The sequence below is a fragment of the Cyprinus carpio genome, chromosome A1 (genome assembly GCF_018340385.1).
Source record: "Cyprinus carpio isolate SPL01 chromosome A1, ASM1834038v1, whole genome shotgun sequence".
In the NCBI taxonomy this organism is placed as follows: domain Eukaryota; kingdom Metazoa; phylum Chordata; class Actinopteri; order Cypriniformes; family Cyprinidae; genus Cyprinus; species Cyprinus carpio.
Window position 1 is genome coordinate 4,128,011 of NC_056572.1, and position 72,089 is coordinate 4,200,099.

Below are 72,089 nucleotides of genomic sequence, written 5' to 3' on the forward strand. Positions count from 1 at the left end.
CAAGAGTGTGCTGAAACTGTTATTTTGGTTTTGAAACATACACCGCATATGCTTCAGGCTGCTACACACACACACACACACACAGACAAAACATATTGAAACGGACAAGACACATATATGCATTTAGCTGTTCATTAAACATTTAGCTGGCTTTAACCTTCATCATTTCTAGAAATTTAATACATTATCAGTTTTTTTTTTTTTAAGTTTTTTTTTTTTTTAGAGAGAGAGAGAGTTTTCAAGTCAGAATATATTAATGCCCAAGTGAAAAGTGTTGTTTTAATCATTTTATTCTGTTTTTTCTCATTTGTACTTCAGTTTCTATAACATGGCTAGAGCCACTATCACTATAATTTTGTGGAGTGGTGCACTTGTCTAATCAAGCGCTGACTGTAATTTACTTGGATGGCTCTTACCTTTCAAAGTGTTCCTTTGCAGTACCAATCATTTATAGTTTAGAGATATTCATGAGCAGATACTTGTGTTGGAATGACCTTAAGTCCATGCATAAAGTATGTGCACACATAAGTCTTTTTTCCAGCATCATTATATATAATATCTTTCAGAAATAATTCTAATATGCTGATTTGTTGCATAGGAAATATTTCTTTTCACCAATGTTAAAAACAGTTGTGTCAGTAAATATATATAATACATACATATACAGTAAATTGTATAAACATGACACATTTATTTTCAGGTTTCTTTGATAAATATTGATTCCACAAGAACATCATTTATTACAATTTTTGTAACAATGCAAAAGACTTAATGTCACTTTTGAACAATTTAATATGGAAGCCTGTTTCCACCACAGAATTAAATATAAAAATATAATGACTTATCTCATGATTATGATTTTTTTCTTTCAATTTTTTTTTCTTATAAACTCAGAATTGTGATATGAACTTGAGTTTATATTCTAAATATTATTTGTTCTGAGAGCCAAAATTACAATATATTAACTCATTCATTGAAAGTTGTGAGATAAAAAGACTCAATTAGCTATTTTATTTTTATTTATTGTTTTAAATCAGTGGTGGAAACTGGCTTCCATAATTTAATGCAGCCTTGCTGAGAAAAAAAAAAAAAAAGAAAGAAAATCTTTAAAAATTAAGATTCCGTTTTTAACAAATTCTGACACTTATTTGAGGGACACAAGCAATATCTTTTGTCTGTACGAGGTGGAAAATTATCTCAATTACCTGGTAATCTCGGGTTCACCTGGATGTGACATTGTTCAGGAGTGGCTGGACCATGCCTAATGAAAAATACAATTCCATTAATCTCTCCAGTCTAAATCAATCTAACACAAAGACAAGTTCAACCAAGTGTTTTAAAGAGGTCTGGCTTCCTTAGTCATCATCTAGCCTATTCCCTTTGAGCTGCTCTCCGATGATCCCCATTTCAGAAACATGATAGTATTTTCATAAGTACTGCTGCCTATTTCAAGTGTATGTTGGTATCAGATGAAGTCTCTGAGTACTCATCACAGATTGGACATGAAGCAGCTGCATTGATTCTGTTATTATCTATGCACTTCAGTGTTTTGGTTAATTGCATGAAAAGCCTCAACTAAGCGCTGCCAATTTCTGTCCATCTGGTAATGTTTGGAACACCTGGGATAATTTAATGAGAAAAGAAAATGTAAATGATGCTTATTATGGATGTGCGAGAAAAGAAGCCTAATAAAAAAATGTAAAAATCCAGTCAAAGGAAAAAGAGAGGGAGCTGACATGGACTGGGATTTCTAAACTATGCATATAAAGTCAGGTACTTCTGTAAAAACCTTTTAAAGCTAAAGTGCATAATCTATTGAAATACTTTCTCATATTCCAACTTAATATGCAGAGACAAGCAATTTTTAGGCTGATTTTTTCAGATTCCTGATAAGTGCAACAAAGGAATACTGGCTCAACCAAGAGTGTGAGTTTGGGGAGGGACCATTTGACCAACCAATGGCGTTTTTGGGGAACCTGTTTGAAGTTTTAAAGGCTTAAAGGAGTATTTCACCAAAGAACTGAAAATTCTAACATCATTTACTCACCCTCACGTCGCTCAACCCTTTCTCTCATGGCTCACAGAAGGAAACAGCCTTTCATGTTGTTTGCATGCAATTTCAGTGAACTGGGGTTTCAAAAGCTTCAGAAAAGATGCAAAAGCACCATAACAGTATCAAAAGTGGGCTACTTTTCATGTCTTCTGAAGTGATAGATTTTTGCAAGGAGCAGGCTGAAAGTTTGAAAAGTGAAAGCTGAAAGTGAAAATCTTCTGTTTCTGAAGCTCTTGGTGAGTTCATGAGAGATATAACGATGTTCGATACCTGAAGGAAATCAGTCTTTCGGGGTCAGATCTTTTCAATGAATCTTTTGATTCAGTTTGCAAAACCAGTCTGACCGAAGTAACTACATTCACATTTATGCATTTAGCAGATGCTTTTATTCAAAACAGCCTACAAAAAGATGAATTAAAGCACAAAAAGATGAACAAAGGAACAATTAAAAGCAAAACAAAGCAAATAAATAATAGGTGAAAAAAAGTGTATGAAAACAGCAGTATGTCCACATTTATTTTCACCAAGATTTTTGTGGATCCAGTGTGCATCCAATGGACGCTTTACTATCCCATGAGGAGAAAAGTTGTGAATGGCAGTGAAGTGCTGCAACTAACACTGCAGGTCACATGACAATGACAACATAACGAATGCAGTATGTCCGGATTACATTCATACTATTTAGAACATGCATTTTTATATTATTATTATTATTATTATTATTATTAGTCACAAAGTAAGTATTTAGCAAAATACAGGTATTTAGTAAAAGAGAGTATTTGAGCTCGAACACAGCCTACGAATCAGAGTGATCTGGTTATTAAGTTCAACTCACTCAGTGATCTGTTAACATCTCACTGGAGGTGAAGAATTTCAGTTCTCACACAAATCTATCATGTGGCTCCAGAAAACTTGTAATGTAACGTGTGACTCGCATGGAGAAAGCATCCAGCATTTAAAAGTTGGAAAACTCATCCACATTCATTGCAATATATTTTATCCACCACATATATCAATATTTTTATTTAAATACAACATATTAATCAATATTAAACAAACTATCCAATAAATATATTATTATTATTATTATTTTATTTTTTTCACTCACATTATTATTATTATGCATTTTTTAAGCTAGGCTCAATATCTTGGCCAAAAATATTATGCAGTACAATAATACATTGTTTGTTCTGGTTCACTGAAAGCTTTTCCCACAGGCAGTGGTGGCAGCACCACATCAAATAGCTGAATGATTCTGTGCTTTTGGTGGGCACCATTCCAGTCTGCTTGTGGGCTAAAGTCGTATTTGCAGTTTGCAAAGTCGTAGGATTTAAAAGTTTGACCCATATGCAAAGTATTCAGTTTCTGAGGAATATCCATATCCTGAAGCCCACCCTCCAAAATAAGGAACCATTAGACATCTGAAAGAAAAATTGCTTACATTTTTCAGTAATGTTCTTTTTCCATTTTCTTTTTCTTTTCTCACAACCCCATCTTTCTTTTCATCTTCTACCCCTGTATCCTAGGTCTTTTCCTTTCAATCTCTCTCCTCATTTTTGCCTCCTCCTTTCTCTTTTCCCACTCTACTCCTCCTCCATCTCCTTTCCTGCCCTACTCTCTCTCTCTCTCTCTCTCTCTGAACATCATCTATTTTTAGTGGTGGTGCATGAAAAAGCCATCCTCTTTCCCCATTTGCATCGCAATGCACTTTGGCGAATTTCTCTGCCTGTATTTCAATAATTCATGAATATTAATTGACGCATATCAGATGTGACTGAAAATTTCATGTGAGTTTTAATGAAGAAAAAAGCTCACCCACACTTCCTGCACAGCACCAAGTTTGCTAAATGATTCATAGTGAGCAAACAAATGGCTATTTTGAAGTTTAATGACTTAACATGTCACCATAAGCAACATGCGGCATATACATATCACTCAATACATCATAGTTTCATCAGTATGTAGAGGAGCGGTCGCTCAGAGAGAGCGAATGAGTGCGTTGCCTGTCACGTTTAGCTAGCAGCAGCTGGAAACGGCAGCTTTCATGGGAGGCCCATGACTTCATCATCAAAGTGGTTCTTTTAATGTCACACTCTATCACTATTACCAGGATAAGAGAGAGCAGGAAGTCCATGGACGCTAACTGCCTCAAGTCTGATGTAAAACACTGTAACAACTTCCTGTAATTTTAGTATGGGATATGCATGGGAATTTACTAAACCAAAGATAAAGAATCACAGCTAACCACTGTAGCATGTAGGCTACACTCTAAAGTTAGACCTCCACCTTCTTAGTATTCCTCAATCTACTCATTATCAATGACATGACCAAAAAAAAAAAAAAAAAGTTTATAGGGTTGCTAGCAACCTGAACCATGTACAAGTGTAATCACCTTTAGTTCTCAAGGTGGTGTCATCTGATAAACAATGATGACATGATATGTCACTCATTAAAATGATCGTACTCAAAAGTATCATCAGTAAATCTTAAAAGTAAGTTCATAATCAAATATTTGCATCATTTAATGGTGGATCTGATGATGAAGCTGTCTGTGAATAGATTAACATATCAAAATGTTCAGATCCCCAATATGAGCGAGATGCTGCATCTACCTGAATGCAAGTGATGATGGTGAAGCAGTTGCTCGAAACACCCTTCCAAGTTCTAACAGAAGCAAAATATGTTATATTTTATGATGTTGTAATTGTTAATAATGTAGCAGGACAGTTTTATACTACTTTGGCAGTTTATATATCTATATGTGAGATATTCATTCCGGTAACTAAAGACTCAAATATGATTGGCGAAACATTCACACTCTCAAGGGTTAAGTTATATTTTCAGGTTACCTGATAAATCATTTTTTAAAAGTCTACCATATACTTTCAGAAGTCTTAAATACAGTGCAAAAGTACATTCTTTTGCTCATTTTGGCCCTAGTACCACTTCACTTTCATTGTGTGGTAAAGAGCAGCCTGGAAACACATTTCACTTTTTGCTCCACTGAAAGAAGGAACAACATAAAGACTTGGAACAACATAAAAATGAATAAACGATGACAGAACTTTCATTTTGGGTTGAACTTAAATGTTTAATGTTTGATACAGCTGCCTCACAAAGGTTATAGCATGTATATTTTAAGACTTTATTACCTCAGAGTAGCAGTATGGTTTCTTGGTCTGTTCCTCTGAGAATTTTAAATTCTTTTGATAACTTTAGAAGTGGAAGCCTTCAAGAACAACCAGTTTCCTCCTTCATAGTGCATGAATAGCCAATTCAGCGCTGGTTCAAATTAATCAGCTTATGCATAGAGGTTGAACATGGATGTAATTTAAGCTCAACTTCTCAGCCATTACATTATGTTTTAAATGAGTTCACGTCAGTTTAAAAATCTGCAAAGAAATTAACTTTGTAATCAAGTGTCAGTGGAAGATGTACTTGCTTTGATAGGAATAAATAAAACAGAAACTTTACAATAGTTCAAAATGACATGCAATTTAAAAATCATTTTTTAATTACACCAATATATGTAACCTCTGACTCCCCATGTTTGCAAATTTAATCATAAGAGACATGAATAAAGCATCATTACTTAAAACTGCCTGAGGCTAATTCTACATTACATTATTCAACTAAGAAACTATGTGTCTGTGTGCATAAATAGAGTTTCTTGTGTCTGTCAGGTATTAGAACAATTATCAATCACTGTCAAAAATGATTAAGACCATCTGATAACTGACATCTATATTGTAAACAGAAACTATATATTGTAGATTTTAAGTTGTAATAACATTTCACATAACTATTTTTATTGTATGTTTGATCTGTAGCCTTCATGAGCATAAGACACTTATATTTAAAATATTTAAAAATCCCTAAACTTTAATGAATTTTTTTTCACCCTTGTGTGAAAGCAATTTCTATTGCATAACTCCCAGTGAGAGTCAAACAACGTTCTTAATCCTGTTTTCAGTATCTTGTCAAATTTTGGACATATTCAGTGCTTGATGAATGTCAGTTTTGGATATATATACCACAAAAAGTGCACTTTAACTGCAGCAAAACGACATGTTTAAAATGCATAAATAAATCGCATCTATGCAATATTGTTGTTCTAGCATTAGTAATTTTCTTGTTCTAAAGGCTGTTCATTGTGAACGTATTTCAGCGGAGACCATTTCATCTATGTACCCCAGAAACAGATCTCCTGCGAAGACCTCGTCACCTTGACGACCATCAGCACAAGACCACGGGAACCAGAAAAGTCCTCTGCACAATCTGACCTGTGTTGCAGCCTGGAATTAAACCACCAATTAGTATTGTATAAAGTGAAATATAAATAAAGGTGACTTGACTTGACTATGTGAGTATATGAAACAGATACGAGATGTTAAATATAGCCAGCAACTGCTGTGGTGACAGTTTTCCATCAGTGTTTATTGCATTTGAGCATTGTTCTGTTTATTATGTGATGACAACAGCAACAGCACATTGTCACCCAGATGCATGTTCTGCCATTAACCCGCAAGATCTCAGGGGTTGTATGACCTCGAAACATAGACAGCTTGCAAGCAGATGGCTATTCAACATTGTCTCTCGCTGCCGTTTCTACACAAGCTCTGCTTTATAGCCTGTTTTGATTAACTCTATATTGCACAAAGCATTTGCTTTGATGTGCAATCACAATGTATTCTCATGTATGTTTGCAGTAAATCAGAAGAGCATATGAATTTAATTAAATGACTGAGTTAGTTTCCTGGAAGAGGATCAAGAAAATGTCAACTCATTTAATATATGCATCTTTATTTGGTGCTTAGCAATGTTATCTGTCAAGTCTGCATTTATAGCCATATTAGATCCAATTCACAAATGAACGCATGACTAGCTTGTGTAACTGAGAGAATGAGAGACAGAGAGACAGAAAGACATGAAACAATTTTTATTTCACCTAATCAGAGACTCAAACAATGTAAAATGCAATGATGTCTGGCCCTAAAAAGACAGGACACAATGACAGCATATCTGTACACAGAGACAAATGCAAACATACTGTTTGTTTAATTGGTAAAACTTTACCATAATGTTTCATTTGTTAACATAAGTTAACTACATTAGGTACCATGAGCTAACAATAACTTCTACCGCATTTACAGTTGAATATAGAAAGAATTATTGCTTTTTCATTTTTTTAATATATTTTTCATTAGAATAAGAAATGGCATATCAAAGTTGGCATGACTAAGTTATTCCAGAAATCTTTGTTAAAAGGGTTGTATGAATATCCATATCATAATTATAGACTGTGAAAGTATATATACAGTATATAGTCTTTCTTGACAGTGAATTTCTGTATGGTTAAAGTACCATGGTTTAATACTGTATAAAGAAATCTCACTCCCACTATGTCCTATTCTTTGCTCTGCAAATGTTCTCAACCATTCTGATCAAATCTTTCATTGTAAGAAAAGGTAAATCTTGTGAGGCCAGTGTAAATGGTCCTTATTGTATGTGTAACCCCTCTCTCCCGGGTCCTCACCGCCACACCTCATCCTCGCTCCGAGTGTGCCTGGAACCCGGGTCTCTGGCATGGGAGGCGGACGCACTAACAAGGAGGCTTATTGACTGCAGCCACTAGCGTCTGTCACTAGTGCGTCTCTTGAGATCAGGGGAGTGAGGTTTTCCTGCACAGCACCTACTCGCTGGCCTCCGTTACAATCACCCCCCTAAACCTCACTCACATCCGGGTCACAACACCAGTGTAACCCCTCTCTCCCAGGTCCTCACTGCCACACCTCATCCTCGCTCCGAGGGGGCCTCGAACCCGGGTCTCCAGCATGGGAGGCGGACGCACTAACAAGGAGGCTTATTGACTGCAGCCACTAGCGTCTGTTGCTAGTGCGTCTCTTGAGATCAGGGGAGTGAGGTTTACCTGCACAGCATCTACTCGCTGGCCTCCGTTACATACGCCTAAATAATAATCTTTTCAACACCTTCCTCTCTTTGCAAAAGCCGCCTAACATGGCTGTTTTATGCAGAATTGACTCAGAATCTCTTGCAATACAGACAGGATTATGTTTCCATCTGTTCTTCAGCACTTTACTTTTTTCCTCAAGAACACAGTGAGCCCAGATTGATTAAATTTCCGCCATCACCTGTGCTGAGCTGAACTAACCTACAATCTAAAAAACACTGGCTTAAAACAACCCAATTGTAGTTATTTTTACCCTGGGTAAATTTAGGACAGAACACATTTTGGGTTAATTATACCCAGCAAATTGGGTTGTTTTTTTTAACCCAGATAATAGGTTGATTTATTTTTTACTATAATACTTCATGCATGAATTTATGTTTACAGATTAACTTAAATTCTCTAAACTTTTTGTAAAATATTCCACACAATCACTGGTTTGCATGATAATGTCCTTTAATTTCCTTTATTTATATCATTTACAGCATTGTTTCTATCATTTTAATGCATAGGCCATATATATTGCCTATATTTAAACTCATTTAACAAACATTAGAAGTAAAAATTCAACATTAAACAGAAGTTACTTTAAACGTGTAATCAACCAGTCTCTGTTATCCTCTGCGTGGAACTGCTACGACTGCTGCCCTGTTTCACTCATAGCCAAAATATACTGTGACTGACTCCATAACCTGCCCGTAATCAAACAGTAAACAGCTCTGAGGACATATATTAACATCCAAAGTATTGCAAATCTGTATCTTTATGAATAAAATAATTTATTTTATGCAAAGCATCAGGCTGTTCCATCACACGAAAAAATGAAGCAACACTTGTTTAGGTGACTCATACCGTGCCTGTATGTTGCTCTGCATAAAATTTAACGATATACTGCACAGTAATGATTTTGTAGTTAAAATGGACTGTACACAAAACCTGTATTTTACTGAAGAAATGCATAAATTCGATGGCTCTTAGAACTGCTCTCTCCTGAATAAGACGCAAAACTACCCAAACACTGGGTTATTAGATTTGACCCAGGAGCTGGGTAACACAAAGACTATCCAAGGACTGAAAAAATGGCTTATTTGGGTTAATTTGGGTTGATTTTTAATTTTAATTTTTTTAGAGTCTGCAGCGCTTTCCACATCACAGTTATGATTTAAAATGGAAAGGGAAAGAGATATGGCAAGACAGGATGAAGGGGAGGAGGGACAGAAGATGAGAAAGCAAGAGCAAGAGAACACTGGCTTTGCCGATTTTCTTTCACTAGAACAGAAATGAATTATAGGTATTTTAGACACTCTCCGCATGTGCTGTGAAGGTAAAAGCTTCTGTTTTCATCATGTGGAGGTATAGTAATATGTAGAGAAAACGAGAAGAATCCCTGCTGTGGGAGGTTTGTTTTTTAGCTCCAGTAATACCAGACTGTCATCACAATGCTTCAGGTATTATGGAACTGCATTTTGGTGCCTGTTTATTTTGCAACCCACAACTGTATATTTCATTAAATGATACAATGTTAACTTCAGTTTTATGAAATGTGTTTTGAGTCATGATAATGATCATAATAACAATACAGGTGGTAACATACTGAAGAAAGCAACATGATGAATCAAAGTTCACCATTCTGTAAGTGTTAAGAAATTAATGCATTTATTCAAAGACATTTATAATGTTACAGAAGATTTCAGTTTCAAATAAATGCTGTTCTTCTGAGCTTTGAATCCTGAAAAAAATACAATAAAAAAGTGTCACGGTTTCCACAGTATGTAAATAAATAAACATCACAAATGTTTTCAACAACAACAATTAATAATAAACTAAAATAATAAAACAAACAAACATTACAACTATTTTCAGCAATAATAATAATTATAAATATTTATTGAGTATCAAATCAGCATATTAGAATGATTTCTGAAGGATCATGTGACACTGAAGACTTGAGCAATGATGTTGAAAAATGTAGCTTTGCATCACAGGAATAACTTACATATATTAAAATAGAAAACAGCTGTTTTAACTTGTAATAAAATTTCAAATAAAGCTGCCTTGAGCATAAGATACTTCTTTAAACAACATTTTAAAAATCTGAAAAATCTGACCTCAAACATTAGACTGGTAATGTATGATGTTAAACTGTTTATATATATATTTTTTTCTCTGGTTATGGTTTTTACTGTAGTATTGTGTATATACAGTAAACACACTTTCCACACCCTGCATTCCTGCTATATATGTTAAACACTTATTCAGTGTTTTCTTAGTGTATAAAACTAACTTACAGTATTTATTTCCATAAACAAATGCAGCTGTCACTTCAAAATCTTTGCATTATGGCCAGTTTCTCCATGCTCTCTGGACAAACACAAACTTATATAACTATAAAAAGTAAGAATTTATGATAACTACATAATGTAACCGTGACTTTTTTTTAGCACCTTCCCAAAATAGGTGTTGCATTATTCGGTGGAAACAACCAGAAGTACTGTATATAACTTTATCCAATGCATCTGTGGGGATTTAAAGAAAGAAATAATAATAATAATAATAATAAAAATCTATTCTGGTGCTAGTTTATTATTGAAGGAAGTTACTGCCTGACAGAGCAGTTTTTATGATTGGATTCTCATATTTCTAGTATGAGACAAATAAGAGTGTAATGTGTTTTTGATGAAGAAGTACATTACAGTGCCTCAGGCATAATTTCCCTTGGCCAAGCTCTTTATGTTCAGAGCCACAAACCTTACAGTCTTTTCAGAGGCCCAATTATGCAAAACAGATCAAGCGTTCAGGCGTGGCAAAGCCGTTTAAAGCGTTCCACATATCACCACAGGTTTCCTTCGGTTCCGTGGCAAGATTAAGTGAGTGAAACAGTGCCTTTAATAAAAATAGAGGCCGAGAGAAAGACAAGAAAAACTGAGAAGCTGGACAATTAATTTGTATAAAATAATTTATATTCCTACAACCACTTTCCAAAATAGCACACATAATGTTTTACATAATGCTGTAAAATAAATAACTATTAGGATCGTGTCTGATGCCAAGATCATTTTGGATTCTAGCAGGACTTTGCTGACTGTGGGTCACCTTTGATTAATCAATTAAAATCAAGGGTTATTTAATATTCCAGTGAGGTTTTCTATCAGCATACCATGAAAATAGCACATGGACACACACACGCACACATATGCAATCAGCTCTCTCCCTACCCCTACTCATCTATTAGGGCTGTAATTTACTGACTAGCTGAGTACATGGTGGTGTAATTTTATGTCAGAAGGTCAAACACTATTTATGGAAGGCATCAATCAAGAGCAGCTTTGGGTTTTTACATAAAAAAATATTGAGCTGCCTACCTAGATATCATTTTAACTGGTCACAAGTGTGCTTTCAATGCAAATGCTTTTCCTAAATGTAGGCAGCAACATTATATTGCCTTTTAGGATACCTGTTTTGACCAGATTCCATTGTGGAATTGCATTTAATCCTTCAAAGACAAGATAATCCCATAATGCATTGCAACAAGCTCTTTGAATCAGGTGCCTTGCATCTGAATATGCAAATTCCCTACTATAGAGTAGGGAGGAAAGTATGCAAAAAATTAAAAAATAAATAAATAAAATCATAGTATTTAGAAACAGTAGATGAAAAGTACCCAGATGCCTTGGGGGGCGGGGGGGGGGGGGGGCGGGAGGCGGGGGGGGGGGGGGGGTGCTTGAGCAGTATTCAGAGTACTCACAAAACATCGCTCCGAAAGCAGGAAAAAAAACAGATTTCATTTATACAGGAAACATTAATGGTCATTAGTTTTGTTTGTCATTCTCATCAAATATGGTCCCTACTCAGTATGCGATTTCAGACATACTTTTAGACATTTTGGTGTGTAATGTTTTTAGCTTAGCAACTTGCTAATCTCAAACACATTGGAATCAGTTTGTGCCTCTGTAGGACATTTCACATTCACATTTCATGATCTAAAACAACTGAAAAGAATGGTACACAACACAGGAGCCTCGAGACATGTTTTTAAAAGTTTAACAACCTGACACAACCTTGAGTTTTAAAAATGTAGTACTTATGCTGCAAAGCTTGTTGAATCACAATGGTCAAAGACGTCCTTCTAACTCATTTCTGCATAGAATATGTCCATTTGAGCACAATTTAAAAACAGTGCAAGCTCAAGAACACGTCCTGTGTTATTTGACATTAGACAGCTCATGTTTATGAACAAAGCTATAGACTTCTAAACCTACACATGTCACTAGATGAGAAGACCGTGATGAAAGAAGAGGAATGGGGTGACATACAGAGATCATCTGACATTTTCTCCCTTTTTGCAGCCTGTGTGGGAGATGGCGAAGATCTCATCGCTTCAAGCACAGCTGGCAGGCGTAAGTGATCCTCAGCTGAGAGGTTTCTGTCAGCCCAGTGGCTTATAAGAGTTTGAGAGAAGTAGTCTAGTAGAGCTCTTCTTGCTTTGAATACTGATGTAGTGCCAATTAATTTAAATGCTAATCAGCCAACAAACCTCAATTTAGCTGCACCAAACAGGTCAGCATACATCAGTTTGTCAAATTACTTTAGTGGACATTGAATGCGCCCAGAGACCTGGATAGACATTTAAAACTCCTAAAAGGAAAGTTTATGATGTTCATATCCATTAAAAGAAGGGCAGATAAAACTCACATGCAACACCTATAATAGAAATGAGATGTTAAAACCAACACCGACCCATGACCTATTATTGCTGAAAGTGACATTAATTGCTCAAATAATTTAATGTAAGCGTAGCGAGTGCAGACATTTCTGGCTGAATTCTGTGCCAAGCTTTATGACTGATCTACTCTTTTGTAATCCATCACAAAGTCCTTTCCAATTATCTTCAGCTTCAAGAGCTTCACAGTCCTCCTGTGATAGAGAGATATAATCAAACAATTTGGAGTCAGACGCACACAGATGCCATCATACAGAGACAGCTAATTGAAGTACCACTGATAACACATACCAGTAACTAATAACAGCACTGACTAACAAATGCCCCTACAGAATATCCTGAAGTCTTTTTGTCTGCTGAAGAATGATGGCTGTTGGGTGCCAATTAGCTTTGGTTGCTGTTTAAGGTGTTTCAGATCCATAGCAGAATGAGTGAGAGCTATTATCCAGAGTTTCTAAAAAAGATTCAGCATGAGGCCCAGTATTCCAGGAATAGGATAAGTTGAATAAAGACAAATCAACAAATTCAACATCACAGAATAAATCCAAAACAAAACAAAAAAAAAAAAGACTCACTAAGGCTGAATTTATTCAAAAAAAAAATAAAACAAAAAAATTAATTAAATATAACAATAAATTTAAATATATATATAAAAAAAAATTACATTATTGATATATATACATATATATATATAGGTGCTCAAGAAACATTTCTTATTATTATTAATGCTAAAAAAAAACATTCTTGCTAAATACAAGTATTAATCATTGACCCCAGACTTACATTATTGTTTGTGTGTGTGTGTGTGTGTGTGTGTGTGTGTGTGTGTGTGTGTGTGTTTGTGTGTGTGTGTTTGTGTGTGTGTGTGTGTGTGTGTTCCTACTTAACCATATTTTGGGGACAAATTTGTACCCAAAAGTGAGGAAAACCTGACAAAATCGCCAAAAATCTCCATTTGGAAATGTCTTCATTTGTAAAACGGGTATAAAGATAAGTAAACAAGGTATTTTTTTTTTTTTTTTTTTTATTGTACAAATGCAGAAAGTTTTCTGTGAGGGGTAGGGTTAAGGGTAGGGTTAGGTTTATGTTAAAAAGTGTATAACTATCTGTATATAAAAACAGTAGAAGTCTATGTAATGTCCCCATTTAGATAGCTAACTAAACGTGTGTGTGTGTGTGTGTGCGCGTGTGTGTGTAAGATGGGCACATGAAAATGTCTTGCATTACAGTATTTATTTATTTTTTTTTTTTTGTGTGTGTGTGTGTGTCAAAGATATTTTCTGACACCTGTTATCATATTCATAGGCTGGCCTGGACCATATAAAAATAAAATATGAACAAAAACAACCCTTTTAATGAAGCACACTGAAATTGATATTATTGCTACACCATAACTTTCCATGTATAGTCCATTTTTATTTGAAGCAAGTTTATTTTGAGTAAAATTCCATTATTTCGGCCTAAAAACTTTAACACATTTATTTTTTTCTAAGCATCTGTTATGCTGAAGTTAAATTACCAAAGGGTGTTGGTCTGTCTATCTTTCTCTCTCTCCCTGTCTCTCTCATTCCTGACTTTATGGAAAAATAAACAGTGTTGGCAAAAAAAAATAAACTCTCCCAGCCAGACAGTGTGAACAATGAAATTCCTGAGCTAGGTAGTGTGGATAGAGAAGGAACATTCTCATCATTGTTAACACAGACAAAATGCAAACACTCACATATTTACAACCATCATATTCAGGAGACTTATTGTTGATTTTTATCTGGAGATGGATAGACCACTTCCAGGAAAATAAATTATAAAATTAAAAAGAAATAAACATGGCAGTGTGTATAAGGCCACACAGCTTGATACCAGTTAATAATCTTCTTTTTAGAAGAGAGTAAATAAACAGTTTTCACTAAAATGAATGGAGCGGAAGATAAACTGCAAATTTGTTGAAATAAAATTTATTTTAGTCATATCTTCACCTATGATTAGATAACTGAGTCACTGAGTTGGTGACTTAATTATTTGTTATAAGATAATAGCATAAGTCCCATCTTCACTTCATATGAATTCTTATGAGATCATATGAGATCTTGAAAACCAGATCAGTCTGATTCATAAACAGTCTTCATCTAGGATCATATCATGGAGTCACTGAGCTGAACCTGAGAACCAGATCAGTCAGTTGGTGAACAAATAAGCAGTTTTATTAACTGAATAATACGATTCACTCAAATATTCTGAGTACTGAACAGTGGCATAATTTCCAAATGTTTTTGATGCACATATACACAAAATTGCCTGAGGTGTTTTTGGCAGTTTAATTTATAAATATATTAATAAATAATATTTGACGAGCCCCAGATGTTCTATGTGGTGATCACTTTCTCCATTTGGGACTCATTGTCAACTCTTTTGTAGTTACCCCCCAAAACTTTTGAATGATTTCAGGTGTCTTTAGAGGTTTATAAACTAAGCATGCCTGATGTAAACTCATATTATGTCAGTAGACTGACTGCACACCCTGTTAAACATTCACACACACAAGAAAACAACCCTGTAGAGATTTAATTAAGCTTTTTCGGCACAGTACACCCATGTGTCAGTTCACTTTGTGTCTAAGTAACTTCTGACTGGGTTACACAGGTCTCTCATACTTGTCAATTTGAGTCTAATACAACCTAACAAGCCACCTGTGCCGTTTCTTTTGCTGCATGTGTTATTTTTCCATGCGCATGTGTTTCTACCTGAGTGCTCAGGGTGCTTGTTTTTATTTTTATTTATTTATTTATTTATTTTTTTTATGGGGTAGTCTCATCTGTAACACTGCTGTCTTAAAGTGGGTTGACATCTCCTGGAAGTTCCATGTCATGAGTTGTATGCAGTTGACATGCTTCATGCACTGTATGCTATAACTCTGGAAGCAACAGGTAAGAGATGATGTAAGTTCAGCGAGATACAAATGTGCACTATATATACAGTATATATATATATATATAATATATATATATATATATATATATGTAATGTTATAGCGTATATAAGAACATCATACGAAGACTCATCTCAAGCATTTAGACATATATATATATATATATATATATATAAGAACATCATACGAAGACTCATCTCAAGCATTTAGACCCTTTTTGGTTGTCAAGCTTAGTGGAACATGTCTATTTTAATTGTGATTTAATCTTAACTGACGTCATACATCCACTAAAAATATCAGTAAAACTTTACATTAAAGTTCCCTTTGTAAAGGGGTTTGTAAAGGTGTTTATAAATGACTAATAACTCATTTACAAATGCATTATAAATCATTGATAAGTAGTTATAAATGCATTAATAAAATTCTAATGCAATATCTGCCAAATAGTGAGCAATTTTTAACTACAGTACATATGCTTATTAAATATATTTATTCATACACATTTTGCTCAAAACCAGATTCCTGATTTATTTCATGATGCAGTACAAAATAGACTATTATAGCTAGACCAATTTATTGTATTTTTTGGTTTCTAGTTTATATAATTTCTCATTTATACCTTATGAATTTTCTTACCATGTTGCTTTCCAGAAACTACTTTGAATCTTACCCATTATACTCTGCAAAATTACACGATGCCTATCCACAGCAATAAAAAGATTAATCTCATTAATAAATGGTTCACAGCTGTTCACTTTACATTAAGGTTCACTTTCAAAGGTTACTAACATTTGTAATTCATGAATAAGGCTGCATTTACACTGCAAGTCTTAATGCACAGATCCAATCTTTTGATCATATCTGATTTTTGGCCCATTTGTTTACATTCACTTTAGACACGATTGGTATCTGATGCCTGTGTTTAAATTCATTCCCACCCAGAAGGATTGTCTGCAGTTATCACTTCACTATGGACATGGCAGACCCTGGGGATCTGAATGGCCGTGCTATTAAAATTATTTATATAATTCACATTGAGTGGCCATTATTATTTGCATACATCAAAAACAGCTGTCATGGATGTTTTGCAGCACAATATCTGACTGAATGGATAAATAATGGGAAATAACAGTAATTTTCATTTGTTAAGCTATTTTATCTACAGCCTAGAAGAAGTAGAATTATTTAGTGAAATAAAGTAGAGCCAAGATGATATTTATTGTAATGAATACAGCACTAAACACAATCATTATGGGCAAACGTGTCACCCTCGCATTGGGAGTTCTGCAGGGAATTGGATATGTGTGTTTAGATGTAGGGCAGATGTCCAGATATCAGATATGTATCTGATTTAAAACCACATTTGGAAGTGGCTTAGATTGGATGTGAAAAAAAAAACAAAAAACGGATCTCGTGTGGATTTTTCTGATTACACGTTCTCAACAAATTCCGATCTGTGTCAGATGTGAGCAAAAAAGACTTTTTTGTGGCAGTGTAAATGCAGCCTAAATGATTCACAGGTGTTTACCCCACATTATGGTCCATAGGTTAATAGTCATTTATTAAAACTTTAATAAACCTAAACCTTAATGTAAAGTGTTGTCAAAATATTTAAATTGTGAAAAAAAAAAAAAAGTGAAAGGTGAAACTAGTTTTAACCCTGTAAAGCCTGGCATTTCTGACATAATCTTTACTTAATATCCTAATGATTTTTGGCATACAAGAAAAATCTATCATTTTAACCCATACAATGTTTTTTTTTTTTTTTTTTTTTTTTGGCTATTGCTACAAATATACCCCAGCGACTTAAGACTGGTTTTGTGCTCCAGGGTCACATATACTTTATTTGAAGTGATTTGCCCAGTTTGTTGTGGCCATGATGCCACTCCACTCTAAACAGATGACATCAAACAACAAAAACAGCTATAAAAAGATACTGTATATACATTTAATATACTGACTCAGGACAAAATGGTTCATTTAGCTTTATTTCCAATCAGAAAAATTCTTCAAGTGAATCGCAGTCAAGCTCAATAACAATCATGCAATTTCATATGCAGTTTGCTGATGGCTTTGTCAACCAAAAAATTAGACATTAGCAAGGTAGGTTGAATCGGTTGCCTTTATTGTAAAGTGTATCCAGCCATTCCAAAATGGTAGGCTAAATCCTGACCGTGAAGAAGATCAAAGTGCAATACAGGTAAAAATAGATTGAACCTATACCATAAATTGGCCGCAATGAACTGCAAAAAAAAAAAAAAAAAAAAAAACAAACAAACAAAAAAACAATCAAAATAAGATTGCCTCTGTTTCTCCATGTTTCTCTTTAGGCCGTTGGAAATATGGTCTGTGCTATCAGAACACCATGGATACTTAGTTTTTCTGAGATTATCCATTGAGCATAGCTTAATTTTCTGCCAGCTCTTGTAAAGGGCATGGTTGCACTGTTGAATGATCATTTCGTCAGATTCATCATGTTGATTCTCATTTTTCACCTCAGAAAGTAAAATATGATTTGCTGTGATATTCCCGTTCACACTCCTGCAATATGCAGGGCCGTGTTTCTCTGTTATTAAACAATTCAACGCTTACATGTTGAGTTATGGCATCCCAGCGCTAGCAAACACAGACAATATAAATATGTAAATGCACAAGGCGCATGATAAATGTGATTGGAGCGTTTGTTTCTGAATTGAACTATATAGAGGTCGTTTTCTATTTGTTGCAGGCAGGAAACAGCTTTCATTTGCCTCTGTGGCACATAGATGGATTGTTAATTAGGTACTGAGGAAGAAATTGAATAATTTCTGCCTTGTAGACTGAAGGGGAAGATAAAAAAAAAATCCTCTCTGCTCTACACTTGTGTACCCCATCATAAATTGGTAAGTTTGTGAATCAATTGTTGACAATCAAATGCATCCTTATGCTGTGTTTATGGATGAATTTCGATTGAAACACCACTTATATGGTGGTCAGTGCTGCTTCCATAAAAGCACATTATTGGATTTTTCACTATCCACGTGAAGTTTTGAGCTAAAACAGGATATGATCAGATTAAGATTAAGGTATACATATAAATTATGATAGGATGATTTTTTTTTCTCATAATTTTCCATTTTCTGACAAGGTGACACAATTCATGACAAAATTCATATTTTTTTATTTTTTACTTTTTAAGAAATTACAACTTTTATTCAGCAAGGATGCATTAAATTGATCAAAGGTTACAATCAAAGCTTTTACATTGTAAAAAACAACAACAACAAAAAACCTTAACTTTAAATAACTGCTGTTCTTTTGAACTTTCTATTCATCAAATAATCCAGACAAAAAGCATCACAGTTTCCACAAAAATATTTAGCGGCACATTTTTTTTTCAACATTAATGATAATAATAAGAGATTCTTAAGCACCAAATCAGCATATCAGAATTATTTTTGAAGGATCATGTGACACTGAAGGCGGCTGAAAATTCAGATTTGCCATCAATGGAATAAATTACATTTTAAAACATATATAAAAAAATAGAAAACAATTATTTAAAAATTTATATTTATTTTACAATACTACAGTTTGTACTGTATTTTTTGCTCAAATAAATGCAGCCTTGATGACCCTAAGTTAATTCTTTCAAAAAACATTAAACAATCATATCAACCCCAAACCACTGAATGGCATATATGCTGTGTTCACACACAACACACACACACACACACACACACACACACACACACACACACACACACACACACTTATACTGTATATATATATTTATATATACATACATACAGTATCATACAGTGTGTGTGTGTGTGTGTGTGTGTGTGTGTGTGCGCGTGCGTGGGTGCGTGCATGTGTGTGTGTGTGTGTATACAACATAGAGGTGAAGTTGATTTTTTTTTCCTGTCTTCTGTTCAATGAGTTTCTTACGGACAGTTTTTAATAGACTGCTCTAAAACAGGCACATCTGGTCACCCTATCTTCTGATTGGTTACTCACTGTGACAAGCCAGAGTGGTTACTCAATGACTGTTACAGTTCACCTCACACTGGTCTCTGAGTGTGACTGCTTCCTGGGGCTCTGCTCCATCTGTGCAGACCTGGAGCACAATCAAAGGTGCCGCAGTGCGTGTTACCTCAGAGACCCCCTTCCCACTCACAAACACCACCTACACGGAAATGCATCTGTTCCTCTCCTCTCTGCACACACACATCTAGAAACACAACCTAACCAAGTCTTCTCCAGACAAATGCAGCCTGTGAAATTTCAGCTATATGTCTTCATCCTACACCCTGATCATGAAACCTTGGAGAATATTCTGACATACCGTGTGAACGTGTGAATTGTAACTATACTGTGAGGATCAAAGAGCAGCTTGATCTTATTCAATCCCTCACCAGGCTTTGGCCGTTAACATGGCATCCTGTGTGTGCTAGATAACCCAAAAATAGTTCTACTGAAAGAGAAACCTGAGTCATGTTTGGTAACTGACATTTAGCATATTGCATCAGATGGTCATTGGACTAAAAACAGAAAGTCTATCGCAAAGCCTCTCAGCTGCACCGGGACTGTTATGATGTAAAGAGGAATGTCCCACTGATAAATCTCTGTTAGATGCTAACCTAACCAGGTCCTAACGAGAGACGTTTGTAGCCTTTTATCAGTACTCATCCAAATATTGTCCCCATATTGTCCTCATTAAATGGGGCCTAGCAGTGGCCCTAGTCCTATACAACAACCAGACGTGATGCAATAAATGTGCAGCAACAATCAATTTTCTTGTACACATTGAAAGTGAGAAAGTTGCATGCTGCAGCACAATTTCTCCAATCAGAATTTATTGATGTTTAAAATACATTTTGGACCAATGAGATTTTACGATGGGTGAAGCAAGCCAGTGCAAAGTCAGACCTGAAGCTTTTTTTTTTTTTTAAAGTGAGTTTAATTAATACCCCAAAACTTGAAGACATAACAGAAGTAAAATATTCCGTTGTTTCCTTGAACTGTTATGAATGTGACACTCACTAGCCCCTTTCACACATACAGTCTATACTGCTAAATTACCTTTAAGAGATCATGTGTGAACAGAACCTTTTAAAAAATACCGGTAAATTTGTTCTGGCAATTTACCGGTATGAGAAGTTGTAACATTACCAGTAAATTGCCGGTAATGTGCTCTGTGTGAACGCAGAATGAGATTACCGGTATGAGCATGTACGAGTTCAGAATGTGCTGAGGCAAGATGTCTACTCTGGGCCAATCAAAACATTCTGATGCAAAAGACACATTTACTCCACGCTGTTTACGGAAGTCAAAGCAATGTCTAAAGTCGTCGAATACGATGTCTCCGGGCAAAAAACAGCTGCATAAATTGTAACATTTGACACAAAAATTAAAACATCAACAAAACACTGACCACATACCCTTCCATGTTTACAAAAATTTCTGGTTAATATCACAGAATTTACTGATATTTTGAAACGGATATGTGAATGGTGTTTTACCGGAAAAAAGACGGTCTGTGTGAACAGGGCATTTTTGTATTTACCAGTAAAGTCATTCAGGTAATTTTACAGCAATTTACTGGTATTGCTGTGTGAAAGGGGCAACTGACACTATTATTTGGCCAAGATGAGGGTTCACTTGTGACAAGTAGTGTTTAAGTTTTGAGTCAGATCACAACTGAATCCTTATGCTGCAGATTTTGAGCAGCTGAAGTGATGTCATATGACAGCACGAGAATGACTTCCGGTGAACATACTGTCCAAACATGCCCTCAGTATTACTTAAACAATGTCAGAGCCTCTGCCTGGTGATTAGCACATCTGTTCTTACATGTATAGCATGATATTGTATTTGTGGTTTTAAATCTGGGTTGCTACATGTCCTATTCCTGCTTCTTCTGACAATAATTTCCTGTCATTGCTACGCAGTGTAATACTAATAATAATACCAAACAATACAGTAAGTAAACATTAATTAATTAGTTGCATGCTAATCAGGATTTATTTATGATACTAACAATTACTGACAGCTGTAAAAGCTATGACAAATTTTCATATCCATGGTTGATCTCATTATAAGTAATCAGATTGCATAACCTGATGTAAATTATAAGCATAACACTGTAATTTTTTAATTCATGTATTTACTAAAGCTCAATTTATGGTAAGATATATCTGAACTTTAACTATATACAGTGGACTATTTTTTCAGTTAATTATCTCAATCTCTGTTTAGTTTACAAGTTTGGTTTATTTGGTTATTTATAATATTTATTAAAATAAATACAATAACTGTATGACTTTAATGTTAAACCAAATTTAATGAAAATTGTTGAAAAAGTTTGTTGAAAAAGTTTGTTGAAAATCAGTTCATTTCATATGTTTACAAATGGACCATTACCTTTCATTAATCAATTCAGCAATAATCAGCAATAGTTGCTAATGCTGTATTTACATATTAATGTTCTGTGTTCAAGAATACTTGAAGATTACAAGCAGGTATGTTAAAGCAGGGTACAATTCTGCAGGACCCACTCCAGGAGCAGGGTTTGACACCTCTGCTTTAAAGAATAGTACATGTCCCATGAATAGGTACTACTGTGTGTGTGTTTCAGTACAGCTGTAGTGTATAGAGTGTATAGGAATATCAGATAATCTAAACACACATCCTGCGGTTCCCATCTCAACTGAAACTCATTCAGAGATGGGAGAGCAGAATAAACAAAATCATGCATTATCTTTCTCCTTCAGGGCATTGAGTGTAAAATTGCTGTTACATTTAATTCAAATTCAACCTTTAGCTTCTCTCTTGCTGGAGTTGCCCTCTGAGTAAAGCAAGGCTGTTGCTTTCTTTTATTCATTGCGCTCTCTTATGTTTTGACCAGGAGTACTTTGGCCAGCTTTTATAGAGTAAAAAGAAAATCCAGATGGAGGAATTATTTTGAGATTATGTAAAAGTGTCGCTTGCCACTTAAATAGGTCTTTATAAAGGCAAGTAGAGGAATAGAAACCTGGAGGTGGAGATGAGCCTTATCGAAAGATGAAAATACCTTACTTTTCTCATTTCCTGTACTTCATGTACATTCAAATAAGACATAGATGAGCAGGGATGTATTGACATTTGCACCTTTGGCTGTAGTTATGTATTATCAAGACCTTTTTACAGACAGTTATGTAACATCAAGACATTTTTAAAAATTATTTAAATTGATTTTTTTTTTCTATGATAGTAAGAATGCACTGATATTAGAACAGCATGACTGCAACAGTGATACAGTTACCTCAGTTTTGGGGTCATGGTTCGATACGAGTTCGGTACAACAGGAAATGAATTTTTTTTTATTTATTTTGAATAGTAGTGCTACATGCATGTAGCATGATCAGTTGTTTTTGATTTGAATTAGATTGTATTGTTCCAAGATTTAAAGTAAAAACAGAATGGTCTGACTTTAGATTTGTGAAATTATGCTGAACACAGCTGCTGTTTTTATTTTGTGCAAGTGTGTTACGTAGCACATGTTTTGTGCAGGTGTGTGTAACAGTGCATGTATCGGGATTAATACGTGTAACGTTACACGCCTAGTTATTATACAACAGTTCAATAAACAAGAAGTTGATAGTGAGTAACTTACATTTTAGACACAGTTTTCCTTGTCACTTTGTCTGTTTATGCTCTTATTAAAAAATAGTTCAAACAAAGCCACAGCAGAACCTTTACACATCTTTGAGCAAAACACATAGTTGTGGTGTTTATTTATTTAATTTGAATTAATGAATGAATCACAGTGAATAATTCCATTGTATAAGTGTTTTAAATGAATCAGTTGAATGATCCACGTTGACATCTGATGTTGTAATGATGTCATCGAAACATGTCAAAAAATCACTAGAATTTCAGTAAAGCTACTGCAAACATAATTGCCTTTTTTTTTTTTTTTTGCTTTGAGATTGAGGACATATCTAAAATGAAAGCTGACATGTATGTTTATTAAATATTCAGTCTTCTCCATTGACCAGTTCATAAGACATAAATAAACATACACACATTTGTATGATGTAAATGTGCATTATGGCACTGCAAATGTGTGCAAGATATTTTTGAATATGAGGGAGAAAATAGGCAGATTTTTATTAATTACATGTTTAATATTTTCCTATTGTTTGAATTATTTAATGTCTATGCCATACCTTTTAATCTGATGGGAATTTCATTAGGATCAGATCCTCAGTCAGAGTCATCTACAGTATCCAATTATAAACAGATTATTTGGGTTCATGTAAGTGAAAGTGACGTGACATACAGCCAAGTATGGTGACCCATACTCAGAATTTGTGCTCTGTATTTAACCCATCCGAAGTGCACACACACAGCAGTGAACACACACCGTGAACACACACCCGTAGCAGTGGGCAGCCATTTATGCTGCGGCACCCGGGGAGCAGCTGGGGGTTCGGTGCCTTGCTCAAGGGCACCTCAGTCGTGGTATTGCATTTTATACACAAAATGAAATCAAGTTCTTAATACTATTTGTTTTCCAACTTGCTTCAAATGTTAATATTTTCCCTGATCTGCACTTGCACAAAATGTTGCATCAGATTTTGCAGCAACTAGCAAACTCAGTCTGAACACATTCTTTCCTGCAGGGACTTATTATATCTTACCTTCTTCTGTCTACTAAAGTACACTATTGTCATGGCTTCTCATCACACCTAAAGTGCATACTGTATATTTTAGCCCTAGCCACTTTTGGTTTTGGAATATGTGTCATAACATTTTTTTTTTCTTTTAACGGATCACCAGTGCCTATTTTTAACAACATCTCTGGAAGTTTTAAGCAGCCTATGAAGTATTTTATAAACACACACACACACACACACACACACACACACACACACGCACACACGCACGCACGCACACACACACACACACACACAATTCATATTCTTTTGATGTTTTTCAATGTCTCTATGCAAACCAAAGTGTTGCTCAGTGCTGTATGACAGCATGGCTCTATAGGCTAATTAAGACTACACTACGATGGAACTATGGGTAACTTAGGTTTCAACAGCAGCCACATCAAAAGATCAGATCATGCTAGTAGCAAAAACAGCTGACATGTGCACAAAATTAGATATGCATGAGGAAACCTTACAACAAATATCCCTAAATAATTTCAAATAGTTTGGAGATTATGAATCATTATTGGTAAATTCAAATACAAACAATGTAAACCTGTTCACTTCAACAGGAAAGCACACAATATGTGAGTCTGCAAGACAGAATCCCAATTTACTCTAAACTCTCAACTATGCATTTTTGCTGGAGGGAATTCTCTCGAGATCTCACAATCTCAGGAAACAGCTGTTATTTGAATGTAGAGGAATAGTTCACCCTTAATGTATTCAACCTCATTTGGCATAATTTATTCTACCTCATGTTGTTCCAAACCAACACAAAAGAAGATGTTCATGGTTTATGCAGGTTCATGCTGCTCTTTTTTAGAAAATGTGAGAAGTCTTCAGTGTGCATATTTAAAGGGTTAGTTCACCCAAAAATGAAAATTCTGTCATTAATTACTCACCCTCATGTCATTTCAAACCCGTAAGACCTTCTTTCATCTTCGGGACACAAATTAAGATATTTTTGATGGAATCTGAGAGCTGTCTGACCCTGCATAGACAGCAATGCAACTGAAATGTTCCCAAGTCCAGAAACGTAGCAAGGAGCTGTGTCACGCCAGGTCTGTTTCCTATGTTGTTGTGATTTGATCTGAACGGAAACAGCATATTGGCGTGACGCAGCTGACACAGAACAGCATACGTCCAGCGGATATTCTCCAAAATGGCACCAGGGTGATGCGGAGGAGACAAATTGCTGAAAAAAATTTTTTCTTTTGCGCACAAAAAGTATTCTCGTAGTTTTGTATAATTGCGGATGAACCACTGATGTCACATGGATTATTTTACAGATCTCCTTGCTACGTTTCTGGACTTGGGAACCTTTCAGTTGCATTGCTGTCTATGCAGGGTCAGTCAGCTCTCAGATTCCATCAAAAATATCTTAATTTGTGTTCTGAAGATGAACGAAGGTCTTACGGGTTTGAAACGACATGAGGGTGAGTAATTAATGATCCTTTTTGTTATTTTTCATCTTGATAGTTCACCTTTTACTTTATTTAAATGTAATTTAATTTAATTTTAAATGTACATGTAAAAGCAATTTGGACATTGAAACATTCTTCAAAATATCTTGTGTATTCCCCAGAAGAAACTCAATCACACAGTTTGGAACAACATGAGTGAAAGTAAATGATAACACACAGGAACTATTTCTTTAAATGTTGCTGTCCAGACACTAAGGTGGCAGCATGATTACATTCCATTCTGAGCATGAGGTCAGAGGTCAACAGCTGGAGTTTCTCTCAACCAGCTCTCTTGATTATTACATACAGCTGAATAGACTCTTTTGTCCCATGTGCTCCCTGGCAGTATCTATGAGCAGATCTGTGTGTATAATCTGAGTGTCTATGTACACACATTCAGCCTCTCCGCATTTTCCTCCAGTGTCGACACTGATTTTGGCACCGCGTTTAACATGGCTTGATCTCACCACTTCTCTCTTTGTCAATCAAAGCCTTTCATTGCTCAACTGATTGCCTTCACTGCTGAGCTAATGCACTCGGGAACTACAATAGAGTTCAGGAACTGTATATTACAATTCTGTTTCCGAGGGGAGGCTTTATTATTCACCGACATTTACGTCAATGGTTACTTGGAAATCAGAAGTGCTCGGACGCTGAATAAGGGCCAGTGAATATGATCTGACATTTAGAGAGGAAATTGGGCTCCTATTCAAAGCTAGATTAATGTATGATCAAGTAGAGCATAAACAGGGAAAGTGTGTGTGAAGAAGGAGAATGTAGCACTCACCAGGGGGCATCTGTTAGAAAGCATGGAGGAGGAAGTACTGTAAGAGGATTCATGGATTTTTTTAAAAGGTTCTCAGTGATGATAGAGCAAACATGCAATATACCAGTGTTTTTCAACAAGTGGGTCTCAGTTCTTGTTTAATTGGCAGACAGCATGGGGAAAACAATGCTACATTGCAACTAATCTATATACAAGTATAGGTCACTTTATTTTAAGGTTCAATTGACCCTTTGCAAAGACCCGTCCCTTTAGTTACTGTTGCTACGTCCGACAAGCCTTGGCACTCTCACGCCACACATCATGTTCTCTCACAGTGAAACATACATCACGGAGCAAAGAGAACACTGAAAACACATCAACAGACACGACGGGTTACTTTTGTTATGAAACAAAGTCTCAGCTTTCAATCTTTTTAATTTTTAAAGAAAAACAAACAATAATTACAGTTTTGTGGCTCTTTAATATGTCATGACAGATCACTGTAGTGCATGGGGTAGGCAACGTCGGTCCTGGAGTGCCGATGTCCTGCAGAGTTCAGCTCCAACCCTGAAAAAAATCCTCACTTGTCTGTAGCCTTAGTAATCCTGAAGACCTTGATAAGCTTTTTCAGGTGTGTTTGATTAGGGTTAGAGCTAAACTCTGCAGGACAGAGGCACTCCAGGACCAACGTTGCCTATCACTGCTGTAGTGCCTCAGTTCAGGCGGCACATGAACTGCTCATCTCTTCCTCTTTACCAGCTATAGCACAAAATAAACATGAATGAACATTAGAAGGTATCTGGTTTCAACTGAGAAAAGACGTCAATACAAACCATTTTTCAAGTTGAAGTCCAACAATGTTAATCTACTCTCCTGTCTGTTATGATTGGTCAGACCGCCTGTCAGTCAAGCTTCCAGTGAAGCGTTCTCACTATTAATTAACTATTAACTTTGTTGCCTCATTACACCCCTAATTTTTGGCTTATTTCTCAGTCAGGTAGTTAAGTTTAGGGGTAGGATTAAAGGATCCAAAATGGTCATGCAGAATGAAGAATTAATATATGCCTTCAATAAGTACTAATAAACAGCCAATATGCTAGTAAATTGCATGCTGATAAGCAACTAGTTAATAGTGAAAACTGGTCCTTTAAATAAAGTGTTACTATAATATAATATAATATAATATTAATATAATATAATATAATATAATATAATATAATATAATATAATATAATGATGTCCACGGTTGTGCAATGAGCAATAACATGTAAAAAATATATTCTGTTCCATCTATGAGGTTCTCAACAGTACACACATACTAGAGACTAAAGTAAAGTCAGGGCACTGAAGTTAGAGATGGCAAGTATCTTTACACGCCTCTTCAATACTGTTTAATCAATGCTGATAATAGTAAGACATGGTGCATAACCCTGTACAGACTGATTGCAAATGCAGACTGTAACCAGACAGAACAAATTAGCATCCAGTAAACAAGGAGATTTCACAAGCTGACATTAAGTAGGCACAAATAAACATTGCACACTGCAGACTGACTCACAAGGTCATGTTCAGTTATGATCAGTTATACTGGAACACTTGTTAAAGGTTTGCTATTAATATCTGGTATTAGCCTACAAAGTTCATAACTCTTACAACATGTAAGTTCATAACATTCTGTATACAACTATCTTGCTATATTGGAAAAATGAAAGTATGAAAGGAAACAATTGGGAAATTACTTTAACCAAATGGAAACACATCTATTTATGAAGAGATATGTTTTCTGTGTGTGTGTGTGTGTGTGTGTGTGTGTGTGTGTGTGTGTGTGTGTGTGTACTGCTGTGGTTGCTATACTCTGCTATACAAATACATTTGACTGAACATGTAAAATGTAAATGAATGAGGAATATTGACCTCTATTTAGTTGTAAGTAGTGATTTATAGAGTTGACGTAAGGATTGATTCACAAAAATCTTGACCTGATCGCTCTCATTATGAAGTCTTTGCTCTAGAGTGTTTTACTGTGCCATTTGTCTCACTAATGTTTTTAAGTGGGCCCACACAGTTAGAGGTTAGTGATAGTCCATGCTGTTGTCAAGTAGAGGGGAAACCACAATGCACATGCATTACCATTAAAAGCACTTTAACAGTCTTTTCACTGAAATCTGTAGTTGATCAACACAGTTACTGAATCGTTTTGGCTCAATAATTCTGAAGCGAGCATGATATGAAACTCTTGTTTAACACCCAGAAATATATTTATTTCAGTCCCTTGAGACACTCCAACTGGTGTCATACAGTTGGAGCTTACTTTCCACAAGCTGGTCTCAGTTTTTAAGCCCAGACCACAGCATGTGTGATAAAGTGTGCTAAGCTTTTCAAGCTTTTACAGAACCTTTTAAGATCATATAACAGGATGTCATAAATGGCCTACTTCTAAATGTTCAAAGACGACTGTGGTAAAAGGGAAATTTTTGAGAAGCCAACTTGTCTGAAAGGTTCAAACTTTGTGCTTGACATTGAGACACAACCCCAGATTTTGCTCTGTCTGGTTATTTTGCTATTTATTGTTTTATGGATATATATATACAGTATATATATATATAGTTCCTGAATAATCAGGCCTTTTAAGTTTGAAAGACAGCATACCAATTTTTTTATCCTCTTTCCTTTTCCTCTGAAGATTTTGGCAGTTAATTCATACACCAGCCAGATTAAACAGAATCTAGATGACTAACATCATCTAGGGACAAGCCAGTGCAGAAGTGTGGAATGACTGAAATTGTTGTGTTAACTTCCCAGCCAAGGTAAAGTGTTGATGATTTAAAATGTAAAAAAGTTTGTCAGGGAGGATAAACCAGCAGTCAATATACTCCTTCATCTGATGCAACATTTTTTTTTTTTTTTTTCGTGTGTGGCTGTAGAAAACTGCTTAAAAAGAGACCGACTCTGCTTCTCAGTCTCTCTTTCCTGCCATTTTTGTTTTCCTCAACCTTTTGTTTTCTGAGGGTAGATTTCATCCTTGGAGTTTTCCTTTTGAAAGAGTCAATGCATCAACATTTGAAAGAAATGACACTTCAGGAGGCTCTTGGGTCTACAGAAAATGATTAAAATTTTACCAGACCTTCATGATAAGCTAGTATGGCAACTTTGATTTAATTAACTCAGAGGACAGCATTGATCTGTCTGTGCATTAGTTGTGGAGATTGTTTCTTTGACAGTTAGTCATTACACCAGTAGGTGGTGAGAAATTGTCTTCACAAGTGAGTCATTGTCATATTCATTCAGCCAATTTGTTCAGAAATGCTCAATTCATTCAGGAATGAAACAAGTGACTGGTTTCATGAAGCAAAGAATGACTGTCGTTACAAGAGAGTCTTTGAATAATTCACTAAACCAATTTGTTCAAAAACACTAAATCAGTTATGAACAAAACACCACTACTATGTGTTGCAATGGTTCTGCTTTGTCTTTGTTTGGAAAAATAGACAAGCTGTTCATATTGTTTAAAAAAAAAATCTAAGTTACTCAATATTAACTTTTTTGTTTATTGATCTTTTGTATAAACGCAGTATCACTGCCTCTTTAACTTCTCAGAAACAAACCAAGCCACTACTGATTATTATTAGTAATATGGAGTAATAATTTGTTTTTGCAGAATTACCTTTATTAATCCTACAGGTTGATTATGGAATCCTAATGGAAACTAGACCAAGCTTGGCCAACTATGACTATGAGTGATAATTGCTTATATTTTTCCTTATTTATTTTTCTTCTTTGTTTCCTTATTACAACATTTTCTGTTATTAAAGGGACTCAAAATAAATTTACAGACCTGAATCACCATGGAAACATATGCATCATTTGTGTTTTCCTTAACAGTTACCAGTGGTTTGAAATTTGTTTGAAATTAACCACAAGAAGAAGTAATTTTATTTATAAATGTATTTTTTCCCCATTTTTATTAGCTTATTTCTACTAAGAAATAAGCAAAACACTGCCTGTTTAGCAACAGACAGATAGACTAAGCAGCAAAGCAGCAGCAGCAGCAAAACACCTTTAGTCCGAGGGTGTGGATCTGCTGCAAAAGAGAGATTTTTCTTTGACTTTGTCCTCCTGAATTTCCAACAGCCTAAAAAATGTAAAAGCCTGAGAGGCAGACGTTGTTACAGGGTTGAATTATTTTAGATTAAAGCCAGAAAATTACTGAATTTAAAATATGTGTAATATTGGATATACACTGTGTAGCCTGAATAAGGGAAATTGTAAATTTCCTCTGTTCTTCTTTCTCTTCTGAGAGCTTCCATTTAGCTCAGGAGAATGGATCAGTGGAGCTCTGTGTAGCTTCAGGCTATGATCACCAGGCAATGGAACAGAATCTATACTGTGTTCAAGTAGTTATGTATTCCATACATTTTTGTGTGTCCTTTCATGCTTTGCCAGAAACAAAGTACAGATTCTGTGCTGCTTTTTGATGTTAATGCTGCAACATCTGAATGTGAAATGCCAGTAATGACAAATAAACAAAGCGTGAAAGAGGCAATGAGTGAGAGAGATGGTGGTGTTTACCTTTTTGGTGTTTCCATTTTCTTTATGTTGCTCTTTCATCTGGTCTGACTAAATTACAAACTCTCTCGACTTCCATCACCAGGGTCTTACCACCCACCATCAGCGTAATGAGGCTGCAGGATGTTGGTGGCTGAGTTTCCTCCCTCTGTTGTGCTGTGATGTTCCTGCATAGTTTCCCCCGGCTTTGCCCATCCATCCAAAGCTTCTTCTAACTTACCAGGCTAGTTGAAAGCCATGATATTGATGCAGAATGTAAAACAATACCTGTCTAAAAGCCTGTTCTGCTTTATGCCAGCGGAACTTGCATTTTCAATACCTAAGAGCAAAAATAGCCTGGGTTAAGTGCGAGCACCATAAATTGGATAAAGCCTATATCAAAGACAAACTCAAATGAAGAATTGCATGCACATAAAATGCAATTTTTGCACTCTGCTGTTCCCCAGGTCCTTGCGGGCTGGTTTAGATTGTGGAGGATGTATCTGACTAATGTAATGTGGTATAATTTGCTGCTCCCCAGGATTTCAGGCACCTGAATTGGCTCTTTTAAATTTGATTTTAATAAATTTCAGTTTTCTGTCTTCTTTTTGTTGCCAGTAATGGGCCTAGTGATGCATTTACAGTACATCATGACATGAGTATAACAAACTTTTACATTTAATTTCCTAAATAATAATAATAATAATAATAATAATGTACAGTATATTTACTGTATACATTATGTCCTGGCATTAAATTACAAATCCAGAGCTTTGTGACTGTAATGCAAAAATGCAAAAATAATATTTGTTATGGTCTCTCTAGATATTCTCATCACCTTATGTATTATTATTATTATTATTTTGCCAATGTATGTGGTGTGGTTTTTGTCTCTGTTGCCCATGTATCTCTATAGAAGTTTACTCTGCTATAGTTTATGTCCATGTTCCAAATAAGGAACCGTAAAAAAGAGCAGATAGTGTGACATTAATAATGAATTCTGCATAAAGCATGACTAATCTAATGAAGCTATTTTTATTTTTTTTTGCACACACACACACACACACACACACACACACACACACACACACACACACACACACACACACACACACTATATATATTGCTTTGTGATACGTGCTAAAAGTAAAAAGGATTTTCTGAGTAAGAAAGCTTATTTTACATGCCAACACTTGTGTAAAGATTCAAAGGAAACTGCCTTGAACTCTTATTTGGAGTGTGTAATAGCTGAAATGCAAATCCAGTACTTCCTTTTTAAGATGTGTGATAGTTAATCAAGGAGCTCATATTTCTCTGTCATGGCAGGTTGTGTTGACTGACTGAACATAGCTGAAGGGAGTGCTTGTTATTGAGTTAGAACATACTCTCTCAGTCATCTGATAATTGCGTGGGCTGCACAAAGACTTATTGCAATTATGTTGTTATCATCTTTTAATCTTAACATTAAAATACATGGCTTTTGCCATGACATGCTCTAAGACTTATTGTAAATTTACTAACTTTTCAGCCTTCAATAATGCAGTTTATTTATTATCAGTTCAATTGGACACCACACAAAACAGATCATCAACCAATAAAAAAAGGATTGTTTTCAGTAACGAAAGTACTTTTTTATATATATCCTATTATTCCATGAGACAATAAAATAACTGTAGCCATTTTCTCTGCATTCTGTCTGTCTGATTATTGATTCTGTGTACAATTCAACCACATATTGAATACTATAGTGACAAAAGTTGCCTCACAGAAGCAGAACTAAATGGTCATTTGTAATATCGAAAGTACTGAATTATACAGGCAGGCAGAATGGCCCAGAAGAGCAGTGTGTGTGTGTGTGTGTGTGTGTGTGTGTGTGTGTGTGATATCAGCAAGAAGCAGCTGTAACATCAATGAAACTGTGAACCTGCTCAAGGCATCTCTGCACACACTCTGTGTGTGTGTGTGTGTGTGTGTGTGTGTGTGTGTGTGTGTGTGTGTGTGTGTGTGTGTGTGTGTGCATACGTGCGTGCATGCGTGTGTGCGTGTGTGCATGTGTGTGTGTATGTGTGAGTGTGTGTGTGTGTGTGTGTGTGTGTGTGTGTGTGTGTTTGGCCAAGTTGAGATCTACTATGGCTTAAAATGTTAGCTATAAATTCACATTCAGTAATTTTGAGTTTGTTATTGCCTTTTATACAGTGGAAATATCTTTTACCTGGATGTAGGCATATAAGGGTCCTCCACTCCCTAAAGCTTGGTAATTTTACTATACAGTTCTGTTTAAAGCATTTGGAACCTCCAGAGTTATCTTAACATCAGATCATTTGGAATATAAATGACAGGAAAAAAGACACTTGATGAAAGGTAAACAGTAGGACAGTAGCAGTGTTGTTGTAATAAATATTTGTTTGTTTTGCCCGCCTGATCGAGTCGCTTTTAGGAGAAGAGTAACAGATGCACCTCCATGCAGGAAGTGTGAGATAGCAAAATCTCTGAGGTAACACACACTGAGGGTTCTTGGTCCTCTTCCAAGTCTGTGCAGATGGAGCAGAACACTAGGGAGATGTCACATTAACAAACCAATCACATGGAGACACAATAACCCAGACCAATCAGAGGATTTTGTCCTGAAGCAGTACTCGTTGTCATATTACTGACAGGTGTTTCCATGTTTCTGGAAATGCCCTATGTTCAGGATATGAGTAATGATTGGTAAATTGTCCATTAAAGCCACGTAATTATATGTATGTATGTGTGTATATATTTTTTGTTACCTGTAGGATGTTGCTACTATCATTTAGTATACACACACACACACACAAAAAAAAACAGTACCCTTGTTATTCTAGCCTGTGCTTCACATTAAGGATGCTACTTTTGGTACCCAGATGATGCCAACTGTCATAAACTCTGAAGCTTCTAACCTGAGATAACCTTGAACACACTCTGTCACATTATTACTCCTCCACCTCCACAATTCTTGCACAAACAAATGCTTTCTTTTATTAAACCCCAAAGATTAAGAGCATTACTGAAAACTAAATGTGGCATTCACTTGCTGTACACTGTAAAAAATGATTTTATGGCTCAGTAAATAAAACAGGAAAAATCATGCATCTTTACTAAAAATATATTAGTAAAATTAAAAACTCCTGAATATTAAGTAAAATCTAAATATATACTCAATATTTTCTTGTAAATATTATACATCCAACAGAGAAGTAAATTTGACTTGTGATTATCTAGCATATTTACTTGAATTAATAAAGTACTTTGAAGCAAATTTTAAAAAATCACATAAAATTTAAAGCGAGGAATCTGCGCATGCGTGGAAAGAAAACCCGCGATGATTGAAGGCTTCTCCATGATCTCCATTAGTTCTCTCGATACACTGTAAAACCTGACAAGTCACAGTAACTCAGACCGTTTGAGTAAACAGATTGCCTTTACTTAAACCATGTAAGTTTTAAAACTTTGCAATTATGTAATCAAGTGATTAATTAAGTGCTGATTGAGCATTAGTGATGAACAGCTGCTGTTAACAAACAGCATCACCAGCTCCACTTATTAATAACCAGACTGACTTTATTTCTGTCAGACGTCTACAGAAGATCTTATTGAGAATTAACTAAGGTTTAGATGTTGATTTATTGTTTCATTTGAAGTAACCATGTTAGAGATCAGTGTTGCTTTAGTTGGGCTCTTGACCCTTAATTTCTGTCTTAGATTAATTTATTTGGACGTTGTAACCATGTGTTTTTGAAGCATGTTTGTTATAACTCAGAAAACCCAGAGAAAATATGATCAGGTATTAGTTGTTGTACAGCATATTGGTGATAATAATCATCAATTATGGAGTTGTTCAGAGATCTTACTAAATAGGTGTTCTATAGTTTGTTCAGTTGATTACAATGAAAGCCATTAAAAAAGTCAGTGGTTCTTTCATAATCAGTTAATACGAAGGCATTTCCAAACAGTTTGGTCTCACTTTTACTGGATTGATTACAGTAAAAGTGAGTCTAAGAGCCAGTGGTTCTGTGATAATCAGTTAATATAAAAAACTTTCCAAACAGTTTAGTTTTCTGTGGTGCCATTTAGTCACACACAGACATCAATAATCAGCATATGAACCTCAACAATGGTGACCATAAAAAAAATAAAAAAAAAATAAAAAAAAAAAAATGCAGCAGAGCATGCTGGGAGCCATGGATGAGTTTTGTACTACAATAGTACCCAGCATGCATTGCAGCATGTTTTTTTTTGTTTTTTTTTTCGTAACCATTGTTGAGGTTCATATTCTGATTTTTGATGTCTGTGTGTGACTAAATGACACCACAGAAAACCAAACTGTTTGGAAAGTTCTTTATATTAACTGATTATCACAGAACCACTGGCTCTTAGAATCCGTTTTACTGTAAGCAATCCAAATAATTATACAACACCTGTTTCATCAAAGATTAGACTCCTAACAGTTCAACAATCAATGATTATCATCAATATACCTTATAACAACTAACATCTAGGTACAGGTTAGATAAAAAAAGTGCTAACCTGAATGCACTATAAGTTGCTTTAGATAAAAGCAGCTTTTAAGAGTGTGAGTGTGTGTATAACACCTGATGATATTTTCTCTGGGCTTTTCAGTTACAACAAATGGTTACAACAGCCAAAGAAAAAACTAAGACAGAAATCAAGGGTCAAGAGCCCAACTAAAGCAAACACTGATCTCTAACATGGTTACTTTAAATGAAAACATAAATCAACATCTAAACCTTAGTTAATTCTCAATCAGATCTTCTGTAGACGTCTGACAGAAATAAAGTCAGTCTACATTTATATTATTTACATCAAGCTTTTGAATGGTATAGTAGTGTATATTGTTATTGAAACTTCATAATATTTCACTTGATTATACATTTAGTCAGGAATAATATTTTGGAAAAAGTCTTTGGAAAAAGAATCTAGCTAGTAAAATGTTTACACGTTATGTGAAAACTAGTACATAAACTAGTATATAAATAAATAAAAAGAGACTTACTCGTGTTTCTGATCTCTGCTGAATAAAGTGCTTCATTCTTTTTTTCTGAGGAAATCCAAATCTTAAATCCTCAACCACATCACATCTTTTTGGGGTGAATTATGTCTTATTCCTCTCATCGCGAAGCAAACAGTAAAATAAAAAAAACTTGAAGAACAGTCTCGCTGTTGTCTTCTGTTGTGTGGGCGTATTCAAAAGCCGCGCGCTTCAGTGAAACATTTGAATCTCAAAAGCGCGCTCGGCGCGGGGGCGTGGTCGCATTAGAAGATAATGAAGGGAGACGTGAAAAACGGACATCGCGTTGTTTTCATATGGATTACTTTATCACAGAATATTTGTTTTCGGCAGCACTTGTTATAGTTTAAAAGTAGACATGTCATGCTTTCTATAGATATCTCTCTCATGTCTCTGTGTTGAGTATTCACTGAGTTACAGCTCATTTTAAAGACGCATTTGTAAATGAAGATCAGCGCAGACAGCACTCCTTGTTTGTTATCTTTATTTTATAAATGCACAAAGTTTTGTTGTTATGTCTGTATACAAAAAAAAGTAGACCCTTTACAGATTCGATTGATGTATTCCTCTTATCTGTACGATCAAAACTGAAAGTGTAATTTAAGTTCTTTTCAGGATTATCAGGACAAAATGCCTCAAAACGCGTATACGCGTTAATCGACTTCAGAGGGTTTTAAGCATCATAGGTTTCTGTGTGCTGGCTATTTCTTGCATGATTTGTTCCTAATAAAAGACTCTGAACTACACATTGTCATGGTATTATTTTGTGACATTATAACAGAAAAATTTAATTACATTTAAATTAATTACCAGCACTGCATAAAACATGTAAAATGTATTTAAAAGAACAACTGATTTTACTTAATTATATCAGATTTGTAAGTGAAATTTACTCAATAAAATTTAACAGGTCAAGTTACATGTACTTATTCGTTTTTTTATTTTTACTTAATTTAGTTAAGTAGATTTACTTAATTTCCAAATCTATTAAATTTACTTGAAAAATGCTCGTGCAAAAACTTGCCAAATAAAAATTAAGTAAATTTACTGATTGTTTTTTTCAGTGTATAATCATATCCACTCTCATAAATATATTTATTGAATAGAGACTCAAACAATTTAGTTGTTAGGATGATTCTAAGTCATCTTGAGCTTCAAACAAAGGGAGAAAGCAGAGACGAGTATACACCTGTGCACCTGTATATGTACAGTATAACCTCACTCCATATAGTCCATTTAGTATTTACATGTTAAAACAAGTTATAGAGCAGATAAATAAAAAAAGCAGTCAATGAGCAGTTCTAAGTTTGGGTAGAAACTCTCTGACCTAACAGGATGTCATACACAGTATTATCATGAGGAAGGAAGAGTGAATTCTACTCAACGGGTATGTGAGGCTAAATTTATTCTTAGCAATCAATACAAGTATGACAAATTTATCCCAGTGGTATGTGTACTCATGTGGAGACGGGTTAAATTTTCAATTGCAATTTCATGATCCTGGGCTTTTTGTTTGTTTGTTTTAAAATATAAATAATAAGTTAAAGCTAATAGTAAAGGAGTTAGTTATTTGTACTTGGACCTTGATAATTGTGGCTTGCGTATGTTTTTTATGTAAATTACAGGCAAGTGTTCGTTATTCTCTCACCTTTTAAAGTAGCAATGGTGTCAGATTTAATAAACACACTGAGTATGAAATTAGAAACAAGGTTTTCTTTTTTCTTTTTTCTTTTTTTATCAGAACACTCTGAGTGATTGCTAAATGCTATAAAGTGTGTTTGTAAGTGCACATACGGCTGTTAGCTCTGCATGGCAAGAGGTAATCAGCGACTCCATCCAGGTGTAATAATGCACTTTTTAAAAAGCCTCTGTGTGCGAAGAACACTTGTAAAAGCTTGGAAAGGACTTTTTTTTTTTAGAATAAAACTCTCCACTGTTAAACATTCAAGGGCATTTTAACATGCACAGAAAATGTTTTGCAGTCTAGCTGGTTGTTGCTAGCTGTTGAAAAAAAAAAAAAGTTTTAAAACGGTTTTCAACTTCAAATGATGTCAAATGATTTTTTTAAAGATGGAAGAGATGTTGGTTTTTGCTTAAAATATGCAGATATGTAGAGGATTAATCACAGAAGATTTTCACAGGACTGCCACCTACACTCAGGAAAGCTAATGATATGTGGATGCTTTCATGGGAATGGCAATTAGATTTTAGCATTCTTCATTATCATGCTTTCACCAAGGTAACTTGTCAAATATTCACATTGTTTTTGGTGAGGGAGATGGAAACTTTGCCGCAGATTTATCAAGGAATCACTTGAGGTTTAACCCATATTGTGCAGTTACTATACAGTGCAGATCAGTGTTGTTTACTAAAACTAAAACTATTAAAAATGCCATACATTCATTTACTCTCCAAACTGCTTGTCCTCTGTAGAGGAGCCAGCATCCCCACAAAAGAGCCAACCCATTAAAAAAAAATAATAATAATTATAATAAAAATTCTTTACAATAATGTCCCATTAGTTAACAGTAGTAATGCATTAACTAACTATGAGCAATACATTTGTTATAGTATTTATTATTATTATTATTTTTTTTTATTAGTTAATAAAAATACAGCTGTTCATTGTTAGGTCATGTTAGCAGATCCAGTAAATAATATTAACAAATAACCTTTGATTTTAATAATGCATTAGTAAATGGTGAAATTAATATTAACTAAGATTAATAAATGCTTTAGAAGTATTTTTCATCATTAGTTCATGCTAACTAATGTAGTTTACTAATGGTAACAAATGGAACCTAAAGTGTTACCAAAAAAAAAAAAAAGTTTTACATTAAAAAAAAAAAAAAAAATAAATACAACATTAATATTAAGCTTGAATAAATAAAATATAAAATATATTAAAAAAAGTCAAAATTAGAATAGTTGAAACTGAAATAAGTTAAACTATTAAAATTACTAAGGCTATAACTGAAATAAAATAAAACATTTAGAATATTAATAAATAGTATTATAGTATATAAATAATATTAAAATAACACTGCTGCAGATACTGTTTGTGTACAAGCCCTGAGGGAATAGTAAATGTGGGTAAAAGATGACAGAATTTAGATTTTTAGGTAATTGTCCATTGTGTATGTTTATTATTACAGTAATACTTAATATTCTATATTTGTTGTAGACATAGTATAGTCTATTTTAGTTATAGGCTTATTATAGCCTATTTTAGTAATAATGAAAAAAAAAAAAAACTAATAGGAACTGATCTGTTTGCACCATATACTGTAGCTCCAAAGAAGTCTTTTTATCTACTACTGTAAATGCTTCATATTTTGTGTAATAGCTTTCAAAGCTGAAGTATCATGGCTGTGATGCAAAATAACATGCTGCTTATCATCCTCGCTCTCTTTTTTTTGTTTTGTTTTTTCTTCAGTTTGTGACCGTAACCCCCCAGATCCTCATTAAAATGCTGATTGGTTCTTGTTTTTGCCTGAAGTACCTTTTCAACCACAAGGAAAAGTTTGAAGTGTTCTGCTCCTTAATCTTGATTTCTTTTGAGAAGACCTCTGCACTGCACCCAGACCACTGTCAATGATTTATTGCTTTGTCCCAACAGGCCCATGCTTGGGAAAAAAGTTTTTATGACCTAGTAGCATGGCACACATCCCTTGAGTACCAATACCAGGGTTTCTGACTAGGTTTACATTTCTCACTGTCAGATGCTTCTATTCTGATTCTAGTCAGGGTAGGAGTGAGGGCAATGTCCAGCTGCTGCATCATTCCTGTTTGATCTTTAAGTTGATGTTGACTGGTCCTTTTGGAGGCTGTTTTTTAACAGAAATGCTTTAAATGGTTCATGGGAGATATCAGGTCTGCAATTCAGCCTGACGGACATTAACCTAAACTTTAATTTCACTGAACTAAATACTAAATTCTCACATTTAAATGCTCATGCTAGGAAGCATCCTTAAGTTTATGAGTAATTGCTTGCCTGTTTACTTAGTACAGTGTGTCTGACTCACACAGAGAAGAGTTGTGTTTATTTTTGTTTATTCAAATAATGGCCCTTAATTTCAGCTAGAACAATTATCCTCATGTCATGCACGCATTAATTAATTAGGATCTTATTGACATTCACTGTTAAAGCAGTGAAGAAATTAATTGACTTGTACAAAAGAAATGCCAACAAATGTTAAATGTTATTTACTGTTTTTATGCCTTAATACCCTGGGGTCGTAATTTTGCAGCCAATGGTTAATGGAATGTCTTTGTTTTGTCAGCTTGAAATTTATATTAATCTAAAAAACAAATTGAGTTTCAAGACAACGGAACATAATATTGCTTAAGCTAAAATAAATAATAAATATTTTAGGGTTAAGTGCATCTATCAACAAAAGATAACTATTTTTTGGCAGCACTCATATCCAGCCAGGATCATTTTACATAAGACAGAAAGAACCAAGGCAACCAATAAAGTATAAATGCATTTTAAATAATCATAATAGCAATAAAGTTTAAAGTATATAGATTGTATTTTTTTTTTTTAACATAAAAATTGTCATAATTATATTATATAAATACAAAATGTTTCTATTTTTCTATTTTATATAAATATAAAATATATGAATTACACAGGATGTATAGGCGATGGAAACTCTAAATGGAATACATCCAAAACTCTTTTCATCTTTTCATTTAGTTTTGACACACTCATGGTTTAGGTCCATGATTCTATCCAAATGCAGATATAGAAACAGATAATTTTGTCACTACACCAGGATGTCAGGATGACACTGGATGACAGAGAGAGAAAGAGAACAGATAGATTTTCATCTTTTTTTCTAGATGTGTATACAGTATATTCTTTTTAAATTTCAGGATGAGATACAGAAGAACATTGTGCCAGATAGCAGTTTACTAGAACAATGCTCATAAGTGTTGCTTCCCAGTTTGGAATGAGTGGGAAGTGTTAAATGTGCCGCTGCAGTAATAATACACTGCTAGAACCAAATTGGCCAGTGACTCTAACAAGTATAGTATGTAAACCTCAAGACAGATTCGGTTGCAATGCCCTTGGACTGAATCCAAATAGATTTTCCATGCAGTCAGGATCTTAAAAGCTCAAATCATGCACCTGTAATCACAGCATCTGTTAAAGACCATTTGAGGAAAAATCATTTGAACACACACACATACTGTTTAGCTAAACATCTGCTGATCATGTCTTTACCTGCACAGTATGAACTGTACCAATGCTGTGCTATACATTTGGCTCCTCTCAGACACACACACATACACACACACACACGCACACACACACACACACACACACACACACACACACACACACACACACACACACACACACACACACACACACACACACACACATACACACACACACACGCACACGTACACGTGCACAAACACACATCCCTTCACAGTCCAAACCATCTGTCTGCACATCTGTAACTGAGACCACCTATCCAACTGGCCACCACAAAATTGTCAAAAAACCAACAGTTTAATGTTGGATTTGTACCATGTCAGTAGGACAACCCATCTGTGTATTTATTTATTTATTTATTTTTGTTTGTTTTGTAACCAAAGGATTTGATTTGAGAAACACCATCATAAAAGCACACTGAACGCAGACACATCATACATAATTTTGCATTCATGTCATATTCATCATAAATACGCAGGATGAAGGTCTTAACACCACTTTAAGTTATCTCAAAAATTACTATACAGATATACTGAAAAATACAGCACACACATACACACACACACAAAAAAACTGGCCTGTTATTATCAGGGATTATTATAGGAACAAGGACGGGAAATTCTTTTTACATACTGGGCAGATTAAGAATGACCTGCTTTACATGACAATTGCAATAACATTTCATTTCCAGACAGATTATTGGATTAAATGCAGGATCCCACTTCGGCCATGCACAATGCTTTGAGAACCCCTGACCTGAAAAAGGCTTTAGCTCTCATGAACACCAATGTGAAACCATAACAGTCCAAAACTTTCTGATGCATAGGCTACTGCAAAAAAAATTGGCAAGAGCTGGTTAAAAATCAATAGTTTCAATCTAATTTGATCAGATCTGGTAAATATAATAAAAACATAATCAGTAGACGGGGGAAAAACTTCACTTTATGAATGAATCTTGAATCTTTCTGAACTGATTGTTCAAAAACACTGAATCAGTTATATGTGGAAAAAGGGGTGCGTTTCATTTCACTTTTAGACACACACTCATTAATTTACCTAAGCACTTTCCATTGGGGGAATCCCTGCTGCCATTTTGAAGTGTGTTCCACTTTGTCAAGTGGGCAAGGCAAGATTATGGACAGACCCTTGACCCTTTGATTTGCACAGAGGGAGTGAGTCTACTGATATGTACACTTTAGGCACACTCTAAATAACGCTGGGTTGTTTCAACCCAACAATCTGCTGTGATGTCCTAATCGTGCAGTGTTGTTTCAAATATGGACTAACCCAACTGTTGGGTTAAATTTTTTATTTAAAATTTTTCACCCAGAAGTTGGGTTAGTCCATATTTGACCCAAAATTGGGTTGAAACAACACAGCACGATTAGGACATCACAGCAGATAGTGCTTAATTTACTCCCACCTAACACAACTCAGTGTATGTAAAATATTATTTTAGGGCTGTCAATCAATAAAAATGTTTAATCTGATCAATTACATAATGTGGCGATTAATTAATCTAATTAATCATATATTAATTGCACATCAAATTTGTCTGATCCACAAAAGATCATTTGAAGCCATTATTGTGTTGCACAAGGAAAGTATTAAATAGATATTACAAAAAGTAGTTTTAGAACTTTTTTCTTTCTTTTTTGTTCCATTCTCTTTGTTCATTTTTTTGGGTGAACTATCCCTTTAATTATTTTATTAATGTGGATTTTTTTATTTTTATTTTCAGATTTTATAATTAATATATATTAAATTATTTTTTTAATGAAATGATACTCTTAATACGAAACAAAAACTTGTTCTACTTATTGAAGTGATGTATAAAATTAGTACCACCTATTTGGGACAAAAACAGCACTTGTGTGCCTGGCCATCCCAAGCGCTTATGCAACGTAATAAATATTTACTCACCAGTCAACAAGATAGAGGGAAGTTAGCAAGGGAAGGGCATAAAAAGCTATGCACCCATAGAATCTCTTGATGGTTGAGTCATTGAATCATTCATTCAGGCGATTCATTCCAAAATTCTGATTCATTCAGGAACAAAGGCAGCCAGGCACCAGAGATCTTAAACAGTTTGACTTCACCTGGCACACACTCTTCAGCTGTTGTTTTTTTGTTTTGTTTTTTTCCTTTACTTGCGTGGAGAACACATTTAATTTAATTTTTACTCTGTTGTTCCTTATAAATGTGAAGTTATCTCCACAAAGATGGAAAGCTGAGGTACAAGCCGTTCCTCTGTGACTGTGCTCTGTTTATGCTAAAGGCTCTCAAGGACATTGGCTCTAATGTTGGGCTTTTAAGAAAAGTCACAGGGATCTAGAGTAAATGGTTGTCCTCCTCATCCTCTCAAACACTAGTCCCACCTGACGCTGTAAAATGACGCAAAGTGGGTTTTTTTCTGTCTTTTTCTTTTTTCTTTTTATCTTAAATTGACTTTAAATTGAGCAGTAAAAAGCATCTCGCAGAGGATATTTCAGTGTCTGTGAGCATTACTCTCTGTGTGTTTGGCTGTGTGAGTGCATGTCAACATTTACCAGTGCCTGTGTGTGTCCATCTTTGAACTCTGAGTCCATCTGTGTATTAGAGAGTAAAATAAATAATACAGTAGTTTGCACTAAATTGCATCACAAAATCAAAGCTTGTTGCTACAGAAAATAATTTGGATTGATTAGTCAGTTTGTGGCTCTAAAATTAAGGGTTATTAGAAGGTTTACAATCTGCTATCTTGTGTTTTATAAACTGGGCTTAAATTTGACTATTCATTATTTTGTTTTACTAAGAACAGATCTGTGCTCTGTTATCTTAGGTTCATTCTGTAGTATGAGGTGATGATATCATTCATAAGTTAAGAAGAGAGCTGCCTGTTAAAAATATTGCTGCCTGACATATCTTTCATTGCTCTTGAGACTTAATGGTGTTCATTAGTGTCAATAATGTAAAGTTCTCCTCCTTAAATTCCTTATAGGAAAGAAAAATTGGCACAATTTAGACAGTTGTTGACACATAGTAAGATTAGATAGATATATAACACATGTGAATAGAGTAGATCAGAAGTGTTTTTGTAGACTTTGGTATCTTAATGTATTTGTATAAAGATTGTGACACTATTTAGATCTCTTCTAAAAAACTGTAAGAGAGATGGGAGATTGCTGGGGACTTCTCAGATTTTTCTTCTGAGATAGAGATTTAAGCAAATATGTCCATTTGATCTCAATTTATTCCCATTTTATGTCTATCAAAGTGACGTTTCTCTCCTTCAAGAGCTCTATGACTTTTCAGTTGGAAATAAAACACAAACAAATTGTCTAGTGTAACTGCATGTTCACATCCGCTAGAATGTAAGAGCTTCTTGGTAGGTCGACCACACCTTCTGTGTAAACCAGCATTCTTCGTCTGACCGCAAGGTCTCCACCTTGGCTCTGAAGACATTTGGAAGCCACAGCATTTGGCTGGCAGATTAACAGTGCCATGCTTTGATCCAGAGTGGTCATCTGCTTGGCAGGACAGAATCTGTCTGCAGGATAGGCTGACCATGACCCTTGGCATAAAAGACAGATAAAAGCAATGGAAAGAAGGCAAGAAAAAAAAGTCTGAAAACAGTGCCAGTGCCATATACTGTATATATAGTTATATAAGTTTTAATAAATTACGTAATAAATTAAGTTGGTTTCTAACTTTTAATGCATTTAATCTCCTTAATACTGTATATATTACAGTATTTCTTCACTGTGAGATCAAGAATAGCTGGGAAAGGTCTGTTTATTTACACACGTCTTAGCTAATCACAGTTGTGTGACAGCAACTGTATCATTTTAGCAGGATAACAAACATTACATGTGGATTAATGTCAGATGCTGAGAGCCAAACACTGGGGCAATTGTGTTCAGTAATTATAAGTTACATGGAATTTCTGTGCTTATGTGAAGATGGCTAATAAGTAAGAGTGTGTGTGGGGGGGGGGGGGGGGGGGGTGAGAGAGAGAGAGTGAGAGAGAGAGATTGTACACATACACATAATTTATTTTTGTGTGTTGTGTGACTGCGTAGTTTCTTCCTCTCTGTCCAGACGTTCCTGCCCAAGAATTTCATTATTCACACTGTCTGATTCTAGACTCCTAGACAGATGTTTATTTTTCAATGAAAGGAGAGAAAGAGGGTGAGAAGATGAGAATGAAAAAATAATCTTTCCCCTTTTGTTCCTCCAACAGTAAAGGCAGTGACAGTCCATTGGATTTAACAGTGCATTTCATTTTGAAAGACATTTAGCACTTCACTGTTTGAGCAGTCAATAGAGTGCAGGGGTAATGTTCCTCAAGTCAATATGAAGGCAAGTATTTGGTAAAATAGAGAAAGTGGCTCTGACCGCTTCCTATGATCAAATTATTAGGCGTGATTTATCAAAATATGGTATTTTTGCTCTGTGAAATGTCAACATCGATATTCTAATACCCTTCGCTCAGCCATAAGAATCTTAATTAACAAAATTAGAGCATCTATTAAAAGATCACTATTTCCTAGACCACTGAGAGAACTGTGCAGGAAATCCATAATGAAGCATTTCCTGCAGTGATGTAGTGGGTTTAGGTGTAAATATCTTAACGTTAACTTAAATATAAGTCCTCAGTGGCGTCAATCCAGTGGAAGTAAACTTGCAAATGTACACATATTTTATTTATTTATTTATTTTTATTTCACTCCACTACCTAAATACCCAGAGTGATGGAGGGATGCTAGAAAACTGTCAAGGAACAGAAGTAAGTCTGCTGTGTCTATATATACCTCTTATCTTGTTAATTGAGTTGATTACTGAATGTGCTCCTCCCAAAATTTGTTAATAAAACATTATTTTAAGGTGTGTTTGATTAGGGTTGGAGCTAAACTCTGCAGGACACTGGCCCTCCAGGACCGAGTTTGGTGACCACTGCTCTATACAAATAAACTTGACTTGGCTCATAAGACACCATACCAATAAAGTGACAGTTCACCCAAATGTCATCATTTATTACCTTCACGCACCTTTGCCAAACCTGTGGAACAAAGTTATGGAAGGAGCTGTTTTGTCAAATGCCATTGACATTCTTTTCCAGATAAACATGAACCAATAAAATAACATTTTAAATTTAGGCATATGGCAGGTGTTGTTATCAAAAATTATTTAGTTTATTCACTGTATACATTTTATTTGTCTGTGAGTTCCTGACTGACAGTGTTGGAGTTGCTTGTGCTACCAGTTGGTCTACAGGAAAATTTCTACAGTCTACAATCTTGAATTGTCATATTTGCATGTACATAAAAGTAAATCAAATTTGCAAGTAATATAGACCACTTTTATGTGCCTTGCTGGTGCTAAATTGGTGTCCATTCACACACATGTAAAACAGCAGCCAGGACATTCTGCCTGATATAGTATCTCCTTTTGTGTTTCGAGGAAGAAAGTAAATGATGACAAAATGTTCATATTTAGGTGAACTATCCCTTTATGTGCCTGATACAATTTCACTGCTCGTGTACACTACTGTATATGGCAGTTCACCCTCCCCTGATTTTTTGGAGGAATAAACAAACACTTCTTTCCATATGTAGTCCTCTGAGAGAGACAGTTTTTCCAGTGTTACAGATTTACCTGTGTTTCATCATACTAGTCAATTTTACTGTTTTTACTAACTTTGTTAATGCTACAGTGTAAGTAATCCAAGTCATATACAAAGCACTAATGAATAGTTTCCTACAAGTGTCATTGTTCAAAGTCTTCCCGAGATCAAACTACAAGGAGACTCTTTCAAACTTTCAAACAGCCTGTTGGGTTTTTGATATGTGCATGCTGCTATTAGTGAAGTTGAGGTTTGCAATAAATGAGAGTTTGCCTTTTCTTTTCCCATCGCTTTTGCAATTATTTCTGTCTGGAGCATCAAATGAGCATTTGATTTGTCTATGTTTCATAGGTGCATATCTTAGATGCAGACATGAGGAGCAGGTGGAATAACAGTCATTATTAATAACCTCAAAACAGCAGTATAGGGTTTGTATTGGTAACTGAACTGTTGGAATGTCAGCCACCTGGTTTTCCATTGGCACTGTGTAACATTTCAGTTTAGTTTGATGGTTGGCACTGATGGTTTATTTAAATCTCAAATGGCATATGCATTAAGAAATGGAGAGTGTCCTTTAATTTCCTAAAAATCAACTGAAGCAACCCTAGCTGGGACATCAAAGGCTGCAAAGAGCTAAGCCCATTTCACACTACCAAAAAATTGTGCACTGGTAGAGGATCTATTATAATAATGAAACTGTCAATGGAGAATGCAGGACGGTATAGTTATGGGATCTACCAGCAGGGGTCCAGTAGTCATCTATCATCATACGGTACTGGAACCATATTAGGGCAAATAAATGATGAACTATCCCTTTATTATTATTATTATTATTATTATTATTATTATTATTATTATTATTATTATTATTATTATTATTATTATTTTAAAACTTGTGAACAAATATCTTAAAAGAATAGTTTACTCAAAATGAAAATATGCTGAAATTACACACCCTTTGGCCATCCGAGATGTAGAGGAGTGTTTCTTCAATCGAATAGATTTGGAGTCAAAACAGGTACAGATCACCCAAAAATGAATAATTGATAAAAATGTACTCATCATAGGCTATCCTGAGATCCAGAGTTTGTTTCTTCATCATGAACGGATTTGGAGAAATGTAGCATTACATTACTTATTTGCTCACCAAGTTGTATTTCATTCTGTGTGCTTTGTTTAATACTCGCTGACAAATGTAGTAGGCTGTTCAGATATTCAGTGCTACAGAAAAATCTGCATACTCTGCACACTATACATATTGCAGAAATGGAAAGATGATTTCTGAACATATAAACAAGTAGGTTTGCTGAAAAACACATGCTGGATAAAATCTTGTGATAACTATAAATATGCAGTCTGTTCTTACAACAGGTCAACCTTCAGCATGATTGGAGTTTTGATCAAGAAAAAAGGGGGAATTAAATAGTTAGATGAATTTCCATGTCTCTAACATAAGGAGGGAACAGCAAATATACTTGATTGGATTAGAGTCATTTTGTAATTCCTGTTTGATTTAGGATGGCCTTAATTAGATCCTAGCTCGTTTGTATGATAATGAGAACTGCTATATGAACATTGATTTCAGCCACTAAGAGTGACCGCGATCATTAAACATCAAACAAGGTTTTATATTTCCATATTCCAATGGGTTATAAAGGAAATGCAATGTCCTTTGGTTATAATGGCTTGCTGTCCAGCCTTAAATGTGCTGTAAGTTATGTTAACCATTTTACTAACTTCTTATCAAGAAACCCGATGTCAGCAAACCCTTGCCAAATGACTGACATGCAGAGAGTTCCAAATGACTGACAGAACTTCTGATAAGCAATACAATGCTAAACAATAGATCCTTCTGTGCTGTTTGCAGAGCCTAGGGCTGTTACAGTGACAGGTCTGATATCTCATGACACCTATTTTAGTGATATCTGTCAGGTTGTAGATAAAAAAAACAAAACAAAACAAAAAAAACACTTCCAGCACATTTAAATAAAAGAACAGCAGAGCTTCATTTTGCTACACTTCTGGAAAAATATACATATCTCTAATTTTATGTAAGCTATTTATTTTTTTATTACTATTATTTTAAAGAAGAGAGAGCTATGCATATTTGTTGCATTCTCCTATCAAAGAATATAGTTTAGCTGGCTAGAACGCACTTCTAATAGAGTTGTACCTGTTTATGATTCCTGGCAGAATGTTTCTCTCACAACCAAAACCCGACATCACAGTGTACGTGTGGCACCGGAGGGGGCAAGAAAGGTGACACATATCCTATGACTGGCCTCAACTAATCTGATCCAGAAAGGGCTGAAAGCATTCACTCACTCTTTCTACCCGCCAGCTGGTACGGTTGAGAGTGAAGAGAACACAGAGAGCATCCAACTGTTAATCCAATCCTGCAAAGAGAATTTCTCAACTGAGTCCAGTTCATGCCCTGTGGTGCCACACTTACGCCCAATAATTACTTTCATCCTGCAAAGTCATTTTTCAAAATGTGCAGTTAATCTGTTCCAACGGGCAGAATCGTGTTAGATGATACCAGTACCACTGAATAACAACATGTTATATTATTTTTGACGGGCACTCGTACATGTTGCTTGAAGGCCTGGGGTATCAATATCTATGGTAATATTTCATTAGTTTGTAGCAGATCAGCACTTTTTAATTCCTTTGTGTTGGATATGCCATGTTTTTAAAGGAACAGTTCACCCCAAAATGAAAATTTGCTGAAAAGTATGCACCCTCAAGCCATTCAAGGCCATTCAAGTAGATGAGTTTGTTTCTTGGATCCTCTGCAGTGAATGGGTGCCATCAGAATGAGTGTCTAAACAGCTGTCAAAAACATCACAATAATCCACAAGCAATCCACACCACTCCAGTCCATCAATTAACAAAATAATAACAATAATAACAGTTCTTCCAGTGAAAAAGTCCATCCCCTGTTGAGCTCTCACATCAAAATCACATCACTGATACAGTTGTGTAGAACTGTTTTGGACTGTCTTTGCTTATAAACAGTTCTTTGTATGTGTGTATTTCTCTCCTGATTCAGACGAGATTACTTTTTCGCTGGAGAAACCAGTATTATGGATATAGGAATCATATTGTATTTTTTAAGTAAAAAAAAAAACTTTTTAAAAATTTGTTAAAACCTCTTGATGGATTTGCTTATTGCAAACACACAGCTTTTCTCTTCTCAAGAGGTTAATTGACTGTATTATTGTAGACAATGGATTATTTTTATCAGCCGTTTGGACTTTCATTCTGACGGCACCCATCCAGACGATCCATTGGTGAGCAAGTGACGAAATGCTAAATTTCCCCAAATCTGTTCCAATGAAGAAATGATGATGACACATCTTGTTGAAAGATTTTCACGTTTTCTAACAAAATGTTGAGCCCACAGAATTTTTGTACTGCATAACAGAGTCACAAAAAAATGCACTTGAAGTTTCTTGCTATTAATTAATATTAATAATCGTCATCATATTTTACTGGTGCTGTGAGACGATTGAGCTGTTTTTAGCACATTGCTGTGTGGCTGCTAAAATGCTTTCTGTGGTTGCTTTTTTAAGTCAAAAGAGCAATGTCAGTTATAATGTTCTTTTCTTTAGTACAAGTCAGTTTTGTCATCTGTCAGGAGGGAAAAAAAGAAATCTCTTAGAATAGTTATAGTACCTTTTCTCAATAGGTTGATTTGATGTCATTCATGTTCATAGCACAAAAAAATGTGGGATAACATGCTCAGGAGTACTAATAGGGAGCGGTTCGTTACTGTGAGTAGTAATAATAAAAGTAATAACTTTTAATAATAATAAAAATGATGCTTGCCAACACTAATACTAATAAAAAAATAAAAAATAAAAGACATATAAATCAAAACAGAAACATGACAGGCTGTAACCTTACTTGTCATCATAACCTTAGGTATAGTAAACATGATGACTTTTGACATTTATAGTTATCTAGTACACAACGATCTTGTGTTATCATAGCACTGAGTAGTCTAAGTAGACTAAAATTAAACATAATGGGATTGAAATGGGGCTTTTGTCTCTATTGGCATGACATAAAGAACTTGAGTGCTTTATGCCAGGGGGACCATACGGCTCTAAGAAAAGTATGAGCCTGTAGGGATTTCAGTTTTATAAAGTATTCTCTTGTTAACACTCTTCTTCAAAGAGCTACCCTTCTGACAATTATAATAAGTACCCGGCGACTTTATAATGTATGTTAAAAACAGATGCAAAGGTGTGCAGCTCTCAGTAATCTCTTTATCACATTAATGCAATTTTGCCTGTATGTTTTACTAATTTTTTTATGCATTCTCTCTCACTCTCTCTCTGAAGTTTGCGAGCCAGTGCGATATGCAGCAAACTTTAACAGGTTTAATAGGACTAAATGCCTTGATCTCGTTAGCATAATTGAGGTTTCTGAAAGGAATTCAAGGATTATGGCTTGCAGCTCAAGGGCTGTAGGAAAAAATTAATGAAGCATAAACATGGTAATTTGACGAGCCCCTGGAAATACATATTTTCATGCAAAATGTCCTGCAACAATGTTTATTGCAATTATGTGGTACAGTAAAGAGTGGAAACGGGAATAAGCAGAAATTGCTTCTGCTGTTAGCAAGCTGCTTGTTGCTTGTGTCATTAAACTGAAGGAAAAACACAAAAGTGGTACACAGAAGAGCATACAATGGTGGATGAAGTACATAAATGAACAATATGCCAATTCACTTAACATTACATCACAAGTATTTTTGTAAAATTAAATTAAAGCAAATTAAATAAATTCTATTACCTGATTTGCAAAATGTACACTCTAAAACTGGATATGCAAATAAACAATGCTATCAGCTGACACAGTTCCCCCTAGTGAGCACAACAGATCTTTCCAATCTTATGTGCACCACACACACAGTAATAAATCAGTATTTCTGCCATCTTGTAGGTTTCCACCTTGCCTGTTTAAACTTTTAACAGCACAGCACTATACGTCTAAATGTATACACTCAACCAAAATGTTTTATTGTTCTGATGGTTCTCGAGATGCAGTAAAAACCATTCTTGAAAACATTTCAAACTGCTCCAATGTTATCAGAGTGTCATCCAAGGTTGAAAGGACATTTCAAATGTGTGCATGCTCCTCTATCTCTTTGTTATCAGAGTGAAGTGACAGTGACAGTGAAAAGTGATTGACGTGACATTCAGCCAAGTTGGTGACCCATACAGAATTCGCTGTTTAACCCATCCGTACACACACACAGAGCAGTGACACACCACACACACACTGTGCATGGAGCTCAGCCATTTTTATGCTGCGGCGCCCGGGGAGCAGTTTGTCGATGCCTTGCGGGCAACGGTCTGGTATTGTGTTCACCGATAAGGGCCCGAGCTTTCTTTCGAGGGAGTCTGCAACCATTAGGCCAAATGTTAACCGATTCTGGCTTCTTTAGTTCTGACACCCCATTCATTCTCTCTCGTCTGATTTCCGCCGCCACATGCAGTCAATTAGGCAACAAAGGCGCTGTGCCTTTACCCTGCAGCTGCTAGATGTAGCAGTAGTAAAAATTTGCACATCCATTATGGCCCTCTTTGCATGAATATGTTTTTTTTTTTTTCTTTGAATATGCAAGGAATATATATATATATATATATATATATATATATATATATATATAATATATATATATATATATATATATATATATATATATATATATATATATATATATATATATATATATATATAATTTATTTTATTATTATTATTTTTTTCATTGTTTCATTCCAATTCAGATTACAACTTCAGATTGAAAGGGAGGCAGTTTTTTGGTTTTGAATTTTGCGCAAAACAGTTTTTATACATAAAATATAAAAACTGGGGATGTCATCTGACACTGTCGAGAAATTACCAGCATGGGTTCAGGGTTTTTTCCACCCAAGATGAAATGTCAGGTAACCAGCAGCATGTGTACTTCCCAACAGGCTGTCTGGAATGATTTGGATCATTACAGGTGAGACCTGGAATTCAACTTGGCTTTAGTTTTCCAGTAAAAAATGAGAGATTGAGAGAAACATCTGGCTTTTTCTGTTTCTGTCATAGAGAGTGCTCATTTGGCTGTTTGACTCCACACCTGAAAATATCAGGGCTTAAATGTCGGAGGAAAAGCAAGATAGAGAGAGATGGATAAATACATTTTGCCCTGCTGCTGGAAAGTGGAGTAATGACAGTAGTCAGACCTTCAGAAAGGTACAGTTCTACACACTGCAATTTCAGGAGAGTGGATAAAAAAAAAAAAAACTCATAGATTCAGAATGTGAAGTTTCAAAAATGCAACAGATTTTACAGAATTTTTCAGATTTTAATTACAGATCCACACTTTTACACTCGTATTGTGTAGCTACATCATATTGCATTGCAAATTGTTAAATAATGATAAATATGTTAAATATTTTATTATATATTTTAATTACACTGCATATTATTGTTAAATATTTTTATCACATCAATATTTTTTTATATTTTATTAATACACAATGTACTTTTTAATTTAATGGAATAATAACAGAAGATAAAGAATTATTCTTGAAATCGGAGTACAGAATGAGGGAAGACTGATGTTTGTAACCACATGGGAAATGTTCTGTAAGCCTGCAGCTCATATGTCAGTCTGTGTCCTGTTGTTACAGGTGTTTTATTCAAGGCTGAGCATGAGATGATGGAGGACTGTGCACAGGGACATCAAACTCTGTCCAGCAGGACACGCAGAGGTTCAGGGCACAGCAAAATACTCACAGGGTCTGCCATCTCAGCCCTCTAGAGAAGCAGCACAAGGCTGTGCTCTGTCTTAGACAGAGCAAATTCATCTTCAGGCTTTCAAGTCCTTTCACACACACAAACACACACACACACACACACACACACACACACACACACACACACACACACACATCTTGTCTTCACTGACTGATGATTACAAAATGGACACTCAATTATACTGTCATATCTCACTTACAGTAAGCCCTTCATGTGCTTAAGAGCTCCTGATTATTCTATGTAGTACGATAAACTCTTGAGGAAACTGAAAGAGCAATCTAAGTATCTTGAAAAGTTATGATACTTGCAGTAATTCTAATTTAATATTTAGCAGTTCTTGACTTTTTAACCCTTGTGCTGTGCTGAAAATACTTCACCTACTTTGGTGTTCCGGGCAAAATGACCGGCCTTTTAAAAATTGCTTGTAAATCTCATAATGCTGTATTTTCACCAAAACTTGGATTCAATCTTTCTGTCAACATGAATTCTTTTAATTATGTCAGGTTTTGTATTTCTTTTTGGAGCCGATTGTTCATAGGCATGATGGATCTGAGCTTATGCACCTCAGTTTTTGTGTGAATATTCCCAAAATTGTCCGCAAATAATGCTTTCTTTTATTCAAAAACTGATGTGCATGAGATCAGATCAGTAATGTCTATGATCAGGCAGTTCCAAAAAAATGAAATACAAAATCTGTGCTAACTGAAAGAAAAGTTGCTAAAAAAAGACTGAATCCAATTTTTGGTAATAATGTAAAAAAATGAATAAGCAGTTTTTTGTAGGGCACCACAAGTGTAGCAAGGTGAGAAAAAAAAAAAAAAAAAACACATCAGTACAAAATGTATATTTTTATTTAGAAATTAACTAGCATGAACTAGCATTGATTGTCAGGAAAAAGAAAATTCTCTCCAGTTCAAAAAGACCAGATAAAAATGTAATATGTAAAACGTACACACATTTTTACACAAATAAACTGGATTTATTTGTAGTGTTTAAGCTTTAATTTATTTACAGTGATTACAAAGAAAGTACAAATAGCACTTATTGACAAAGACTTTGAGAGCTGTTGTTGTGTCTGCACGTTTTTAGCTTTCAGTATTTCACTGTAACTTTTGACTTCATGTGTACTGCATGAACTACAAAAACACAGAAATGTTGTGTTATTACTCAAATAATAAGATTTTCTGCTAGCATCTTCACTTTCTATGTCATACTGTAATGCTTTGTAAGAGATTTGTACACATACACGCTCCTTTGTGATTAATTCCAAGACTGTGTGCCATGATTAGAGGGTTGCTCTAAATCAACCTCATCCAGTCCCTCACTTCTGTCTTGTCCAATGGAATCACAGGACTCGTTTTCTAATTAACTCTGGGTTAATTGCATCCAAGGACACACGGCTTGCTGTTATGTACTCTGCATGAAATGCTGAGGATATTTTGACATGGAGATGTTAGTCATTGGTTGTGACTTTGCTTTGATGGCAGCAGTCGCTTGTTTGGATTTAATTACTAACAAGAGGCTTTGTAATTACACAGAAATGTAAATGATGATCGCCACAGCGCCATGATGTTAGGGAGGCTCTGATGTGCGTAACAGTAGACACCACATCAGTCAGGAAGAGTTTATTGGAGCTTAAAATGTGTTGAGTTAATATGTTCCTTTGAATGAAGAAGGAAGGTGTTGACAGAACGCTGTGTTATCATTCAGGCTCCTGGCATAAATATTGTGCAATCACACTTTTAAAGGGATAATTCACCCCCCCAAAATTATCATAATTTACTCAGCTTCATGTCGTTCTAAACCCATAAGACATTTGTTCATTTTTGAAACTCAAATCTATTTTTAATGAAAACTGAGAGATTTCTATCCCTCTACTGAAAGCCAGCTCAACCAAAATGAAATCAATATAAATTAAGCACTTTAATCCAAGTTTTCTGAAGATACGCGATCAGGACAAATAATGAACATATTTAATGACTTAATTTCAAATATAAATATTGATCAGTGCACATATGCCATACTTTAAATAATGATAAAATAAAATATCTTCATTTGTGTTTCAAAGATTAACAAACATCTTAGGGTTTGGAATGATTTGAGGATGAGTAAATGCTAACAATAAAATTTTTTTGAGTGAACTATCCCTTTAATGCTGTTGTTTTTGCTAAAGGATATTTTTGCTTTTATTTCTATAGATCTCAGATATATCTAAACTCTTAAACTTACTGGTTATTTTTCTTATAAAAATGCATCGATTTGCTAAAGGAGGACTTTGTTCACCCCCCAGAGCCATGTGAGACACTTTTTATTAAGGATTGGCGCTTTTTATTTCACTTCTTTTGGACTGATGCACTGCAACACCCGCTGAGTGCCATTAAACAGCTTGAAAGATCGAAGACGATTTTTAATATAACTCCGACTGGATTCGTCTCAAAGAAGAAAGTCATATACACCTAGGATGACTTGAGGGTGAGTAATGTATGGCCAAATTAAAATTTTTGGGTGAACTACCCCTTTAAGATTGTAAATTGACTTCTTCATGGCAGTTTTTTTTTTTTTATGGTATTCGTATTAGTTGAGCAGACGTGCATTAGTGACCAGGCGTGAGAGATTCTTTCTACACAGCTTCTAACTTTATAATTCGAGTGGCCTGTTGTAATCTGCAACTTCTACCCTGTTCTATGGTTTATTTTTCCATAGGATCAAAGAAAAGAAATTACCTGAATATTGAGTCTGACTCCATCTATTAAAGTTAGTTACTATTGGCCACTCACTTTTGCCCAGACCCGACCAAATATAAAATTCTGCCTAAGCCACTGGTTTGTAAATTTCTCTTTGGACACTGATCAATGTTATTTTTGGGTTATTGTGTGTTGGGTGCTGATAAACAGACAGCAGAGCATGGAGTGCTGTGTCTTAACCTCTCATTACCCTCTTCTGACGTCTAACATTCATTTACTGACACCCTCAAAGAACTTCATCCTGATAACCAAACACGACTAATGAGCCTGCAGAGCATCAAAGCTAATGTCTCCTCCTTGATCAGCTTGCTCTTCTCTCTTTATTTCTTTATCTTGATCCCTCACTCACCCCGTTTCTCTGTTTGTGTCTGTCAGCTAATGCTGGAGGATAAACAGGACTTCCATTCCAACAGCTGCCTCTGTTAAAAATAAGAATGGATCTTTAAACTATGATGGAACTACAGAGATTGTAGTATACTGAGTATTATGATTTTTTATTTTTTTTTTATACAGTGTAATCTTGTACTTTAGTGTTGGTTAGTCACCACAGTGCGAAGACATTAATAAGGAATGAATCATAAAAATACTTTTTTTTTTATGTATAAACAATTTTATATTATAAACAAGGCTTCCTTTGATACAAGCATGCTTTCAGTTATATCTGTTCAAGAGAACGTGCTTGAGAGACATGCTAAATAAATTAAGAAGGACACAAACGCTAATTAAAATAGCATTCCATCTTCTCACGTGTTTGCAACTTGACAAGAGAAAGGCTATTTGGGCTCACACTTCTGTTAGCAACTGTTTAGTGATAAAGGGACAGGTGTTTTTATCCTCAGTTTCTTTGCTTAAGAAGAAAGTCAGTTAAAGTCAAGGCACTATTATTTACATCTCAGAAGATTTCATTCTTAAGTCTACACAGCTCATAAGAATCAACAAAATTATTTTAATGATATTTAATATGTGGCAACATGCAGCATTATACAGAACAGAACAGAAAATAGATTTTATTTTCCAGTTTGTTTGTTTATATTTATTTATTTACATTTTAAATGACAATTCACAAATTTCTTTTTTTTTTCATATTACCCTTACATGTCATATGTTACAGTTTTATATAACAGTTTTTATCTTTAATTTGTGACTTATTTGTGTTGAGGCCAGAATAATTTAGATTCAAACTCATGAATTTTAAAAAGGAGACAACTTTTAAATTTGACATTGAGTAAGGCAGAGCAGTACAGATCATATTATTGATGGGGCACAAGGCTTAATGTGATTCAACCATGCAAGGCATGTTCCCAGATCAACATCCTTGTTTCTATCAGTCAGATTTTAGTGTAAGGTTTAGAATTAGGATTAGAGTTTAGTTTTAGGGGCTTGAACAACATGAACATCATATATTTCTGACAGTAAACCTAAATGACGGATACAGGACGGTGGATGTGTGTTTCATGTGTACTGGTCCGTTTCTGCAGGCAGAAGATTAAACGGCCATGTGAGGTAGTATGTTTGGACATAAATGATTTTAAAAAGAGGGCAGTGAATGTAAAACAACCTAGAATATGTGCACTGACCTTTTGGGAAAATCAAGATCTCTATGATTGAGATGTCGAATCTAATTATCCATTCTGCATATTCAAATAGACATATGACGTTTGATTACGGCAAATCAGAATCAAATTGCCATGTCTAAACTAAACAAATCCAAATGAGATTATCTGAGCAAGATTATCAGAAAATAATGGACTGTTCTTCACACAAATGGCTTCAGTAAATAATGACAAAATGTAAAGATTTTTGGGTGAGCGATTCCTTTAAGATTCATCATGCTGGTCACACTAACATAATGAAGTGTATATGCAGCAGCAATCCAACTTTAAGGTTTAAATCACAAATCACCTTAGCTTGGTCAAAGGTCACAGTTTCCGAGACTTATCTGACATTCTCCAGTTCAGCAAGTAGCGTGTGAATGTGTGTGTAGTGTTACCTGTTTATGCATGTTCATGTGTCTGTGTGTGTTTTTAGCCTATTTGATTACTATTCCTTATAACACAATCCCTTTTCATCCTCTCAGGGACGCTTCCAAAACCTGCTGGAGAGCTAGGCTTAAGCTGACCGATCCCTTTTTCACTCATCCGATCAATTTTCCAATACGGCTGAAACAGCAGCACCTCATCCGAATTCACACGAGGAGAGATTAATCTGTGCCACCTGCTGATATAGAAGCCAGGGTTGCTGGAACTTGTATTTAGTACTTTCTCTATTACATCCCTCAAAGTGTTTTTCATGATAACAGGTGCTTGTGAGATAAGCGAGAGACTGAAAAATAATCATTTGTTCTGAGGAACTGGCAAATTGCTGGCAAGCGTAAGGGGTTGGTGTTAAAAACGCGGCTGATGTTTTTGATTAACTAGGCTGATTTAACCACACCATAACTTCTTTGGCTGAAAGCATAATTACTGATCTGCAGTAGGTTGTAGTTTTTGTGCTGCCGATTATTTCTGAAATCTGCCATTGCACCCTTGAGGTAAACCATTTAACCTCAGGTTGCTCCAGGGGTTTGCCCCTGTACTAAATTCATGGCGTTCTTTTGTGGTGACATTGTGTGAAAGTCGTTGAAAGGTATTGCATCAGTCCTAGTACACCTCTATATACTGTATAGGAAACCCAGGTTCATTGGAAATGAGTGACTCTGCCAGCAATCCTGCAAAAACATAAATATGCACACCATTCCCTGCAGTTTCCAGCTAAAATGAACACTGGAGGAGTAAAACACCCACAATTTGTATTCCTTTTCACATAAAATGATTACTATGAATAAATTATCGTGTTTTTTTTTTTTTTTTTTTTACATGGAACTAATGTAAACTAATACATTCTGAGGTTTGCATCATAACATAACCAGCTGCATATGGCTATACTAATTTTCTAATTTGCTCTGTAGGTCATCTGATACAAATGCATTTTTTTCTTTTCCTTAACACTATCAGTTAGGTTTAGGGTAGGGTTTAGTGTAGTGGGTATAGTATTTTCAAGCACAATAGAGCATTACCCTTTTGGCGCCCAGACATTTCTGAAATGCAATGATATAACAACCGATAGAATAAAACGTTGCCACAGCCATATTTACATTTTGGAGCAAACTGAAAATATCATTATTTTCTGACACAGGCTGTTTAAACCTGCATCTGTAATGGAGAAAAAAAAAAAAAAATATATATATATATATATATATAGTATATATATATATATATATATATATATATATATATAATATTATATATATATATCACTTATATTGCCTCTTGTGGATATGTAACCTGAAAAGTACCTGGAGCAACATATTTCAGGTTTTGCAGAAATGTATATAACAATATGTGACATTAGTAGGTAAAGATTAAAGTTAAAGACATAAAGCTTTTATATGACTTTTAATATGGTGCACAAGTTCACTGAAAAAAGTAAAAAAATAAAAATAGCGGATTTTCATTCAGAAATTGCAATTAAATGTAACAATAAAAAAATGGAAGTAAACCATTTAATTAAACATGACATTTTGAAATCGAGAGACTGAAATAGTATTTTCTTGTAAAAGATACTCCAATAATCTTTATTTACAACTTTGAAAAATAGTTTTTTTACATTGTTGTATGGATTATTTGATGCTTCAAATGTTCCCTAGATATCACTATATAATAGAAAAGAGCGACTGATTCATTATATATATATAATATAAATTTTCCCCCTCAGAATTATGAGACAATTATGACAATTTTTCTAAGAACTGTGAGTTTATATCTTGCAATTTTGACTTTATAACTAGCAGTTGCAAGCTTATATCTCGCAATTCTGAGAAAAAAGTCCAAATTGCAAGATAAACTTGCAATTGCAAGAAAAAGATCAGAACTGCGAGTTCATATCTCTCAATTCTGATTTTATAACTCGCATATAAACAACAACAAAAAAGTTCCATATAAACAAAATATATACAGGTTTATAAACGAGAGTACAAAATGATTTTATGTTGTTGGTGAACTGGTTTTATAAAATAGGTTGGAGCTTATATTTTACTGCAAATGCTTATCACGTGTAGGTTATTTAGGTCTGCTGCAACTTTCGCCTGGAGGCTTCTTCCTCTGACAGCTCTCTAAGAGGCTTCCAACAGGTTAAATACTCTACAACACTGCTACCAGGGAGATCACCATGGTGTGCATCACAGCGTCAGTGGCAAAGTCCTTTGTGGATGAGGTGTCAGTTTACAGTCAGCTCCGTTCAAATAGAGGGTTGAAAATTTAAAGTGACACAGTGTTTATGGAACAAATGGACTTGCAAATGTGAGAATTTCATTTTGTTGTGCCAGGCTGACAAGCAGCCGTGACAAAGATCATGTTAGGATGTTTTAACACAGCAGATAGTTGTATAAATAGTTTAGGCTGCAATAGCCTCTCTTTTCAGGGAAAATTATTTCTGAGACGAAAAATCACTAGCGCATTGACACGATCTGCATATATTGTGACTAACTGGTCTGGGCGGTACAGTTAACTAATGAGAAAAAGACATTAAATTGGATGAACTTTGCAAAGTTTGTAAAGAAGACTGCAGTGTTGCTAGATGATTTCTTACCCACACATTGGTTTCAATGAAGAAATGACCCATTTCTTCAGAAAATTGCACTACAGTTTAATTGGCCTGGTTTACAGCTCTTTAAAGCTGACTTGACTTTTATGAGTATTTATTTAGAATAATCTTCATATCATATAAGAAAAAGAAAATAAAAATGTTGTACTCACTTATCATCATGGTGTTTAAAACCAGTATGCTGTCATTTTTGTCTGGAACTCATAATTTATTTTCCATGCAACCAGAATTCATAATGAATTCAAGCTCCAAAATATATAAGACAGCCCTACAAAGGCACCAAAAAAACTATCCATATGACTTGCTTACTATATAGCAAGTCTCCTGAAGTAATATAGTATGAAATACTGACAGATAAAATTGGAAGAACTACTTTAGATTTGCAAGAGCATTGTTTTTGTAACACCATCAAAACATGGTGAGCTCCAGATGGACATGACCTGTCAGAAATGTCCACTGATGCTGCAAGCTTCATGAAATGTGCATGCGAGTGTGTGCTTGTGTGTATTTTGTCCACTGACCACAACCTAATTGTGCTGAATGTGATGTTTGCAAAATCGAGTTTATATAAAACTGCTGTTACATAGCATCTTATTTATTAATATGTAGAATTAGTTTTGATTAGTATTTTTTTCTGATTTAATTTTAATCGTAGTAATTTTGCACTTTTGTCAATTATTTTATGTCATATCTAGCATTTTTTATATCCCTAATGCAAACATTTAAATAATATTTATACACTTTTTACATAATTTGGCTCAATATAAATACTGTTTACAGTGGATATTAACCTTGTTATTTCTTCAAGTTCTTCACTGACACCGTGGTCACCTTAATCAAGCAGACAAACAAACAAATAAATAAATAAAGTAATACTTGATCAAGAATATATACTGTACATCTTTTACTGTAATGTTGCCACTATCAGGCCTGAAGTTATGAAGAAGTAAAAAAGCCGGGCCAGTAACAGAAAGGCATCAAGCAGCCATAAACATCAGACATAGAGTGCATGAATCTGTTGTTCACTTATGTCCTCACTTATGAATTATTCTCACTGCTCTTCACTCTTTATGCTCATAAAATATTAGTCAACTCAGACATGATCTGTGTCAGACTTTTATGAGGCATTACGATTGCCTGTATTTATTATCACTCTATCAAACACAGGGAGTTATATCATTCTGTAGACCATCATTTGATATTGGTTTATTGACAATAAAAGCCTACAATTTCTGATGACACAACTACAAACTACAAGAGCTGTTTATTGATATGGAACTACATAGGGATTTATTATTTATCTGGGGAGTCAAGAAGCCAGTTGTGCTGCTGATTTTCTTTTATTATTTTAGCCTATTCATCACAGTCTTTCACTGCTGAGTCTTTTTTGTTTACTGACTGGCTCTGCAATTAATTATTTTAAATTTATTATTATTTTTTTTGTTTGTTTTTATTTATTTATTTTGGGCAGACAGTAGAGATATAATAGGAATATCTTGGGATACCTTGGGATATCTTGTGAAGAGTAATAATGAATGAATCAGGACATTAAATTAAATCTCCTCTATGTCTCTCCATATCACTTTGCTGTGTATGCTCTTCTGTGTCATCCACGCCACAAGGATGCGCTGTTTTATTTCAAATCAAAGCTAAATACACATAGAAACAGCACATCCTTGTGGCGCGGATGACACAGAAGAGCATACAAAGCATACGGTGATAGGAAGAGACACAGAGGAGACCGTTGACAAATGAATTATTGAATAAAGTCAGTCATTGTTTTCTTCGCTTACAAAAAGTGTTCCCGTCGCTTCATATAACCCAGATTGCAGATGGAGTATTCAGACGACGACTTTCATACCTTTTATGGACTTTGACACTGTTATTTATTTGGCAGTCCATGGGACAGTCTCAAGCCTCCAGGTTTTCATCCAAAATATTTTAAATTGTGTTCCGAAGACGAACTGAGCTTTTACAGGTTTGGAATGACATGGGGGTAAGTGATTAATGACAAAATTTTCATTTTGGGGTGGAGTATCCCTTTAAATCTCTATCTCCCATATGAGATATATGACAACTGACATCGGTTTGTTCCTTTTTAATCTGATCATTTTTATTTTATTTTAACCCCAATAAGACTAGTGACATGAAGCTAATAAGAAATGAAAAACAAAACAAACAAAAAAACCCTCAAGACATCACATAGCAGCAATGCAACAGACTTTTTGTTCTCCTTTCTGGCAGATTTAGGCCAAGAAGGGGTAAAAGCAACTGAAAACTTAATTTTCTAAAAATCTTTTCTAACTGGCGTCTTATTCTCCACTAAACATTTTTTTTTCTCTCTTAGTGCACAATTGTCTCTCCTCTTAGGAGAAAAGAGAGTGATTTTTTTCTGTCCCTTTGGAGCACCTCTGTTTGTCAAAAGACCTTGAAAGAGCAAACAAAAACAGCGACAGATCGATTCTGACCTCTGCTGTCAGCCACTTTAGACCCTTTTATAATTATTTTTTTTATGACAATGTCAGAGTAAAATATTTGCTAAATCTGCTAAAAATACCTACTGTCCCAAAAATGCAGATAAAGTGACTATGATTTATCAAGTGCAATGGAGAAGTGCTGTCTCAGTGGGAAATACTAACGCTAAGTGCTAATTATTACAGATAAGGAGAAACTGCAGTGCCTACTTAGGGTCTAATTCATTATTCATAGTTTCTAGTTACAATGTTGCAGGTTCATATACCAGTCTGTGAGAATAAAATATCACCTGTTGGTTATGTTTTTTATTAGATTGACTTCATGGATTTTGGGGGAGATTTCTGCAGAATGGATTTAAATAAATTGTGTCCAGTAGATTTTTTTGAGCTGGTGCTTATAGGTGGTGTATATTTATTTTAGTATTTTTATGGCAATTATTTTATGTGTATGTTAATATTTTTGTATTTTTGAGTATTTATGTTTCATGTGAGTGGTCTGACAGGATTAATAACATTTTTATCTTATATACCTTAACTTAACTTAACAGCAAAGTAATGTGCTGCTAATATCTAAAAGATTAATTAGATTACTAAAATATTTAATAAACGATATTTATTAAATAAAAAAAATCAATAAAAACATTTAATAAATATAAATATAGAGAGAGAGAGAGAGTTAACAGGACTATTCCTATGAGACCTTTGCTGATGCAACACACATCTTTCAAAAATTTAAAGTTCCTTCATACAAATAAAATGTCTGTGCCAACCAAATAATTTGACTATTCAGTCCTTTCTGATAGTTTACCTAAACTGCATGCACTTTATATTTGTTGGTATATTATACAGTGTAAAATCAATGTTTGGTAGCATGAGAAGAATTTTTTATTTTTTTTTCTCCATTGTTAGCCATTCAGAAGAAGTGGTATGTTGTCATTAAGTATTGTTTTTGTTTACTTTAAGCAACATATACAATGAAAGGATTGCATAATGCAGGCTGCATGTGTCAGTCAAGCAGCAGTCATTGAAATAAATGAGGATGCTCCATTGCTGTATCACAACACAAACAAATATAAGACATCCCCAGTGTGTATCACATCCCAACCAACTGTCTGTCTCTTAAAATCAGGTTTTTGTCTTCATTAAATCATATTTCTTAATCAGAAGGACTAAATTAGCATTTAGTCAAGAGAAAAGATATCAGAAGGCTGAAGAAATTCATTGATCAATTTCTATGGTTTGCTATGCTATGGTTTCATTCAGTGTTAATTTTGGCAGGCATTTTTGATTAAGTCTTAGTCTTGAGACGAAAATGGTTAATAGTCTTAGTCACATTTTAGTCATTTGAGTCTTTCATAGTTTTAGTCTAGTTTTAGTTGACAAAATGTCATTGCATTTTAGTCAACTTTTAGTCAATAGTTTTAGCCAAACTGTAGTTACCAAAATTTATTTTGGTAGCTATTTTATATGTAGTCTTCAAACTAAAATAATCATTAATTCTTCTCTCTTTAGACCAAATCAATTAAGCTTATGAGAAATTTGAATCAAGGACTGAATTTGGAAAATCCTGAATAAATTATGACAATTTTCATTTTTGGATGAACTTTCCCTTTAAGTGAAAAAAGGAGCAACTTATATACATATTTAAAGAAGCACAATAAGACAAATACAATAGAGATACAAAAACAAATTTTTTCAGATACTGTAGGTTTTACTTAACATGTATACATTTATTTAACATCTTTTGTTGGTTTACATTAATGACAGATAGGTATTTAATTTGGAATGCTGCTCTTTTATATCGGAAGGCATGCATTAAATACTGACACACGTTCAGTTTTCACCCACCTGTTCACGTTTACTTAATCCATAACCAACTGTATTTACGTGAGATACTCTACACGATAAACATTTGGACTGCTGTGTGTGTATTTGAGCGCTGAGAACTGATCGCGCGCTGTATATGAGAACTGAGGAAGTGGAGCGTGCGCGCAAGAGAGAGCACTTCTATCAGCACGATTCCGCCTATCCCGCCTTCACTAGCTTTAAATTAATCGACAACGAATTGTGACTCCCGGGAAAAACGGGATGTCTGGTTACCTTATCCCTACCCCTTCGGGTGCTGAGGCCATTGTTTCAAATCCATAGTTCGCGTTTTATTAGTCTATCCATCCACTGCGGCTGCTATACTAGATATGCAAACGCCCCTTATCCGATCGCAATCCAATGACAGGGACGCACATTTTGAAAGACAAAAGCCTATAGGATGCATTTTGAATGTCCGATAGTCCTCAAATAACATTATAGTCCAGTCTCGTCTAGTTAACGAAAACGCGGCATAAATTTCGTCATAATTTCGTCATCAGATATTATTTTTAGCTCGTCAACGTCTAGTCTTAGTCACAGAAAAAATGTTCGTTAACGAATATTTTTCGTCGTCGTCTTCGTTAACGAAATTAACACTGGTTTCATTATCCCTTTTTATTTAGCAATCTCTGAATAAGCAATTTCTGAAAATGTTTGCTTCCATACTTAAAAAGATTTTAAGTGTGCACTTCATTAAAGCAGTCAGGCATGCTGTGTAATACTGATAAAGTATTTGCGATTTTTTTTTATGTTGGTTTTTATGTATTTTGTCCATTTACAAATGTAAACTTTTTATCTCAAATAAAACAGAGCACTAGGCATGAAAAAGAAAACTGTTGGTGCTCAGCTGTCTTAAGAAGAAGTGTCTTTAAACACTTTAAAGCGTTCTGAATAATTGCAAGACTTATCTTTCTCTTTAATATATTTTTTATAAGACTTGAATTGCATTCTGTATCAATTTTGTACCAGATGCAGCATGTAGTATATTTTATAGTCCTATATAAATTAAACAGCAAAATAAACTGTTAAATATAAAGACAATCAGTCCACTTTGACAGTTGCTTGTGCATTTTATAGGTCCACGTTACTGAATTTATGTTATGTTAATTAAAATTAGAATACAAATTGTTTGAACTGTGAGTCTGTTCATTTTGAAATATTTATGTACAGGCACAATTCTCTAGTGTTACAATTTGCCTCGGCAGATGTTGAAATGATATGTGTGTAATGGTGTGTGACACATCAGTATGACAAATTCATTTCTTTTCATTTATTAACAGATGCAGTGAAGCTGCATGTCAGGAAAACAAAATCAAAGCAACTGCATTGTAGCGCTTAATTCACTCAAGTATCATTTACACATGTAGCTGCAGGCATAGACGCTGACTGTGTAACGTTTCTTGTTTGTTTTACAGTATGGTGGTCAATCATGACCTGCCACCAGTAGTTTATTTACATCTCAAGTGATGCATGGTGTGAAGAAATGGAGAATATGTCTTTATTTTGTCTCTGCTTGGCTTGAGCTGACATTTAGTTCGAGTAACATTGTAGCCTTTGCGCTGTGTACAATAAGTAATGACTTTGGTTTGTGCATTATTTCACTTTTTACTTTTCACTATCCAATCACTTTCCCATATATGCAACCTAGTCTATGCCTCAGACTTCTCAGACCCACAAATCATTTGGTGAACAACTGATGCATAAGGCACACAAAATGGGAAACACTTCAGGAGTTTTGAAGTCTTCATCTGCTTGGTTGAATTCTACAGGATTTCCAAGAGACGTGTGTGTGTCACATTCTTCAATGGTCCACTTGGAAACCAAGCCATCAAGATGCACAATCTCTCATGGAAGGAGAAAGCTATCATGTTTACAGCTGTGACAATGAGCACTTATCACGATCAACTAAATGCTGGATTGTCAAAAGCATACAAAGTTCACAACACAGACTCTTGACGACTGAAAAAGACGTTCTGAAAGAATAGATAATTTATTGGCTGCATGCTGGTCTGTTATTGTAGGAACACTGACTTTGCATTTTCACACCCCTAAACATGACGCTGAACAAAACAAACTGTGAATGTTTGGTCTACATGCTGGTCAAACAGCCTCTTGGATGGTCCTTGGCAATGAAAGCTTCTATAGAGTCCAGACCTTCAAAATGACAGCAGAAGGTCTACACAAGACAACTAAAACCCACTCAATGCTGTTTGGGTTGAATAGCTTGTTTAACTCAAAATATAAGTGACTGTTTAAGTAAAATAGGTTGTAGACAAGTTTTACATTGACTTTAAGTCTGAAACTTGAATTTACTGCTCTGGGAACCATCCTACAGGTCTGCATGTATAGTGTTTCAATGTATGTCAGGATTAAAATAAAATAAAGGTAATCCAATACCGTAGTCTCAAGGAGGATGATTCCATTAGTCCAGTATTTCTGAATCCTGGAGCACCCCTAACACTGCACATTTTGGTTCCCTCCATTATAGTACACGGAATTCAGCTTATCAGCTTGTATAGTCCTCAAGAACTGGTCTGTCAAATACGGATTTTGTTTTGGATTGGTCCAGGGTCGCTACTGGAAAAAAAAACACTGCATTAGACATATTACTATTAGGCCTACTCTTATTCACACATGCAGACTCATAGGCCACTAAAATGGCCCTAAAATTGGAATACATTCATCCCTCAGGACCTTAAGGAAATTCAGGTGACTGCAACAGCTTGTGTCAAAATATTAGATTGTACAAGTATTTGTCAGTCTGCTCACTAAATGAGTTTTGATGGGTTCAGGGGCCCATCATTATAGCTGGTATGCTCCTGTGACACAGTCTCAGGGGACACAGCGCCAGCCCTGAGCTAAAGGATGATGATAGAGGCATGTGATAGCATCGGCAAGATTCACTCCACTGTCCTTGTGGGAACTTCAAGCATTGCACAGTATGACAAGTTTCCTTGAGGAAGAGAGTGACTAGCATCATTAAGGTGTGAGTTTGTGTGTGTGCCTGCATGTGTGCATGGGACATGAATGAATTCATAGAACAGAAATTGTAGAGCAGCAGTAGGCTGCAAGCTACATAATACAGAGTGTACATACCTGGGTATGAAGAAATTCAGAAATTCTGTCCCGTACCAACCCGCTACCGCAGAATATTTGTTATTTAACAGTCAACATTCAAAAACGACAGTGATTTTTAAAATAATAGAAAAAAAAAATCATTTTTGCACCACGTGACATTCACTAACTGCACCTTGCCTATGAAAAAATAATCATCTGATATTTTACTTATATAATTATATATATATATATATATATATATATATATATATATATATATATATATATATATATATATATATATATATATATATATAGTGAGATGGACATTTTAAATTTAAAATTAAAATAGGAATTTATAAATATTTATAAAATCAAAATGTCAGGCCTCGTATTATAATAAAACTTGAAAATACACTGTATGAATTACATTTTTTGTGTATTTTTTGAGCATTTATAGATTTAAAAAAAAAAGTGTGTCATGTCATTGAGCCATATAGGAAGGTTAGTTTTACATACACAGCTGCGTCACAACAACAATATTATATGTACTAAAGTGTCTGTATTTCAAATAAACCAGAGTTTGAGCTGCCATTGCAGACCTTGTTCCACTTGAGATTTCATGTTCAATCAAATGTGTGGTAGAGATGTTGTCTGTTCAGTAACAGCTCTCAGAATGAGTTGTTTGGAATCACTTGCGTCACAATAGGAGAACATCTTCTGTACATCAGGGAGAAGTAAAGGATAGTGAGTATTAACTCAACCAGAGGGGAAAGTGAGATGCTGGATTACAGTTTGAGGAGCCATCAAAGAAGCCATTTATATCCCATTGCGCTCTGCCTATCTCAGCCGGCCAATTACCATGCTATGAAAAGATGTATCTCCGGTTCTCCAGCAAGCATGGAAATGTTCTCTTGCTTTTCATCTTCATGATCGATGGAGCTTGAGACCATGTAATGTATCATGCAACATGGGTTTAATTTTCTCTGTTCTGCTTTGGTTGAGATTTGAGGGTGGGTTTTGGTGGAATAGTTGTGTAATGAATGAGTGAGCAATGGTGGGTGACTCGTGTGCCACCTGAGGTCTGCTTTTATTCTGCTGTCAGCTTTAACATATAGTTAATTTAAAAGTGTGCATGCTTTTTATTATGTACGCATTACTGAAGTGATCGATAGTCCCAAATTGCTGGCTCAAGAATGGTTTAAAGAGATTCTGTGCACAAATAGACCTTTAAATATATACATTTCAGATCATAACCGAGCTAAATCTTCTGGAGTGACATTATTCTTACAAAGGTATTTTAATGGTCTTATTCCTTGCTGAATAACTGCCACATTACAGCCAAGCCTCTGATTTTTAGAGTCCAGGCTGTCTCACAGCATATTGTTATATTAATTAAATGTTCTGTTTTTAATATAAAATTGAGAAGATGTGGGAGAAGATGTCATGTAATTTTACTGCCCCTGTCACAAACCTATGATCTCAGTCCCTCTGAAGACTAAACCTGCCATTGATATATGGTGTCCAGTCACCTCATGACCAAATGAGCATCTCTGATCACCAGCACATTGGACTCCACTTAAGCATTTGGTAGACTGTATGTCTGGCTCTGTCGTCCTTAGAGACTCATTACTTTGTCTCAAGTTGACAATAATTAATATTATTAAAGGAGAGGTGAACTGATCTGGTGGAAGTCTTAAGTTCTCTTCTTGTCTCCTCAGCATTGATCTGAAACATGGAGTCATCTTCTGGCTTTCTGTGTGTGAGAGGGTGGAGGTAGATGTACTAGATATATTGGAAATTTCACCTAAGAAAATAAAACTCTGCGACATACAGTACATGCATCCCTAATTTAAATAAGAATAGAAAATCAACTATGTATCCCAATATTTATTTATATTTAACTACTCAATATATTTTATTAAAAGTCTTAAACAAATTGTAGTTAATTATTAACTGTATGTCGTCATCATCATCATCATCATCATAGGTGGTCACTCGAACCAAGTATGACTGTCCTCTCTCTTGGGTCTACCTGTGGGACTTTAGATCGCTGTAGAGGCCAATCCGCGATCTGCATATTTTGGTGCAATGTGGACAGGAGAAAGTAGTAATCTGTGATAATGGTTGAACCTTTTTATCTTTCTCCTTACAAAGCTGATGCTTTATCTCTGTGGCACGGCAGAGTTCTATTTCATGATTTGCTGCACCATCCTGCACAGATTTCTGTCCAAGAGCTTCTGTCCAGTGCAATGTGTCCCCTATTGCTCTAAGTAATATGGAATGTCTTCAAAATGGCCTTGATGTTGTCCTTATAACATTTCTTTTTTCCACCAATTGCTTAACTTTCTACCTTTAGCTGAGAGTACAGCTTCTATATGTATGTATATACAGTGCCCACTAATATTGGCTCCTTTTGATCCTTCATTAAAAAAATTCACAAAATTCTAACCTTTCATTTAAAAACAACAATGGATTATGAAATAAATGTTTTTCTCTACTTCACATTGGCCACAATTATTGGCACCCAATTATTGCAACGTTCTTTTCCCAAGATAACACCTCTGAATTTTCTTTTTTAATTCCTGATGAGTTTGGAGAACATCTAACAAGATATCAGAGACCATTCCTTCATACAGAATCTCTACAGATCCTCAAGATTCCCAGTTCTACCAGAAAGACTCAGGGAGGTAGAGATAAGACTGAAGTATTTATTTACAACAACACAAAAAATATAATTATTTTGGCGTAGGCCCCATGCGTAGCGTGGATCTGAAGTTTGTAGATACCAGCTAATCCTGCCGAAGACGAAGGCAGGGCGGAGCCTACCCCCCGCATGGACAGGGCCAACCTGGTGGTGGTGGGGAGGAGGAGGATGGAGGGAAATGACAGCGGCGTTATCTGCAAACACAAAATAGGATGTGAGTAGTGCGCTTTTATATCCATCGTGTTGAAAGCCGATTGGCTAGACCTTAATTGTAATGTGACGTGACATTTAGTCTTCCTAGTAGAACTTACGCTTACGCTTCCATTTCCACATTAGTGCTTCTTCTTCTCAATTTACCCCACTCATTTTCTATAAGGTTCAAGTAAGGGAACTGGGACGGCCATGGCAGAAGCTTCATTTTGTGCTCAGTGACACATTTTTTGTTGATTTTGATGTTTGTTTTTGGATCATTGTCCTGATGGAAGATCCAACCATGGCCCATTATAAGATTTCAAACAGAGATTTTTTTATCTGTTGTTCCATGATCCCATGTTTCTGAACAAGATGTCATTAAAAATTAAAAAATCAACATTAAAGATCCAGCAGTATATTTAAGGGAATTTGGTCATTGTGTTCCTCGTATGTATAATCCAGTGGAACAGGAAGTCATGGCTGGTCTCCCCAGCCATAATTATATGGGAAGGCCGGGGATGATTGTAACATGTTTTATATTTTTTTGTCTGTATGTTGGAATTCTTTTAAGCCAGTGCA